Raw genomic sequence first — 72089 nt, forward strand, 5'->3', positions numbered from 1 at the left:
AATATCAAATACCGGCCTTAATTTGAGGAAGAAATTTCTTAGGATGTACGTCTGGAGTACAGCATTGTATGGTAGTGTGGGAAAACCGGAGCAGAAGAGAATCGAAGCATTTGAGATGTGGTGCTACAGACGAATGTTGAAAATTAGGTGGACTGATAAGGTAAGGAATGAGGAGGTTCTACGCAGAATCGGAGAGGAAAGGAAAATGTGGAAAACACTGATAAGCAGAAGGGACAGGATGATAGGACATCTGCTAAGGCATGAGGGAATGACTTCCATGGTACTAGAGGGGGCTGTAGAGGGCAAAAACTGTAGAGGAAGACAGAGATTGGAATACGTCAAGCAAATAATTGAGGACGTAGGTTGCAAGTGCTACTCTGAGATGAAGAGGTTAGCACAGGAAAGGAATTCGTGGCGGGCCAAATCAAACCAGTCAGTAGACTGATGGCAAAAAACAGTTATGTGATAAAATTTTTCAAAACTATTTAATCTGCGTTAATGTTGAAGTTATTCAGGTAGTTTATACTATTTAAAATTCCTGCAGTCAGATTGCTAACCGGCTGAGGTGGCCGAGCGGTTCTAGGCGCTACAGTCTGTAACCGCGCGACCGCTATGTTCGCAGGTTCGAATCCTGCCTCGGGAATGGGTGTGTGTGATGTCCTTAGGTTAGTTAGGTTTAAGTAGTTCTAAGTTCTACGGGACTGATGACCTCAGAAGTTAAGTCCCATAGTGCTCAGAGCCATTTGAACCATTCAGATTGCTAACTTGTACAATATGAAATGCTTCTCGTTTCATTATGACAATTAATTATTATTACAGCCCAGCTTTCCTTTCACTTTATGACAGTTGTTTTACTATCACCGATCTGACTTACAAGCAGAGTATTTCAGGTCTTATTTTTATTTATTTAGATAACTTTCAATTTTAGTAATCCGTTTTAAGTGCTTATTTAAAATTTCAACCTTAAATTTTCATTGATTATCGATACATAAATATGATGATAAAAACAAACAAATTACATTTTCGATTGTTGCATAGAAGCATGCAAACACATCAAACTACTTCCTGTAAAACTTTCATTCAGACTAGTTAATATTTCCGATAAAAACTAACTTATGACAATATTGATTTTAACATTTCATATAAAAAAAAATGTTGCTACAAGACACATACCCATTAAAATTCATCAGAAGCATAATGTTTTCCCTTCCTGCTCATACGAGGCTAGCCGGCCGGGTTGCCCGAGCGGTTCTAGGCGCTTCAGTCTTGAACCGCGCGACCGCTACGGCCGCGGGTTCGAATCCTGCCTCGGGCATGGATGTGTGTGATGTCCTTAGGTTAGTTAGGTTTAAGTAGTTCTAAGTTATAGGGGACTGATGACCCTAGCCATTTGAACCATTTGAACCATACGAGGCTACTTCTGGTAATATCAAGATCAGGGTAGCCTTTTTTTTAAGTTCGTCAGTAAAAAAGCTCTCGTAGTCTTCTTGAGGAGGCGCAGTGGTAGGATATCTGATTGCGAGCCAAAGCCTATTTCCTGGGAGCTTGTTGACTGTACAAAACAGGTCTTCAGTATATTTCCTAAACTTATATTCACACAGTGGACAGGAAAAGTAATTGATTTCCAGCGACCGGCAGCCAATCGTGTCCTTTCATTTTTCCTGGAAATCTTGCAACTTGTTTTTCCCAGTTTCAGTTATGCCAAGTTCGGACCAAAGATGGTTCTGTTTTATTGTGACAGAGATCAATAATTATCTTTGGCATCTTTCGGTGTGCCAGAACCCCTTACGCAGTCGGTATTTCAAACCTTTCTTAGTCGTACTTGTAGTTCGAATACAGCCAAATCGTTTTGGGAACTAAGAGTAAACACTATAAAGATGTGAAACAGTCACTAAATTATTTTTGAAAAAAATTTAAGTTCTAGGGTGGTGTCTCCCCTTAAAATGGAAAGTATCAGTTTTTAAAGGAATGAAAATACTCGGGTTAGGAACTTCAAAGCGCTCAGACATATCAACATCAACGTATAAATGCAGGATGCCTAGTATGTATGTTTATTGTATGCAATGGTATCTTGATACGCTTGGTGTTCTATTAATGTACCTCAAAAATTCAAACACAACGAAAAAATTCAATTTACAAGACCATTACAATAGATTTCATGCGAAACGTTATGGACACTTGGAAGGTGAACAGTGGGAAGCCGAGGGAAAAAAAAGCTTTTAAGCCATATGACTGAGGTAAGTATTCATCATATGGAGGCAGAGAAAATAATAATTTTCCCATCACTTTACTACGAAAATGAATTTTTATTTTCAGGAGGAACACTCAACGAATGAATTTGCAGTTAGATCAAGTTACCACAGTGCTTTTCAGCTTGCAAAGGGTTGCGGAGTTCGTTTGATTTTCGGGTTATGTTGACGGTGTGGAAACCCGGGTACAGTTAGGAGTTGTACAACTATTGCGTGGCGTTTGAGTGGTCAGTTTTACAGCAAGATTTTAATGACTTTATAAGTTCGCAGCTACGACTGTGTCCGCGTTTAGACCCGTACATGCCCCTTTTGTACGCAATGAAAAAAAAGGAGATCTATCCACAGAAGCTCAGTGGCTGGCTTCAGCGTAAGTGCGTGTCTTCGAATTAGCATTACTCGAAAAGTACTACCTGATGTTGATACCTTAATAAAAAGTAATAAGTAGTATTCATCGACCTCATGTGTTGAATAAAATGATCTTGTAATATAAATTTGTCAATTTAAATTTCATCCTGAATGGCGGCAGGTGGCCTTTTCAAGTGATTCACGTTTTTTGCTCCATCGGACAAACGTCCGAAAGCGTGTACGGCGTGATAAGTCTGAAAGCAAACAAGGTGGAAGCGTTATGGTCTGGGGGATGTTCTCGTGGCGTACCCTGGGTGATATCGTCGTTCTGGAAGGCACAACGAATCACCGCAAGTATCCATCTATCCTTAGGGAGCATGTCAACCCCTACATTCAGTAGCGCACACGCGTTGTTCGAAGATAGTCGAATTTACCCCTCTACCCCGGCAACCTCGGGGGAGATCAGTTTGGATTCCGTAGAAATACTAGAACACGTGAGGCAATACTGACCTTACGACTTATCTTAGAAGAAAGATTAAGGAAGGGCAAACCTACGTTTCTAGCATTTGTAGACTTAGAGAAAGCTTTTGACAATGTTGACTGGAATACTCTCTTTCAAATTCTGAAGGTGGCAGGAGTAAAATACAGGGAGCGAAAGGCTATTTACAATATGTACAGAAACCAGTGGCAGTTATAAGAGTCGAGGGGCATGAAAGGGAAGCAGTGGTTGGGAAAGGAGTAAGACAGGGTTGTAGCCTCTCCCCGATGTTATTCAATCTGTATATTGAGCAAGCAGTAAAGGAAACAAAAGAAAAATTTGGAGTAGGTATTAAAATCCATGGAGAAGAAATAAAAACTTTGAGGTTCGCCGATGACATTGTAATTCTGTCAGAGACAGAAAAGGACTTGGAAGAGCAGCTGAACGGAATGGACAGTGTCTTGAAAGGAGGATATATGATGAACATCAATAAAAGCAAAACGAGGATAATGGAATGTAGTCGAATTAAGTCAAGTGATGCTGAGGGAATTAGATTAGGAAATGAGACACTTGAAGTAGTAAGGAGGTTTGAGCAAAATAACTGATGACGGTCGAAGTAGAGAGGATATAAAATGTAGACTGGCAATGGCAAGGAAAGCGTTTCTGAAGAAGAGAAATTTGTTAACATCGAGTATAGATTTAAGTGTCAGGAAGTCATTTCTGAAAGTATTTGTATGGAGTGTAGCCATGTATGGAAGTGAATCATGGACGACAAATAGTTTGGACAAGAAGAGAATAGAAGCTTTCGAAATGTGGTGCTACAGAAGAATGCTGAAGATTAGATGGGTAGATCACATAACTAATGAGGAAGTATTGAATAGGATTGGGGAGAAGAGAAGTTTGTGGCACAACTTGACCAGACGAAGGGATCAGTTGGTAGGACATGTTCTGAGGCACCAAGGGATCACCAATTTAGTATTGGAGGGCAGCGTGGAGGGTAAAAATAGTAGGGGGAGACCAAGAGATGAATACACTAAGCAGATTCAGAAGGATGTAGGCTGCAGTAGGTACTGGGAGATGAAGAAGTTTGCACAGGAGAGAGTAGCATGGAGAGCTGCATCAAACCAGTCTCAGGACTGAAGACCACAACAACAACAACAACAACAACAACCTTGTTACTTGTACTTTGCTGTTCATTCCTAATATGTTGCCATTTCTGACGGTGTGAATACGCACGAACCCAAGAGGGAAGCTTACGTTTTGGGAATGAGACGAGCAACAACGACGTTTATATTCTCGCTTTTCACAAACACTTAGCTCCGATCGAACCGTTAACAACGCTCTCGTAAATTCAGCTGCCGAGGCAAAGATCGCACCACACAGAGAGTGAAAAATTTGTGTATAATAGATCGCGGATATTTGAGATTACGGTCTGCGTCTGTGATCTGGATCATGATTTCCATATTTCACGTTTTACGTCTCACTAAATGATCATTTAAGGGCAAAATATACACTTAATTGTAGCAAGCAACACAATGCGCCACGACAACTACGATTGTTTCAGTATAGTGACTGCTACACATTACAAAGATATTTTCGGTGAAGCTTTACAATACGCGAATGTTCCAGAAACAGAAGCCAGTAACCCGATTACTCACATACTGAAAATATGGACCTAGTTTTATTCCCCCCCCCTTCCCCCCTCCCCATCCGCCGCTTTCTCACTAAAATAACTGCAGTGACAAAGTACACTATTCCACGAGTCAGTTGTCAAATTGTTCCCGGAATGTGTCACATCTAAACATTCTTCTTTCGCAATGTCTGCCACAGCGTAGAACACCAAAGGCCAGGCGAGGCCACGTACAGGTTCATCCGAAACGAAGCAATCCTGCTGGCTCTAGCTACCCTAAAATTATATCGGTCACTCTTGTTTCGGGCGGAGCTGTCCCTAACGGTAAGTAACAATACCTCAAAGTCGTCTCCTGGTGGCGGTAGTGCATGAGGTACAACTAAATAACTTGAACACAAGAGCTGCAGATCTAACCGTAATTTTCGGACGGTTATAAACCTGGTATGGTATACCCTTGTTTACATTACGTCCGCCTCATCTCGAGGTTCAACCTCACCCTTTTGTCCGTGTCTGGAGTCAAATTAATTTGTTTTTGGACATATTCCGCCTTGAACAAGCACAATTTTTCTTCTTTTTTTTTAGCCACACGTGTTTCAGTACATCACGACAAACTGTTAAAGAACAAAAGATATGTTGCAAAATACAGAAAGCAGCTGAAATGACACTATGTGTTAACAAGGTATTTTTTGTTTTGTTTTGTTTGTGTTCAGTTTGTGAATGATTCATGCTTACAACGCCAGTGTATCCACGCATTACAATTTCCATCAGACGTATGCATGTTTGAAGAAATAGAAACTGTTCTGATGATTACAGTTGTGGCCAACATTACGAAATTAATTCGCTGATTGCGAATCCGGGTTGACGTCAGCTGTGTGTGACGCAGGAAACTTTGTGTCGGACCGGGACTCGAAACCGGGTTTTCCTCTCATCGCGAGCTGCCGCCACGACCAGTCGGCTACCTGAGCACGCCATCAGGATTGATCCGAAATTCCGAATGTCTAGGAGTCCACATGCACGCTTGTTCGAACGACATTGCAATGTGAAGGTTCGGATACTGTATAAACAGAGACACTGTAACCGTCAAAGATGCATCCGTGCCACGACGAGTTGAAGCGACGATAAAACATTTGTCTCTCTGTGTTTGGGAACCACGAAATGCGAGAGCGTAAGGGCTGCGGACTCTACTGTCCCGTTTGGGTCGGACCTGGAGCCGCGCTCGCACAGCCCGAGTGGTCAAGGTGATGAGGAGGTAGCACTAGAGATGGGGGATCCGCTCTTGAACTAATTCATAGAGTTGAATCTTTCAAAGAAGTGAACAATCAGTGATTCAGAAAAAAAGAACGGTAGCTCCAAACGTTTCCCACTGCAGAGAGAGAGAGAGAGAGAGAGAGAGAGAGAGAGACGGAGCATATCAGCAGCGCCTCTGCTGGTCACAGCACAGTGCACGCCACACAACACAGCCAGCGCCGGCCTCTGCCCTGCTTCTACCTTGGCTGCCTGCATTGTGCAGTGCCCCATTGGATTTTGTGTTCCACATATGCCGTGCCATCTCTGTGCGTCGTCTGCCGCGTGCAGTGTGTGGCGCAGCTTAACTTCGCATCGCACTCTGTCGGCGATCGTTTCAGTCGCACGTCCTGCCCTCTGAACAGTTGATGCGAGCAACAGGACAGAGAGCCACCTAGCGGATAACATAGGAACTACTTGCAACAACCTGCTCACAAGGGAACGGACGATTTGTCTCGGAGCGGGTGAGTTCACCGCTCCCCCCACCCTCGGAACTCGCCCGCTCAACGCTCACCCCACTGTCTCGACTCTAGCCAGAGCATTGAGCAAAGCGACTCAGGTGTCACTCTGGTCTCTGCGGTCTCAGCTCACGCAGTAATACAGCTCGGGGTTCGACCTGCTCGACTCAGCGCCTCTGCATCGGAGTTCATCCCTACTGGATATTGTTCTTCGTAGTAATACCGCTATGTATATTACATTATTATGTTATGTATACATCAATTGTTTTTATTTTATTTTTATTTGTTTAAACTGATTAGATTAGGTTCCTGATGACTCCTCTTACTATAGGATTTTTATTATGGACACTCGAATTTACGCTTTAATTACGAGCGAACCGATAAATGTATCGCAAAATGTGATACATCAATATTTTCCTTGTTTTATTCTGCGTAAGGCTATATGCAGCACTTTCGTTTTACAGTCAAATCTATATTTTTTTTCTTATTCTGGTACGGATTTTGCGATTTTAGGCGTCTTCGGAAGGAAACGTTCACTTTAAAAATATATGGCTTGCGATGTATTTGTATGAGGTTAATGAAATTTTAATACATTATAGCCAAATATATTGTTAATGTAAATCTCAAGTTACAACATTTTCCAATAACCGAAAAAACCACGATCGTGCAAAATAAATCACTAATCAAATACTTTGTCATATCGTGGAAATTTCAATAAACAATACAAAATTCTTACTCATTATCTGTGTTACTTCAAAATAGGATCAAATAAGATCAAGATACAGGTATAGTACTGGAATAAACCAAGTTTAAAGGGCAATGTGCCTTCCATTTATTTTCTATTGTAAATGAATGGTGAGTCATGAAAAAGAGCTAATTCATTTCAGGGAGTGAACAGTTCTGATCCGATCTCTGAAAAGAACAGTTTTGCCCATCTCTAGGTAGCACATGTACGAGTTTCGGTCCGACACAAGTTTCCATGTGTCACAAACAGTTGACGTCAATCCGGATTCGCAAATTGCGAATCAGTTTTGCAGTTTGTGAATACTTCACGTAAAAACTGATCTCCTATATGTGCAGAATATTAAAAGCAATTTTTCCTGTTACTTGATACAAACCAAGAAAAACACGTACTGAAGATGTGACTTCTGCATAAAAAAGAAGAAAAATTATCTTTGCTCCAGGTGAACCCTAACAAGAAACAAATCTGTTACCACCGTCTGATGTAGTCTAAAAAAAAAATAAAAAAAAAAAATAAACTGGAGCTGATGGGATACGTATTCGATTCTACATACGTTATGCGAAAGAACTTGCCATTATTCCAGCAGCAGTGTACCACAGGTTTCTGAACGAACAAAGTCTTCCCAGTGACTGCAAAAAGCATGTAAAGTGGCTATAATCCCGCACCTTACAAGAACTCATCCCCATAGTTTGCCGTCATCTACAAACACAATTAGGTATCATGTGATAGGTTGTACATCGTATATGTGAATACATAAAGGAGACTGACATTGTCACGTACGCCTTGTAAATAATTGTTAACGCTTATTGCATGAAAGGTGACACAGTGTCTTTATTAGCAGAATGGCGTAATGAGTGATTGCCTGTACTAGTAGAGGTTGGAGCGCCAGAGGAGATGAAACGGCAGGCAGAACTCGAGCTCTGGGCGGAAGGCCCGCACAGGTGTTGGTCCTGCTTAAACACAGGAAGCAGCCAGACGGACGTGGTGGCGCCCGAGTTCTGGAGGACAATAGGGTGACGGCCTGCCGCTGTTGTAGTAGGGGCCGGAAGTATAACCGGATAATACTTCCGAACTTTGCAAATCTTGGCAGGCTGGGTTATTTCCAAGGATTTTTACTCAGAAACGTACCATTGTACGAGTATGGGTTTTTCCTCGCAAACTTTCCGCGCTGGACGGCAAAAGACTAAACTATGGTTGGTCGGCGTTCGGAAGAATCTGTAGAGGGGGAGAATATTCCGTGGTTTCGGGAATATGATTCGTTTTACTAAACAGTGGAAACACGCGGAAGTGGTCGCGATCGCTAAGCCTGGAAAAGATCCCATCTTTCCCCAGCACCATCGCCCCATAAGCCTACTCCCAACACTGAGTAAGCTGTACGAGCGCCTCCTCCTAGTGCACATAGACAGGCACATAAGAAGAGAGAACATGCTCCCCAAATTCCAGTTCGGATTTCGCAACCAACACTCAGCACCCCAACAACTCATGCGAGTGGTCGAAGCCGCAACAGAAGCCTTTAACCGGAAAGGCTACTGTGGACTAGTGCTGCTAGACGTAGCCAAGGCCTTCGACAGTGTGTGGCACACTGGACTACTGTACAAATTGTACACGTTAGGATTCCCTGGCCATGTCGTTAAGCTCCTGCTGAAGAGCTACCTAGCCAACCGCACATTTTGCGTCAAAGTGGACACTGCGAGGTCCTCAAAGCGCACCATCAAAGCTGGAGTTCCACAGGGATCGGTGTTAGGCCCAATACTGTACAACCTGTACACGGCCGACACACCGTCTGCCCCACAGACCCAGACAGCCCAATACGCCGACGACACGTCATTCTTCGCCGTTAGTACAAATAGGGGGATAGTGACGACAAGACTCCAAAACCTACTACACCAGACGGAAGCCTGGGCCAGGAAATGGCGGATTACAATAAATGGGGAGAAAACACAAGCGATAATGCTCACCCAAAGGAGAGGCAAACGCAACCCTGCCCACCGCCCACGACAAAACAGACAACTACGACTACGCAGACGCGACATCCCATGGAGGGCCACGGCCAAATACCTGGGTGTCACCCTTGACAAAAGAACGACATGGCGCGCACATATCCACGACATCAGAAGGAAGGCCAGCGCCAGACTCAACGACATTTACCCCATACTAAATACCGAAAGCAGCTTGGCGGCAACTACAGGAGTGAGGCTGTACTGTACGCTTGTCCGCCCTATCATCGAATATGCCTGCCCAGTCTGGGGATATGCAGCCAAAACGCACCTGCAAAGGCTGCAGAGAGTCCAAAATCGGGCACTCAGACGGGCAATTCACGTCAGGACGCGCTTCCCCACTGCCGACACCCACGAGGCAACGGAAGTAAAGATGCTCAAAGATAGGTTCAGAGAACTCGCGGTAGCATTCTACCAAACCGCGAGCCGCTCTGAAAACCAACTGATAAACAACTTAGGCAACTACAACACCGACAATCTAAAATACAGGAGGCCTAAATGCATCCTAAATTAAAAACCAAATAATTACCATAAAAACACAAAATAGCGGTTCACAAAAACTAGCATAAAAAGCAAGGACTAAACTAAAAGTAAGGTGCATGTTACATGCAAAATTTAACGTACAGGCTTGGAGGAAATGTCAAAGGACAAAGAACCTCCACCACAAGACTACTCAACGTCCGAGTACGTCAAATATGCGAGACCCCCATGATTCGTTTTCAGAATTACGAAGGTGGGGAGCGGGGCCTTGCTGGGAAGCCAGCGGTGGAGAGACGTGGTTTCCCGTTGTGAGCGCCCGTGTGTGACGGTCGCTCGATATCAGCTTTGCTGGTACAGTCGGACTTGTCCTTGCTCTCAAGAGAGTCTATTGTTAGAACAGTTAGCGACTGTACTGTTGCGAACCTATAAGATTCTGGACTTCTCCGCCGGGTTGGAAGTCGTCACTGAGTACGCAGCTTTCAGTAAATGAGAGCACTTCCTGTGCCTCTTGTTGAGACGTTATCTGAACTCCGTCCTTGTGGCTGGGAGTTCGCGTTTCTTGTCTGTAGAACACAGAGAGGAGGGGACAGTATTAAAGTATATTAGTCAGAGGACCGCCTTCTGCCGTCCTAGTATTTGAAAGAGTTTTTATTTTGTGGCTGGAGTTCTTACATCGACGCAGACGTGTACGAGAATCAGCACGCCGACGCAGCAGACGCAGTACATACGGTGGTATCGCAAATTGCTTCGGCTTATTAGGGCTGTCAGAGACAGCAAAGGACTTGGAAGAGCAGTTGAACGGAATGGATGGTGTCTTGAAGGGAGGATATAAGATGAACATCAACAAAAGCAAAACGAGGATAATGGAACGTAGTCGAATTAGGTCGGGTGATGCTGAGGGAATTAGATTAGGAAATGAGACACTTAAAGTAGTAAAGGAGTTTTGCTATTTGGGGAGCAAAATAACTGATGATGGTCGAAGTAGAGAGGATATAAAATGTAGACTGGCAATGGCAAGGAAAGCGTTTCTGAAGAAGAGAAATTTGTTAACATCAAGTATAGATTTAAGTGTCAAGAAGTCATTTCTGAAAGTATTTGTATGGAGTGTAGCCATGTGTGGAAGTGAAACATGGACGGTAAATAGTTTGGACAAGAAGAGAATAGAAGCTTTCGAAATGTGGTGCTACAGAAGAATGCTGAAGATTAGATGGGTAGATCACATAACTAATGAGGAAGTATTGAATAGGATTGGGGAGAAGAGAAGTTGGTGGCACAACTTGACCAGAAGAAGGGATCGGATGGTAGGACATGTTCTGAGGCATCAAGGGATCACCAATTTAGTATTGGAGGGCAGCGTGGAGGGTAAAAATCGTAGGGGAGACCAAGAGATGAATACACTAAGCAGATTCAGAAGGATGTAGGTTGCAGTAGCTACTGGGAGATGAAGAAGCTTGCACAGGATAGAGTAGCATGGAGAGCTGCATCAAACCAGTCTCAGGACTGAAGACCACAACAACAACAACAATTAGGGCTATAAAGCTAAACAGCTATGATCACGTTAGTTTATTTCTACTGAGGTTTCACACCACCGTAGATCGTCTTTGAAAGTAGTGTCTTTTAATGTTTGGTACGTAGATGATGTCAGTCATTTCGCATTATTGATATTAGATCGCGCAGTCATAATAAGGGGCAGAGTTGGGCAATTGATTAGTAATTTTACTTACGAAATGTAAACTTTGTAATATAATGGTTTTTTTTAATCTACAATAAATATATAAGGAGGAACCACGTTTATCATTTAGTAGGATTAGTTGCCTTCATCATTCATTTATGTTTGGATTGGAATTTATAGAATTAAAAGATCCTAAGATCTGCTTCAGGGGGTAATAAGACAGGGCCAAATGTTCATTTTAGCGTTTATTATTTTCCGTTGCGCACATTCATTTTACACCCACCTAGAGTAGCATCTTGGGAGCAGAGGTCATACCCGTATTTAGAAAGGGTCGTCGAACGGACACTCAGAACCGTACGCTTGTATCTCTGACGTCGGTCTGCTGTAGAATTATAGAACTTGTTTTGCACTCGCGTATTGTGAGATTTCTGTAGATCGAAAATCTCCTCCGTGGAAGTCAAGACAGTGTGTAACAAAGTTCGCTGTATTCGTCCAAGACAGCCGCAGAGCAGCACCTGCTGGCGCCCAGCTAGACGCCGCGTCGTCGGCTTGCGGAAGGCGTCTGAAAGCAGGTCCGCGCTGCAGCCTAATGGACGAAATACGAGCGTGCGGAATATCAGACCAGCCGGACGACTGGACTCAACAGTTACTGGCGAACAGAGCGCAGCGTGACTTTCTGAATGGAGAGGAGCGCCGAGACGTAAAAGTAAATGATGACGTCGGAAGCTGCGTGAGGCTGGCCGCGGATGACGCTATTGTGTGCAGCCAAGTCGCAACGCTAGAAAACTGTAGTGAGATGCAGGAAGAAGAGCACAGGATCACCGCTTGCTGCAGTCAGTGTCAACTGATCCTCATCATAAAAAAATGTAATGTGTTGCGAATACGGAGATACGAGGGCAGTTCAATAAGTAAAGCAACACATTTTTTTTCTCGGCCAATTTTGGTTGAAAAAACCGGAAATTTCTTGTGGAATATTTTCAAACATTCCCGCTTCGTCTCGTATAGTTTCATTGACTTCAGACAGGTGGCAGCGCTGTACGGAGCTGTTAAAATGTGTCTGTAACGGATGTGCGTTGCAAACAACGGGCAGTGATCGAGTTTCTTTTGGCGGAAAACCAGGGCATCTCAGGCGCTTGCAGAATGTCTACGGTGATCTGGCAGTGGACAAAAGCACAGTGAGTCGTTGGGCAAAGAGTGTATCATAATCACCGCAAGGTCAAGCAAGACTGTCTGATCTCCCGCGTGCGGGCCGGCCGTGCACAGCTGTGACTCCTGCAATGGAGGAGCGTGCGAGCACACTCGTTCGAGATGATCGACGGATCACCATCAAACAACTCAGTGCTCAACTTGACATCTCTGTTGGTAGTGCTGTCACAATTGTTCACCAGTTGGGATATTCAAAGGTTTGTTCCCGCTGGGTCCCTCGTTGTCTAACCGAACACCATAAAGAGCAAAGGAAAACCATCTGTGCGGAATTGCTTGCTCGTCATGTGGCTGAGGGTGACAATTTCTTGTCAAAAATTGTTACAGGCGATGAAACATGGGTTCATCACTTCGAACCTGAAACAAAACGGCAATCAATGGAGTGGCGCCACACCCACTCCTCTACCGAGAAAAAGTTTAAAGCCATACCCTCAGCCGGTAAAGTCATGGTTACAGTCTTCTGGGACGCTGAAGGGGTTGTTCTGTTCGATGTCCATCCCCATGGTCAAACGATCAACTCTGAAGTGTATTGTGCTACTCTTCAGAAATTGAAGAAACGACTTCAGCGTGTTCGTAGGCACAAAAATCTGAACGAACTTCTCCTTCTTCATGACAACGCAAGGCCTCACACAAGTCTTCGCACCCGAGAGGAGCTCACAAAACTTCAGTGGACTGTTCTTCCTCATGCACCCTACAGCCCCGATCTCGCACCGTCGGATTTCCACATGTTTGGCCCAATGAAGGACGCAATCCGTGGGAGGCACTACGCGGATGATGAAGAAGTTATTGATGCAGTACGACGTTGGCTCCGACATCGACCAGTGGAATGGTACCGTGCAGGCATACAGGCCCTCATTTCAAGGTGGCGTAAGGCCGTAGCATTGAATGGAGATTACGTTGAAAAATAGTGTTGTGTAGCTATAAGATTGGGGAATAACCTGGTGTATTTCAATGCTGAATAAAACAACCCCTGTTTCAGAAAAAAAATGTGTTGCATTACTTATTGAACTGCCCTCGTAGAAAAAACCTTTAAAGGCACATTTGCAGGATGGGCGTTGATACATAGCAAAAACGTAGATATAAATTCAGAATATAAATAAAGAATTGCACTAGATATTAATTAGTATAGGCGGTTGTATCGATTGTGGCGTGCAAACGCTGAAGCACTAGAATAATTACGCAGTTCAGTTGTCTTGCCGAGAAGACGGCCCCTTTTTTGTGCTGGAACCCGTCCCGATCGGACGCACATGTGCCATCGCTGCAGATAATTGTTTGTCACACCGCCGTTATTCTAGGAGACGTAATCTCAATAGGCGTACTCATAGTTGCACACAGCAACACAATTAATGTAAGTATATATGTGGTTTCATTTAGTATAATATTTAGTGAATACAGCGATATTATTTAATCTTGGGTTTCATTTATGTTGAAAGTTAATGTTCCAACTAAACGGCGTCTTGGCAAGACTAAACGTTCCGTGTTACAAATTATATCGAAGGTCCAGTACGAACCAAAGCTTTCGAATTTTTCAATGTTTGATGTCCGATAAAGAGATATTTTCAGAAAAATCGCTCACGGTCAAACTTACAATGAACGGACCTTACGAAAAAAGCCATTGTCAAGCGCGCAAAGTTTGTACAAACTGATCACATACTATTATCATTACTTATTATTGTTTGTTCGTTCTTCGATATTCTCAGACCAGACAGGAAAAGCCACGATAGTATCAAAGACCCTTTATTGTGTGATTACGCGACTGCAGAACAATCACTAGAAGCAGTTACCATAAAATATGCAGGAGTACGCACATGGGGCGATTTGAAGTGGTACGACCACATAAAATTACTCGCCGGTTGAGGTAGATGCCAGACTGAGATTCACTGGAAGGATCGTTAAGAGATGTAATCCATCAACAATGGGAGCAGCTTACAAAACACTCGTTCGACCAACACTTGAATAATGCTCGTCAGTCTGGCATCCGCATCAGATGGGACTGTCAGGGGAAAAAGGCAAGATTGAAAGCGGAACGGCGCGTTCCGTTACAGTTCATTTAGTGAGCACGGAAACGTCACACAGACGATAAGTCAACTCCAGTGGTAGAAACTGCAGGAAACGCGCTGTGCATCTCTGTGTGGGTTATTTTTTCAGTTACGAGAGCGTACGTTGCTGGGAGAGTCAGTGTAGCGCTTTCTCCTACGGGTACCTCACGAAAAGATCGTGAAGATAAAATGAGATTCGAGCCCCCGAGGAGCAGCAGCAGTCTTTCCTCGCACGAATCATTCGCGACTGGAAACAGGAAAGTGTGAAGTAACGAAATACCCTCCGCCACACACCGTGAGGTGGCTTGCTGAGTATAGATGTAGATGTAGGTGTACGAGGACTGATCATTAAACAATGAGACTGACTCTTTTCTCAGACGCGTTTATTACCCCATTTATTTTTTACACGATCTTTTTCACAGTACTCCCTCCATACTTGAAAGCACTTTTTATAGTGTCTCTGCCAATACTCGCACACACGGTGCAGAAGCCATTCTTTGACTGGTGCTTAAGAACCCCCTCACTTTTCTTCGGCACTGCTTCAATATTCTCACATTCAATGCCCCGAAGCTTTGCCCTTAGCGATGGGAATTGAAAAATCGCAGGTTGCAGAATCGTGGCTACAAGGCGGATGCTGCTCCCACGTAATCCCGAATTGGGCGGCAAACTGTGTGACTCGACTTGCGACGTGAAGCCGCGCATTGTCATGATGAAGTCGCCACCCAGTCTGAGAAAGTTGTGCTAGTCTGCACGCAATGTTCTTCCACAGTTTAGGCAATACTGGCGTGTAGCAACAGTTTGAGGGTGAACTGCACGCTGGTAAGTCACTCCACGACAATCAAAAAATGTCATCACCGTTAGTTTCCCTGCAGATGCAAGTTTCGCTTTTTTCGGTGTTGGAGAACCGCACTGTGCCGACTGGTTTTCCTTCAGGATCATAAAGATACAGCCACGGCTCGTCGCCGGTGGTGATCAGTACCAGAAACGCATCTCGTCCATCAGCAGGGAGAAGCGGCACCTCTCGCCTTCTCTCCACTCGCAGAGCCTTTTCTTCGGGAGCCGATAGACGTGGTAGGCAACTGGCTCAAACACGGGCCATATGGAGATGATCGTGCGTAAAGACACTGCGACAGACCTATGAAATTCTCAACACTCCACTGCGGTTACGTAACGTTATCCGGCGTTCCTCACAATCACAGCAGCACATGTTGATTTCAGTCACAGCGGAAGACGGAACACCGGAACCACCTTGCGTAACACAGATATGGCTGCCTTCTTTGAAGTCTTCGGACGTCCTAAATACTGTTGCACGAGGCAGTGCATCTTCACCGCAGCTTTCCGTAAGTCCCAGTGGCTCAGGTTCGGCCTTTTTTGATCCGCTCTAGTAGGAATAGAGACAAGTCGAGCCTTATGTTTGACTAGAGCTGTGGGGAACGGGCAGACAAGCTAAGGGTAACGACGAGGCAGCGTGTGTGTTCGTGTGTACTGGATACATAAGACGGTAGGAAGGTGAGGCGGGGCGGGGCGCGGCGGGAAGGCCCGGATATTGGGCTGGCTTGCCGGGTCGGGCACGCCCACACACAATGGGCGTCGCTGGGCGCTGCTTCGCCACACCGGAAGGCGTTTACTGCCTCCGGCTGAACACAGTGGGGTTACTGAGGCAGCTCTAGCTCTGCAGGGGAGGGACCGATTGCACCGGCTGGCCCAGCGGTCGCAGTTGCCAACTGCGCGAGTCGAGTTCGGGATTACGACCGCGTACCTCCGCCACTGTGCGGTGCGCCAAACCACAAGGCTTTCCCCGAGCAATGATTCCGTCATTCGCAAGTTGTGGTCGCTTGTGAGTGTGGTGCAAATGAGCAATAGCGTCAAAAAATTCTCGTGGCGAACAGTTTAAACTCTGACACGTAGAGACACGGTTTGTTGTTGTTGTGGTCTTCAGTCCTGAGACTGGTTTGATGCAGCTCTCCATGCTACTCTATCCTGTGCAAGCTTCTTCATCTCCCAGTACCTACTGCAACCTACATCCTTCTGAATCTGCTTAGTGTATTCATCTCTTGGTCTCCCTCTACGATTTTTACCCTCCACGCTGCCCTCCAATGCTAAATTTGTGATCCCTCGATGCCTCAGAACAGGTCCTACCAACCGATCCCTTCTTCTAGTCAAGTTGTGCCACAAACTTCTCTTCTCCCCAATCCTATTCAATACCTCCTCATTAGTTACGTGATCTACCCACCTTATCTTCAGCATTCTTCTGTAGCACCACATTTCGAAAGCTTCTATTCTCTTCTTGTCCAAACTAGTTATCATCCATGTCTCACTTCCATACATGGCTACACTTCATACAAATACTTTCAGAAACGACTTCCTGACACCTAAATCTATATTTGATGTTAACAAATTTCTCTTCTTGAGAAACGCTTTCCTTGCCATTGCCAGTCTACATTTTATATCCTCTCTACTTCGACCATCATCGGTTATTTTACTCCCTAAATAGCAAAACTCCTTTACTACTTTAAGTGAGAGACACGGTATGAAACGGAAACTGTCGATGTTACTACACTCGTGAGTAATATCGCGAGAAATATGTCCAAGTCGTAAAAGTCTCGAAAGAAACCTATCGACACCTTGAGGTACGGACATCCATCTTTGATTAAAAATTAACGTAATCTTACCAGCTCCAGTCACCCCATCTCTCTTACTAAAATCTATTTATGATAAAGGGACATACTCGATTTGACAAATTTGAAATACAACCCGTACCCCACCCTCAACCCCCACCACACCCTTAACTGTTTAACGAGTAGGACTCATAAGTATAAAACACCTCCGTTTTAACAAAAGCTGGTTCCTCACGCATCTCAAAGTTCATTAGGACGTAACTCCTAAACTATGTATCGTGCAATGATATAATTCTGCAGCTACTTTCATTGGTATATATGGCAAGTGTCTCCAAAATGTGTTGCGAATAGAGTTGGTAGTAAGGAAGTAACAAATCAAAACCTCACTCCTCACGCTCAAGTCTTATTGCGTGAACAGCGATAATGCAGTAAGCTTCCATTGCAGCAGTAGTTGATTACATTACCGTAGAAGTCGACACCAGTGTTTAGTTAAGCTGTCGATAGTAACCTATATCTCACTTACGTGATATATGTGGTCACATGTAAGTAATTATTGTACCGACTAAAACGATTTATTTTCAGCTCTAGTCAAGTAAAACGCGGATGTTTAATAAAATTGCGTTATCACACGATTTTCTGAATCATAAACAAGTAGATTAAATGTAGCAGAAACTAATGATCCAGCTAGCACTTTATATTTCTTTTATACTGTCTATTAAATACGTAATGTGTACTCAGTAGATTCCAGAAAATTGTCGAAATTTTATTAAAGATGTATTACATTAAACTTTATTTTTCAGTACGTTATTTAGTTATCAGTCTCGTCTTTCTAACAGCGTAAACAATTTTGTTGAAAATGTTTTATTTAAAGAAATATGCAGAAATTACGCTGCCTTCAGTGTGTTTTCTGCATTAAATTACATCACAGGCAAAACTTAATTTCATTTTGTTTAACATACTTCAACTGACAACTCCTTTTCTCCACTTTTGAGACATCAGTTCTTTTTCGAAAAGTATTTTGTCTCCAAAGGCATTGGTTAAGCCTTTCGCATTTTAGAATATTCCTTTCTAAAACTGAAAAAGATTTGAATCACCAATACCATACTTCTCGAGAACCTAATTCTAAGGTTTTTAAAAAGTATATTTATGTCAAAATTACTGTGCTAGTCAAAATAATTGCAATTGAAAAGCTACTGCTTCGCAAAAATTTTCACTGGAAATGCATACTTATAAGTATTGTCATTGTTCGGGAACAGATCTTTGTAGATACTACGCTAGTCACTTCTGTGTTTGGCTGGCGACTCGTAAAGAGGCTGTGCCGCTCGCCTGAAGATGTTTGTAATTTTTTCACCAGTGTGTAGAAGCTGTGTTATGAGCAGGTGGCCTGATGTCAATAAATGACGAAAGGGTGCTTCAGTCATCACATAACAAACCAACCTTGGAGAAAAAGCGTTAATTAAGAGAGAAACTGGAGTGAAACATACTTAATTTATAATTATTTGTTGCCAATGCTAACCACTTCACTACTAATTTTTGTCGGAGTGAAAGACATTAATGTATGGTTATTTTAACTAATGTTGTTGTCAGATGTAGTAATATTTAAAAAAAAAAGATGTATAGGTACCTCCGGGGTTTCATAAAATAAGTGAGCGAAATCAACAAAATATTCAGAAAACGGACACACATCGGTGGACTAACCATTTCTCCAAGTTTCTAACTTAATTATACACTCCTGGAAATGGAAAAAAGAACACATTGACACCGGTGTGTCAGACCCACCATACTTGCTCCGGACACTGCGAGAGGGCTGTACAAGCAATGATCACACGCACGGCACAGCGGACACACCAGGAACCGCGGTGTTGGCCGTCGAATGGCGCTAGCTGCGCAGCATTTGTGCACCGCCGCCGTCAGTGTCAGCCAGTTTGCCGTGGCATACGGAGCTCCATCGCAGTCTTTAACACTGGTAGCATGCCGCGACAGCGTGGACGTGAACCGTATGTGCAGTTGACGGACTTTGAGCGAGGGCGTATAGTGGGCATGCGGGAGGCCGGGTGGACGTACCGCCGAATTGCTCAACACGTGGGGCGTGAGGTCTCCACAGTACATCGATGTTGTCGCCAGTGGTCGGCGGAAGGTGCACGTGCCCGTCGACCTGGGACCGGACCGCAGCGACGCACGGATGCACGCCAAGACCGTAGGATCCTACGCAGTGCCGTAGGGGACCGCACCGCCACTTCCCAGCAAATTAGGGACACTGTTGCTCCTGGGGTGTCGGCGAGGACCATTCGCAACCGTCTCCACGAAGCTGGGCTACGGTCCCGCGCACCGTTAGGCCGTCTTCCGCTCACGCCCCAACATCGTGCAGCCCGCCTCCAGTGGTGTCGCGACAGGCGTGAATGGAGGGACGAATGGAGACGTGTCGTCTTCAGCGATGAGAGTCGCTTCTGCCTTCGTGCCAATGATGGTCGTATGCGTGTTTGGCGCCGTGCAGGTGAGCGCCACAATGAGGACTGCGTAAGACCGAAGCACACAGGGCCAACACCCGGCATCATGGTGTGGGGAGCGATCTCCTACACAGGCCGTACACCACTGGTGATCGTCGAGGGGACACTGAATAGTGCACGGTACATCCAAACCGTCATCGAACCCATCGTTCTACCATTCCTAGACCGGCAAGGGAACTTGCTGTTCCAACAGGACAATGCACGTCCGCATGTATCCCGTGCCACCCAACGTGCTCTAGAAGGTGTAAGTCAACTACCCTGGCCAGCAAGATCTCCGGATCTGTCCCCCATTGAGCATGTTTGGGACTGGATGAAGCGTCGTCTCACGCGGTCTGCACGTCCAGCACGAACGCTGGTCCAACTGAGGCGCCAGGTGGAAATGGCATGGCAAGCCGTTCCACAGGACTACATCCAGCATCTCTACGATCGTCTCCATGGGAGAATAGCAGCCTGCATTGCTGCGAAAGGTGGATATACACTGTACTAGTGCCGACATTGTGCATGCTCTGTTGCCTGTGTCCATGTGCCTGTGGTTCTGTCAGTGTGATCATGTGATGTATCTGACCCCAGGAATGTGTCAATAAAGTTTCCCCTTCCTGGGACAATGAATTCACGGTGTTCTTATTTCAATTTCCAGGAGTGTAGTTGGTCAATGTAGACGCCATACGTGACGCGGCAAACGGCAACAGGCGCCTGCAATTCATTGACAAGAATTGTCCGGGAAAGCGCGTAGTAGTCCGCTTTGCAAACCTGTTCATTCAGCTGCCTATCTGGAGCGGGAACTATAAGGGCAATCAAAACGTATCCGTTCGAAGGCCGTACAGCCCACAATCGGCATGCCAATGAGAGAAAATCGCCGTGAACACCGAGGCAATAAGACGCCGTGTCCTGCTGCGTAATTGCCTGCTGCACATCTTCGCCCTTTTTAAGGGACGGAAGGCGTGATAAATCGCCATACACTGCACACAAGGATGTTCACCACGCTTTCTTTTTATGCTCACAAGAATTCAATAACAGCACGCTGCTTTTAACGAGAGTCGTATGTAGACGTCATTTTGACGCTGTACTACGGTTCGGCGCACAGAGCAAGCATCAAATGTGAGGCACCAACACGGACGTTTGCCTATGTATATTAATGGCTTAAAAAATGTGGGGCCTTACTTATTGAAAGATCCACGTAGCATCACCATTGGGGAACAAACATTGTACCACAGAATGGACCTGATCAGCCATAATGGTCACATAATGAATGGCAGTAGAGTGAGCTTGCAGAGTAACCATGGGGCTCATGAAATTGCTACGGCACGACTGCCCAAATCCTGATCGAACCCCCACCATGTTTCACTCTTGGGACGTAAACTCAGTCAGAAATGGGAAACAGTCTCTAACAAGACTCAGTCGATCAAATGACTTTCTTCCATTCGTTCACTGTGCAGGTTTTATGGCTTCGACCCCCTTCTGGTGTTGGGATTCCAGCTCGCCCGGCAATTCCCAATGTATGGAGCTCCGTTCCTGTTGTTTTGGTTCTCAAGGCTTTCCCGAGTGCGACTTTTACAGCTGTTCTTATCTCATTTCTTCTTTAGAATGGTCTTCAATGATCGTATGTCACGATCACTCGGCACACACTTTTCTCCACCTTGTGACTTAGGGAATCGCATTTTTCCGGTTTCCTTGAATGCGGCGTTAATCTTCGATACGGTACCCCTAGAAACATCAAACGCATCGGCTACTTTGCTCACGGAAGCAGCCACAATACGAGCATCGAAAATTTAGCCGCGTTCGACTTTTCTTAGCTCTGATATATTGCACTCACGACCAAACGGAAAACTGTGTTGACAACGACTGACATTGCATAGGTGGCGTTTGTGGTCCTGCAGGTAGGCCAACATCTGCGTTCAAGAGTGCATTTATCGCGGTGTTTCTATATTTTTGTCCAACTTCTGTACGTCCCATTGCTACTGAAAGGATTATCTAGGTAATGCAAGATTGGTAAATATTTATACCTAACATGCACTTACTATGTTTGATGTATACCTGCTGTCCAGCCATAACTGCCACGTGCTCTCATTGCAACGTTCCGGGTTCGAGTCTCGGTCAGGCACACAGTTTACCATGTCTGATAACAGCAAGATACGTTGCCAAAGTAGAATATTCATCCTGGGCCGTGGGTTACCCAGTGATCCGTAATATCCGTTCTTCCAGGCGTGCTTGTGCCTTTAGGATGCGACAATACATAAGAAAGGGAGTAGAAGCAATCTGCTGAATAACAGACCCATATCGTTGACCTCGATTTCTAGCAAGATTTTAAAAAATTACTGCGTCCAACACTATGAAATATCTGGAAGAAAATGATGTATTTCCACACAAAAAATGGATCAACTGGCTCTGAGCACTATGGGACTTAACATCTGAGGTCATCAGTCCCCTAGACTGAGGACTACTTAAACCTAACTAACCTAAGGACAGCACACACATCCATGCCCGAGGCAGGATTCGAACCTGCGACCGTAGCAGCAGCGAGGTTCCGGATTGAAGCGCCTAGAAACGCTCGGCCACAACGGCCGTCTATTGCCACATAATCAGCAAGGATTCAGAAAATAGCATCCATGTGAAAGGCAACTGGCTGTTTATTCGTACGAAGGAATGAGTGCTATCAACAAAGTGTTTGAACTTGGTCCCATATTTCTGCAATTCCAGAATGCTTTTCACACAGTTTCTCGTAACTGGCATCTAGTAAAATTTTGTGCCTATACAGCATCGTCTCAGTAGTGCGACTAGATTTCCTATCAGGAACTGACGTAAAGTAATCTAATGAAACCGGAACGATATATGGAGTTGTCCAAAAGTGTTTTAGATCCCCGCTTTCCTCAATCTATGTAGAAGACTTATGGCGCAATCTGAGCAGCCCTGCCCTGTTGGCAGACTGTGCTGTCGTTAAGATACCGCGTCAAAGCGAATTATAAAGGATTCGCATTGTCCGTGAGCATTATGAAACGTGACGTCCTCATGTTTGACATGAATAGTAAAACAATTCCGTTGAATTTCGGCTACGCGATAAATAATACATAATTAAAGGTTGTCGATTCAGATAGGTAGGGATTACAATTACGAATAACTTAAACTGAATCCGTCTTACAGAAAATGTTGTGAGGAAGGAAAACCAAAGACAGCGTGTAATTGAGAGAACACTTGGAAAATGCAGGAAAATGCAACGAATCTATTAAAGAGACTGACTGCACGGTTTCTATTCGTTCTCCTGTGGAATATTGGTGCGCTGTATGGGATCCTTACGAAAGAGGATTGATGGATGATTTCGGAAAAGTAGAAAAAGTGCAGCTAGTTTAGTTGTCTATTACCACAAAGCAAGGGGGAGAGAGTGTCGAAAGTATGATACGTAAACTGGGTTGGCAATGATATAATAAAAGCGTTTTTCACTGTGGCGAGACGTATTCATGAAATTTCAAACACCATCTATAACCTCCGAATGCCAAAATACTGTGATGGCTCGCACGTGTATAGTGAGAAACGACCATCGTAATAAAATGAGAAAAATTCGAGCTCGTAAGGAAAGATTTAGATATTCATTTTTGTCAAGTGTTTTTCTAGGGTATAACAAATAGTTTTACAGTGGTCCTACGAGTTTTGTTCTTGAGAAGCTTAAAATTTCTTTGCATCATATTATTCGAGTGCTCATTTTGCTATTCGTGAAAGATTCGCGAATTACGGTCGTGTAATTGACGAGACAGGAGGACTAAGAAATTTACACGCGTTAAGGGAAGTACTCTCCGTGAATGAGAAAACGACGTACCACGAAGGAATTATCTGCCTGGGACGGAAACTGGTAGATGTTACGTACATAACAGAGAAAAAAATGATTACAATGTCAGAAGAAATTGATGATTTTGTAAGGTGGCGACGGTCTTGCACCTTACATGAGTCCATTTAACGTGACTGTAAACACTTTGCGAGCACTTTAGGTCAATAAAAACGACTGACAGCGGCGCCATCGCTTTGTAGATAAGTAGTTTGTGTTTGTTGGAGTAATACTGTAAATTACGGTGTAGGAAATTATGTGGAAACGCATCGGCACGCTGGCTAGGTAATACAGCGAGAATTACGCGATTTTGTAATTATAAGATTCTGCGGAGATGCAGTATGTGAGACAGAGCTCGGCTACCTCCCCGGCTAGCCGCCGGCATGAATGGTGAACTGGGGGAGTTCTGCAATCCGTTTAGAGAGGCCAGACTGCGCGGCTGCAGGTGTTTACCAACACAGAGCAGTGGATAGCTGGACGGGCTTTCCTGTGCGTGCTCTCGCCTATGTCACACTAATTTTACGCCTTCGAGTAAGTCAAGTGGGGCACGCCAGGTGTTCCGAATAACAAAACTTTCAATGCAGGAGTCCGCGTTCGCTACGACAGGGAATCTCGCCGGGAAAATCTCGAGTGGTCTCTTAGGAGAAAAACTCCAGTAAACGTGTTATTGCACACAGCTGTGGTTCTTCCCAGTCGGCGTGGGCGGAGTTTGCTTGTGAAATTTTGTAGAAAGGGACATTGGTCGGCACTGGCAAACTGGGTATTTTGAGAGCTTCAGGTGATGTGATTCGCTCGGTAAAAGTTGAGGTGGGAGAAAAGAGGTGAAGAGCAATCTTGCTCGACTCTCTGTAGATGTCTTCTGTTCTGGGCTCCTGTTCTGAGAGGATGTTAGCCAAGTCGTCTCCCCTCTCGGTCTTTCGTTCTGAGAGGACGTCGTTGCTGACGGAAATGTTGTCGCAATTAGAGAAGTGTACGGTCAGCAGTCTGTTGTCCGAATACTGTAGGACTGCACCTTCCGAGACGCCACTCGCCGACCGCACGGCCGCAGCCGTCGCCGTCGGAGACCGCCGCTGCAACAGCGATATTACGGTGAGATCGCTCCCGCTTCGGCCTGTGTTAGGAGTAACTTTAAAAGAGTTGGATCACGTGCAGTTGCTGTTTCGACAGAAGTTTCACGATACCTTGGGGTGTAGGTGTTCTTCGCACTTTACGTTTGTGTCGATGTCAGTTGGTCAGCCAATTTATAAGAGATCGCGTCTTGTACCGATTTTTGTCACAGTTCACTGCCAATGCCAGTTAGGAGGGTAATTTGTAAATTGTTCGTTGTTTTCTTCAGTATTGATCTAAACGTTATAATAAAGAAATTTATGGTGATTCAGTAGAGCTATTACTTTCAGTATTGGCACTGAATTCCCCTTTGTTTCATATTTATTTCTCTGTAATTGTCGTCCGCAGCTCGTGGTCGTGCGGTAGCGTTCTCGCTTCCCACGCCCGGGTTCGATTCCCGGCGGGGTCAGGGATTTTCTCTGCCGCTTGATGACTGCGCAGCAGTACCGAGCCACGCTGCCTCTAAAGCCGTCCGTAATTGCGAAAGTGTTACGAGTGCAAGGTACTGTGCACAAACTGGCCTCTAGTATGTACCATAAATGTTAGGTTTAAGTAGTTCTAAGTTATCGGGGACTGATGACCATAGATGTTAAGTCCCATAGTGCTCAGAGCCATTTGAACCATTTTTTTTTTTTTTTTTTGTAATGGTCTGAAGTCATTGAACGCCCTAAGTGTTCGTTATGGTTCACGTTTAGAGTTAAAACAGGTTTGATATATTGTCAACACTACCACCGCAGATTAATTAGGGGTGACAGAGGGTGATTTAAATCTAGGGTTAAGCATTCTTGCGTACATTTCCACTCCCGATTTCACTGTGTTTGTCAGGGGCGAACACACGCAAACTCCAGACAAGCAATGTGTGGGGTGTTACGATTTTTTCAACGGAAACAGCTTCACAAATTAAGCACGTCAATAACGCGTTGGTCCACCTCTGATCCTATTCGAGCAGCGGTTTTTCGGCTTCGTATTTATTGACAGAGTTAAATCGACCAAATCGTAAGCTGGTTGGGGCCCTGGGGCCCTGGAGCCCCCCCCCCCCACCTCCGCAATGCTGCCAACGATCTCAATTGGAAAGAGATCGGGCGACTGGAGGGTTTAGCAAGCACGAAGACACGAAGACAAGCAGTAGAAACTTTCGCCGTGTGTGGGCGGGCAGTATCTTGCTGAAATGTAAGCCCAGGATGTCTTGCCACGAAGGGGCCACGAATAGGGCGTAAAACATCACCGACGTGCCGCTGGGATGTGAGGGTGCCACGGGCCCTGCTGTGAAATGAAGTGACACCCCAGACCACTCCTGGTCGGTGGGCTGTGCGGCAGGTACGCTGGTCACTGCGGGTCAGTTCGAAGAAGCGAGCCGGACGGAGTCACCGAGCGGTTCTAGTCTGGAACCGCGCGATCGCTACGGTCGCAGGTTCGAATCCTGCCTCGGGCACCGATGTGTGTGATGTCCTTAGGTTAGTTAGGTTTAAGTAGTTCCTAAGTTCTAGGGGACTGATGATTTCAGATGTTAAGTCCCATAGTGCTCAGAGCCATTTGAACCATCTCGAAGAAAAGAGACTCATCACTGAAGACAGTTCTACTCGAGTCAGCGAGATTGCCCGCCCTATGGACCAGCGGATGCTAACAAGGGAACATCCCCATCGCACCCCCCTCAGATTTAGTTATAAGTTGGCACAGTGGATAGGCCTTGAAAAACTGAACACAGATCGATCGAGAAAACAGGAAGAAGTTGTGTGGAACTATGAAAAAAATAAGCAAAATATACTAACTGGGTCGTCCATACGTACCATATGCAATATTTAGGGCGATATGAGGCGAGGAGCTCCGTGGTCCCGTGGTTAGCGTGAACAGCTACGGAACGAGAGGTCCTTGGTTCAAGTCTTCCCACGACCGAAAATTTTAACTTTTTATTTTCCGTTTATGTGAAAAACTCTTATGTTTTCATCACTTTTTTTGGAGTGATTATTACATCCACAAGAAAACCTAAATCAGGCAAGGTAGAACCCATTCGCCAAGTGTACTAGTTACGTGGGTCGACAACATATTCCTGTCATGTGACGCACATGCTGTCACCAGTGTCGTATACAAAATATCAGACGTGTTTTCCTGTGGAGGAATCGGTTGACCTATGACCTTGCGATCAAATGTTTTCGGTTCCCATTGGAGAGGCACGTCCTTTCGTGAACTAATCACACGGTTTTGCGGTGCGGTCGCAAAACACAGACACTAAACTTATTACAGTGAACAGAGACGTCAATGAACGAACGGACAGATCATAACTTTGCGAAAATAAAGAAAGCCACATTTTCAGTGGAGGGCAGATTTGAACCAAGGACCTCTCGTTCCGCAGCTGTTCACGCTAACCACGGGACCACGGCGCTCCTCGCCTCACATTGCCCTTAATATTGCATATCTTACGCATGGACGACCCAGTTTGTATATTTTGCTTACTTTTTCATAGTTCCACACAACTTCTTCCTGTTTTCTCGATTGATCTGTGTTCAGTTTTTCAAGGCCTATCAATCGTGCCAACTTATAACTAAATGTGAGGGGGGTGCGATGGGGAGGTTCCCTTGTAAGCTGACTGTCGGCCGCCGCACTGCCTGACATCTGGGAGCGGCGGTCTGGTGCGCCACTTCAGTTCGTAGCAGAAACCCTCTGGTTGCCATTCGCGGCAGTCTTACAGCACAGCGGGACTTGGACGATATTCCACCCTCGTTTTGTTGCCCTTCATGGAAAACCGTCTTTCCTGCTCACACACAGCGAGAGTTTCTACTGCTTGTCTTTCTGCTTGCTTAATTTGCGAAGCTCTTTCTCTTGAAGAACTCATCTAATTTTTAAGAAAATGTTACCATTTCCTTGTCTGTACACTTACGCCACTTTACCCATTTCCGGCCCAATCAGATGAGTCCTCCGTGGTGCGTCATTTTTTTTTTTACCTTAATGTGTACAAGAGGTGTTCAGATCGTGTAATTATGCTGGCCTAGGATTGGGCACGTAAAGAGTATTTGAGATCCTCTTTGAAATTCCTAGTGGTCACGTAAGTCATGTTTCAAGTGAACCTGGACGAGAAATTTCTGTGTATGGAGAGATATCAGCAGCTTGTGGTCCAGTGGATAGTATCGCTATCTCTTTATTGCGGAGCCCCAGGTTCGATTCCCGGCTGGGTAAGAGATTCTCTTCACTCGGAACTGGGTGTTACTGCTGTTCTACTTACTTCATCTCGCCTTCACCTCACGCGCAAGTCACCGGAGTGGTGAAAAATAAAATTGCGCTTGGCGGCCGAACAAGTAGGTCCCCTGCCAATAATGCCACACAGCTACACTCCTGAAAATTGAAATAAGAACACCGTGAATTCATTGTCCCAGGAAGGGGAAACTTTATTGACACATTCCTGGGGTCAGATACATCACATGATCACACTGACAGAACCACAGGCACATAGACACAGGCAACAGAGCATACACAATGTCGGCACTAGTACAGTGTATATCCACATTTCGCAGCAATGCAGGCTGCTATTCTCCCATGGAGACGATCGTAGAGATGCTGGATGTAGTCCTGTGGAACGGCTTGCCATGCCATTTCCACCTGGCGCCTCAGTTGGACCAGCGTTCGTGCTGGACGTGCAGACCGCGTGAGACGACGCTTCATCCAGTCCCAAACATGCTCAATGGGGGACAGATCCGGAGATCTTGCTGGCCAGGATAGTTGACTTACACCTTCTAGAGCACGTTGGGTGGCACGGGATACATGCGGACGTGCATTGTCCTGTTGGAACAGCAAGTTCCCTTGCCGGTCTAGGAATGGTAGAACGATGGGTTCGATGACGGTTTGGATGTACCGTGCACTATTCAGTGTCCCCTCGACGATCACCAGTGGTGTACGGCCAGTGTAGGAGATCGCTCCTCACACCATGATGCCGGGTGTTGGCCCTGTGTGCCTCGGTCGTATGCAGTCCCGATTGTGGCGCTCACCTGCACGGCGCCAAACACGCATACGACCATCATTGGCACCAAGGCAGAAGCGACTCTCATCGCTGAAGACGACACGTCTCCATTCGTCCCTCCATTCACGCCTGTCGCGACACCACTGGAGGCGGGCTGCACGATGTTGGGGCGTGAGCGGAAGACGGCCTAACGGTGTGCGGGACCGTAGCCCAGCTTCATGGAGACGGTTGCGAATGGTCCTCGCCGATACCCCAGGAGCAACAGTGTCCCTAATTTGCTGGAAAGTGGCGGTGCGGTCCCCTACGGCACTGCGTAGGATCCTACGGTCTTGGCGTGCATCCGTGCGTCGCTGCGGTCCGGTCCCAGGTCGACGGGCACGTGCATCTTCCGCCGACCACTGGCGACAACATCGATGTACTGTGGAGACCTCACGCCCCACGTGTTGAGCAATTCGGCGGTACGTCCAGCCGGCCTCCCGCATGCCCACTATACGCCCTCGCTCAAAGTCCGTCAACTGCACATACGGTTCACGTCCACGCTGTCGCGGCATGCTACCAGTGTTAAAGACTGCGATGGAGCTCCGTATGCCACGGCAAACTGGCTGACACTGACGGCGGCGGTGCACAAATGCTGCGCAGCTAGCGCCATTCGACGGCCAACACCGCGGTTCCTGGTGTGTCCGCTGTGCCGTGCGTGTGATCATTGCTTGTACAGCCTTCTCGCAGTGTCCGGAGCAAGTATGGTGGGTCTGAGACACCGGTGTCAATGTGTTCTTTTTTCCATTTCCAGGAGTGTATTTCGTGATGAGCCACGATGAAACGGATTTCCCTTGCCTGTTACGCAAGTGAAGACTGATTTATTGAAACAACGTTCCGTCTCTTATAAATGCGTCTGGCTACAGTGCACTAGTTACCTTTGACGGAAAGCCGCCGACACGGGCAGTGTGCGTTCCCATCGAGCAGTGGCTGTGCCCCCCTGCTACTGGCCACAGAGGCGCTCGAGTGCATGACTGGGGCTGTTGTTAACAACACATGCCGCAGACGTGTGCCGGGACGGCCGGCGACGACAGACGACTCTCCGGAAAGCAGGAGGCGAGGATGTCTTGCCGACAGAAAACTTAACCGGTCGTAGTCGACGGGAAATGAGATGTGGCGTCAGGAAGAGCATCCGGCCACCCTTTGCAACTGACACTGCCAAATCCTTAATAACCCGGCCGACCCCGCGTTGAAGCGGGACAGTGGCCAAAGAAACAGAAAGTCGACGGGAAATGATGATGATGATGATGATGTTTGGTTTGTGGGGCGCTCAACTGCGTGGTTATCAGCGCCCGTACAATTACCCAATTTTGCTCAGTCCAATTTCGCCACTTTCCTGGATGATGATGAAATGATGAGGACAACACAAACACCCAGTCATCTCGAGGCAGGTGAAAATCCCTGACCCCGCCGGGAATCGAACCCGGGACCCCGTGCTCGGGAAGCGAGAACGCTACCGCGAGACCACGAGCGGTGGACTCGACGGCAAATGAGACCTACAGAAAAGGCCGAAAACTGCTCAGTTCTCCTACCGACAGCAGCACCATAAGACATAAACAACGTGGAAACGGCAGTAATGCATCTGGAGCTCGTGTTGCGACAACCTGTAAGAGTGACGCGGGACCTCCTAGTTATCGTCTCGGTTCTCCTCTGGAGAGTAGCGCGGGCGCAACAAGTCGTCGGTAGCCCCCTGCAGCAGTACCGAGCCACGCTGCCAAAGTGTTACCAGTGCAAGCTACTGTGCACAAACTGGCCTCTAGTATGTGCCATAGATGTTGGCCAAATCATTCGCTCGTATTGTTCAGAATCTTCTTCAAACTATTCGCGAACGACTCTCGCCCAGTGACGTGGTCCATCGTCATCTATAAAAATTACATTGTTGTTTGGGAACATGAAGTCTGATTCAGTTCCACCAGGAGAACCACTCCATTCAATGTAAACACAGCCCAGACCACTGTGGAGCCACGACCAGCGTGCACATCGCTTTGTTGGCTACCTGGGTCCAGGGCTTCGTGGGGTCTGCGCCACACTCGAAGCCTTCCTTCAGCTGTTACGTACTGAAATGCGGACTCACCTGCCCAGGCCACGGTTTTCCAGTCGCCTACTGTCCAACCGACGCGGTCACCAGCCCAGGGGAGGCGCTGCAGGTGACGTGCTGCTCGCCAGCGTCGGTTGTCCGCTACCATAGCCCACTGACGCCACGAATCGCCTCAGTGTCCTAACGGATATGCTCCTCGTACAAGCCACTTTGATTTATGGAGTTATTTCACGCAGTGGCAACACCGGTTCCCGCCAGATCACCGCAGTTAAGCGCTGTCGGACTTGGCTAGCACTCGGATGGGTGACCGTCCAGTCTGCAGTGCGCTGTTGGCAAGCGGGGAGCACTCAGCCCTCGTGAGGCAAACTGAGGAGCTACGTGACTGAGAGGTAGCAGCTACGGTCCCGAAAAATGACAATGCCCGGGAGAGCGGTGTGCTGACCTCTGTATCCGCGTCCAGTGACGCCCGAGGGACTGAGGATGACACGGCGGTCGGTCCTTGCTGTTAGGATCTTCCGAGACCTGTTTTCTTTTCTTCTCTAAGTCGCAGTATAATATAATGCTACTTACTCTTTCTTAAGAACACAAACGAACAAACTTTTTTTTTTCTTTTTGAAGACACAACTATTTCAAAAAGAAGCATTTATTTCAATTATGGCAGTTATTTAAGTCAAGAAGCAATTCTTTATTTCATCAAGAGGCAATTACGTTTTTATAAAGAAACAGGTTTATCAATACTTCTCTAGCTGATAATCGGTCAGAATCGCAGAAAGTAATATTTTCTTTAATGGCATCTGCAGCCACGTCGAATATAAATACTGGTGAGGACATGGAAAGGCTGAAAGGAAGAACGGGCTGAAGGGGAGGAAGGAGGCCAATAAAAATTACAAAAAAGTCTGTATGAGTAATGTTCGCCATAGGTGAGGTTCCAGGTTCGAGTCTCGATCCAGCATACACCACCATTACATTTCTGCATATGATGATAATTACATTTCTGAAAGAGGCACGACCGAATAAATGTGACAGTTATTACTGATTTCTAAACGAAAAGCATATCAGGTTTTTTTATCAAGAGCAATCAGTTATGAATCTCAGATTTCTCCTCTATAAGAGATTGACTGGAATAACGCACAGAATTAAAGAAATAAAAATTGACAAGTTACGACACGAACAAATGGTTCAAATGGCTCTGAGCACTATGGGAATTAACTTCTGAGGTCAGCAGTCCCCTAGAACTTAGGACTACTTACACCTAACTAACCTAAGGACATTACACACATCCATGCCCGAGGCAGGATTCGAACCTGCGACTGTAGCGGTCGCGCGATTCCAGACTGTAGCGCCTAGAACCGCTCGGCCACTCCGGCCAGCACGACACGAACATTCGTCATTAAAAAGAAAAATGTTCTGAATTGGTACTCAATAACTGAGGAATCAACGTGTTACTGATCAGAGCATAAGGTGGAGAGTTAATTAGGAAGGTACATTAGTGAACCCTCTGTTACTGGCAGCTCAAAAGGAAACGTGGACGTGACGACCTTGAAAGAGGCAGGCTGGCGCTGCCTTTGTTAAGCGGTTGGGCAAACTGGTGAGGTGAGCCGTTGCTGGACTGGCAACACAATTACGCTTCACGTTTTACACATCGCAGGTCGACTGAATAAAAATTCTATAAAGCTTCCATTTGTTAGAACAGAAAATCACGGATAAATGGAACTCCATTATAGTCCATAACTTTTCTTCATTTTCTGTAAAGTGGTTGATTTACATTTCACTTTCCAATTCTAGTCCAAAAATGGGACTGAAATGAATAGTTTATAGCAGCAGTACACGGATATAAAGCTATACGCATAAAAGTAACTTGGGTCGCACTCCTGGAAAGATTTAATTTTACCAATTACATATAAATGCCTTTGTGGAAGTTCCGTGAGGATTTTCTCGGCTCAGTCTGGAACCGCGGGACCCCGTACACGATCGCAGGTTGGAACCCTGCCTCGGCCATGGATGTGTGTAATGTCCTTAGGTTAGCTAGGTTTAAGTAGTTCTAAGTCTAGGGGACTGATTACCTCAGATGTTAAGTCCCATAGTGCTCAGAGCGATCTGAACCATTTTTCTCGGCTGATGCTGTTGCCTACAGACTAGTCCCGACGCTGGAGGATTGTAGGGAAATGCAGGAAAGGTTTGCAGAGATTGGCGGTTCGCCCTCACAACATAAACAAATGTAACGCATTGCGAACAAACAAGCAGAAAGAGTCATTATTTTATCATTACACGATTGCAGAAAGAACACAGAAAGCGACTGTTTCCGTAAAATATCTAGGGGTATGCTTACGGAGGGATTTTAAGTTGAACACCGAGGTAAAAACATTCGCAGGTAAGGAAGATGCCAGAGTTTCAGTGGAAGAATGCCCAGGAAATGTACTCCAAACACGAAAGAAATAACTTACAAAGCACTCGTCCGACCAGTATTTGAAGACGGGTCGTCATTCTGGAATCCGCACGACACAGGAGCGAAAGAAGAAATAGAGAAGAAGCAAAGACGAGCAGCTCATCGTGTTACAGGACCACTTAGTAAGCGCGAAAGTATCACGCCGATTCCTGGCCAAATCCAGTGGCAGGTGCTGCAAGAGTGGCGTCCCGCATCACGGTGCGACCTGCGTTGCTGAATGAGTCAACCGATATGTTGCTGTCTCCCGCGTCTGTCTCGCGTAAAGACTGTGAAGGTGAAATCAGAGACATTTGGGCTCACACGGAGACTTACCAGCGACTGGAAGAGGAAAGGGGGAGAAGTGACAGCAGTAGCCTCGCCCGCACGCCGTAAGGCGGCCAGCAGAGCGTAGGTGTACAGGTGCACTGTCTGTCGGAAGGGAACGGGGGACTGTACAGCTAAATAACATTACTCGTACTTGTTACTTTACTTCTGGTGACACTCTACACTCCACGGACAATTAATGTAAAGACCTGACCTGCGTAGCAGAGGTTACGCACTGACGCCTGTGTGATGGAATTCGACTCTGAAGTAGCCAGATGGAATCCTGTTGGGTTGGGGGAAATTTTCACCACTATTTGGTCGGCAATGGGAGGTGAGCCGGTGGTACAAAGTTCCCGATCACCAGACACCTCTCCGCAGCTGACGCCGCTGGCTGTGTCCCCCTCGGTGCAGGCCGTGTGTGCCGGCAGCGGGGGAGGAGCCACGAGGAGGAGGAACACGTGCCGGAGTCTCTGCTCCGGCTGAACCATCTCTTATCGTGTCGAAACGTAAACGTGCTTCGGAACCCGGTATGCCAAAGACAACAATGGAAAAACGACACAGGAAAAAAAAAGACCTTAAGGTCAGACGTTTTCGGGGCCGACGTTCGTTAACGAGTTATCGCACACAGACTAGAATAAGCACGTTTTAGTACGCCGTGCTATGTTAACTCAATTTCGAAATGCAGTGAATCTGCCAAAGTTATTTTTCAGATGAACGAGTCTTTTATCGGAGCTCGCGTGCTCGAAATACTGTCGTTTGAGCCAAAGAGAATCCTCATTACAAAAAATGGTTCAAATGGCTCTGAGCACTATGGGACTTAACTTCTGAGGTCATCAGTCCCCTAGAACTTAGAACTACTTAAACCTAACTAACCTAAGGACATCACACACATCCATGCCCGAGGCAGGATTCGAACCTGCGACCGCAGCGGTCGCGCGGCTCCAGACTGTAGCGCCTAGAACCGCTCGGCCACTTCGGCCGGCAATCCTCATTACACAGTCAGATGATGCCGCCCAACGCAATGATACGGTCATCACAACATTTGCTTTAGCTGTACTTTTTAGGGGACTGTGAATGGCGCAGATTAGTTACACACGTTACAAACACGGTTAATGTCTCAGCTTGAGGAAAGGGGCCTCCAAGAACGCACGTGCCTGCAGCAAGACGGAGCGCCCCGCCACTACGCTCTCGCAGCGCGCGAGCTGCTAAAAGAATATTGCCCAGGAAGGCGGACAGGCGACACTAGTTCCCGACAAGTCCTCACCTCAACACAGCTGACAACTCGTTATGGGGATCATTAAGGCGCACGTATCTGCACGTCGTTATGTTACAAAGAAAGAAATGCGCAATGCTGTTCAGGATGCATTTCGCACTATAACACGGAGATGCTCGAAATTATGTCAAGAAGAACACGGAGGCGTATGAAAATGTGTTTACAGCACGATGGGGATCGTGCCTGTATACTGGGGACTTAATACGCAAGTAAATACTTTTTCTAAAACAAATAGTATTCGCTATAGTCTGTCTGTAAACTGAAGAGCGAGCAGTGCTTTTGGTGGGGGAAGCGGTCTTTCCCAGAAGAACCCTGCCACTGGCCTACAGGGACACCCAAAATCAGTTGCCCGTTACCTGCCTAGCGGTGTAGATCAGCGAGCAGTGATACAAGTCGTTCTGTTCGTGGGATCTTAATTGCCAGTGTCAGACAGTTAATTTTGTATGCTTACTGATATACTTCGGTATCCGGAAGTGATGGATAATCGCCCTGCATTGCAAGAAAATGTGGAGAAAATGGAGGAGGTATTTATGGAGTAACGAGCGTTCGATTGTCTGTGATGTTACAACATCATGTGTTAAAGAGGCGGCACAAAAGAACCGTGGGCTAATATTACCAGTCCCAATCAGAAGGCTGCAATTTATGCAAACGTCAGCCTCGCCACAATAGGACGTATAAGGAAGAAACGCGAAAATAAACCGCGTGGTTTACTGGAACCGCCGCGAAGGAAAACTGATAATTTTGGGAGGAAACTCTTCGTTATAGGCAGTTTCACAAAATTGGTCATTCGACAAACGATGGAGGACTTTGACCAAAAAATAATGACGACATTATGGACATTGCTTACTGCCGTCAAAAAAAAAAATCTGTTTCCTTTGGCAGAAAGATGTTTTACGTAAGACACAGCGTAAAATGGGATTTACCTGGAAATTTCTAGCTTTTAATAGAAACATAAAGTAAGAACAAGGCTTAAATTCTACAGATTGATTGCACCATACGGGGTTCGTTTTGCGAATAGCAGTAGAGGGTACATACATTCACATGAACAGGCATTCGGTTCTGTATTTGTAGCAGAATCCTGACTTTCGTTCCTACGTTAATATTACTTACTCTATAATCTTGTGTTTCGGAAGAAGCTATCGTCTTTTGGATTCATTATGGTCTTAACGGATTTGTCTAAAAATAAACGCTGCCAGGACGTATCTGTACACGGAGTCGACAAAGATTTAAAACGCGCGCCGCGGCAGGACCGGTACTAAGTTGTGAAACAGCCAGTAGAAGCGCCTCGTGACGTAGCTGGGTAGGCAGAGTGGGGACTCGCTCGCTCGCTCTTCAGTTTACCAACAGACTATACTGGGGGTACTGGGGACTTTTCACCCACTCTGATTACTTCCGAAGCCACCTACACTGTGTGGCGCGGGCTACTACGTGTTCGACAGCGAATTGTGCAGGGTGAGCAGTGTTTGCAAGCGTCCGTACGGTCCCCAGCCTCTGTCACTGTGCTGAGAATTGAGGCAGCGCTACGCTGTACTGGCACCCGTCGTAGCCGTCCACAAGGCACGACGGCACGGGACGGATACGCGCTCGGCATTTCGCGACAGGTTGGAGGAAGACAACGGCAGAGAGCCTTACCGGGGACTTGCACCAATGCGGGATTCCCGCATCCGCCCCCAATGCTAATTTCTTGAGTATGCGACTGATTTCCACGAAATTTGTACCCTGTCTATAATTTCGCACCTTACAAGCACTCATCTACATACTTTGCCATGATTTACAACCGGGATTAGGTATCATTTGATAGGTTGTACATCGTACATACGAATATTTAAAAAAGACCGGAACTGTTCAAATGGCTCTGAGAACTATGGGACTTAACATCTGAGGTCATCAGTCCCCTAGAACTTTGAACTACTTAAACCTAACTGACCTAAGGACATCACACACATCCATGCCCGAGGCAGCATTTGAACCTGCGACCGTAGCGGTCGCGCGGTTACAGACTGTAGCACCTAGAACCGCTCTGCCACTCTGGCCGGCGCTAACTTATCGATTCTGGACTTTGCTTCTGGGTAGGGAGTCGTCGTTTAGTATGCAGCATTCAGTGATTGAGAGCAGTTCTTCTGCCTGTGCTCATGTTGAGACTTTATATGAATTCCGTCCTTGTGGCTGGGAGTTCGCGTTTCTTGTCTGTACAATACAGAAAGGAGGAGACAGTATTAAATTATACTAGTCAGAGAACCGCCTTATGCCGTCGTAGTGTTTGAATGAGTTTTTTTTTTTTTTTTTTTTTTTTTTTTTTTTTTTTTGCTGCAGTTCTTCCATCGTCGCAGACAATTACGAGAACCATCATTCCGACGCACCGGACGTAGTACATATGGTGGTATTGCTAACTGCTTCGGCTTATAAGGGCTATAAAGCTAAACAGCTGTGATCACGTAAATTTTATTTCCACTGAGGTTGCACACCACTGTAAACCATCTTTGAAAGTATTGTCTTCTAGTGTTTGATACGTAGATGATGTCAGTCATCTCGCTTTATTTATATTAGATAGCGTAGCCATAAAAAAGGGCAGATTTGGGCAATTGATCAATCATATTAGTTAGGAAATTCATTTGTATCTCTTTATGTCCATTGGACATTGATATACGCGGTGTCTATAAAGTCCCTTCACAACTTCAATATTTTATTACAACGGCAGTTGTTGAAACATTTTAACAAAATTTCTTTTATTGTATTCACTGTTCACTGAAGCTTTTATATATACTAAAATTTTGTTTCAGTTACTCTGTTGATGGAAGGAACTGAACCTCTATAAGATGGCAACTCGTCAAGAGAAGGCACAATGTGGTTTTTTAGACAAAATCTGATGTTCAGACTCAACGAAACTTCGGAACGAAGTATGGGACAGATCCACCTTCAATCCGTGCATGGCACAGGGACAGTGTTGGATGAAGGGGGGAGCGGGCGACCAAGAACACCCGAGGAAACCATCGATCGCGTTTTAAATGTCTTCACTCCTTCACCTACGAAGTCCATCCGCACTGCTGCCAGACATTCAACTGTGCATAACGTCCTCCACAAGAAGCTACGGTTGTACGCTTACAAAGTGCAACTGTTACGGACACTTGAGCCAAATGACAAACCAAAACGGACAGCATGCTGGAACGCCTTTAGGAGGATGAAGCATTCCTCAAGCGAGTTTGTTTCAGTGACGAGGAAACTTTTCATGTTTCTAGGACACTAAACAGAAACAATGTGAGAATCTGGGGATCTGAAGGCCCCCATGGGCCTAGGTAGCTTCACTGGGACAGTCCAAAAGTAAATGTGCGATGTGGAATCACGTGCAACCGCATAATTGGTCAATTTTTCTTCAGTGAGTCAACAATTACTGCAGATGTTTACCTCGAGCTTCTGACCGAATATGTAGCACCACAATTGATTGACTTAACAACCAACTGTCATTTTCCAGTAAGATGGTGCACCATCACATTTGGGACTGCATGTTCGTCGGTTCCTCAATGAAACATTTCCAAGCAGGTGGATTGGGACTAATGGGCCAATTCCTTGGCCACCGCATTCGCCAGATATCGCTCCCTTGGACTTTTTTATGGGGGTATTTAAAAGGTATCGTGTATGCAACACAGATACGGGACATTGCTGACTTGAAGCAAAGAATTCGTAATACCGTTGCCACCACTGATGACGCTATGCTACAACGAACGTGTCAAGAAATCGAGTACCGTCTTGATGTGCTTCGTGCAACTAAAGGCGCCCGTACAGAGGTCTATTAAACACTGTCAAAAAAACTTTTATAAGCATTTATTACAATAAAAGAAATTTTGTTAAAATACACTCCTGGAAATTGAAATAAGAACACCGTGAATTCATTGTCCCAGGAAGGGGAAACTTTATTGACACATTCCTGGGGTCAGATACATCACATGATCGCACTGACAGAACCACAGGCACATAGACACAGGCAACAGAGCATGCACAATGTCGGCACTAGTACAGTGTATATCCACCTTTCGCAGCAATGCAGGCTGCTATTCTCCCATGGAGACGATCGTAGAGATGCTGGATGTAGTCCTGTGGAACGGCTTGCCATGCCATTTCCACCTGGCGCCTCAGTTGGACCAGCGTTCGTGCTGAACGTGCAGACCGCGTGAGACGACGCTTCATCCAGTCCCAAACATGCTCAATGGGGGACAGATCCGGAGATCTTGCTGGCCAGGGTAGTTGACTTACACCTTCTAGAGCACGTTGGGTGGCACGGGATACGTGCGGACGTGCATTGTCCTGTTGGAACAGCAAGTTCCCTTGCCGGTCTAGGAATGGTAGAACGATGGGTTCGATGACGGTTTGGATGTACCGTGCACTATTCAGTGTCCCCTCGACGATCACCAGTGGTGTACGGCCAGTGTAGGAGATCGCTCCCCACACCATGATGCCGGGTGTTGGCCCTGTGTGCCTCGGTCGTATGCAGTCCTGATTGTGGCGCTCACCTGCACGGCGCCAAACACGCATACGGCCATCATTGGCACCGAGGCAGAAGAGACTCTCATCGCTGAAGACGACACGTCTCCATTCGTCCCTCCATTCACGCCTGTCGCGACACCACTGGAGGCGGGCTGCACGATGTTGGGGCGTGAGCGGAAGACGGCCTAACGGTGTGCGGGACCGTAGCCCAGCTTCATGGAGACGGTTGCGAATGGTCCTCGCCGATACCCCAGGAGCAACAGTGTCCCTAATGTGCTGGGAAGTGGCGGTGCGGTCCCCTACGGCACTGCGTAGGATCCTACGGTCTTGGCGTGCATCCGTGCGTCGCTGGGGTCCGGTCCCAGGTCGACGGGCACGTGCACCTTCCGCCGACCACTGGCGACAACATCGATGTACTGTGGAGACCTCACGCCCCACGTGTTGAGCAATTCGGCGGTACGTCCACCCGGCCTCCCGCACGCCCACTATACGCCCTCGCTCAAAGTCCGTCAACTGCACATACGGTTCACGTCCACGCTGTCGCGGCATGCTACCAGTGTTAAAGACTGCGATGGAGCTCCGTATGCCACGGCAAACTGGCTGACACTGACGGCGGCGGTGCACAAATGCTGCGCAGCTAGCGCCATTCGACGGCCAACACCGCGGTTCCTGGTGTGTCCGCTGTGCCGTGCGTGTGATCATTGCTTGTACAGCCCTCTCGCAGTGTCCGGAGCAAGTATGGTGGGTCTGACACACCGGTGTCAATGTGTTCTTTTTTCCATTTCCAGGAGTGTATAAAGGGGTTTTAATCTACAATAAATGTATAAGCAGAAACAGCATTTATCATTTTGTAGTTACTAGTTCCCTTAATCATTCATTTATGTTTATGTTGTAATTTATATGTTAAAGAGCAAGAAGGTGGAGATGATATCACCATTAAGAGATCCTAAGATCTGCTTCATGGGGTAGTCAGACAGGGCCAAATCTTCACTTTCGCGTTCAGTATTTTCCGTTGCGCACATTCATTTTACACCCTCCTGGAGTAGAATCTTGGAAGTTAAGTTTGTTCTTTTTCTCCTCGTGCTGGTCTAGACTGCGCTATTGCAGCCACTCCGTCGGCCGTCCAGTTTGTTACGAAAGCGACACCCGCTTCGGCTTCGCCTTTACACCGCCGGCCCCCAGGTTGAGTGCCCATAAAACGGGTCTGTGTCGGCGGCGCAGGCGCGCTGGGTTACACGGGACGGGGACACCAGAACTGTGTGTGTGTGTGGGTGGGTGGCTGGGTGGGTGCTGACGAAACGAGACAGAGCATACCACACGAAACTCTTGCTCACATCCGCTGTTCAAATTCTCACGTCTCGTTAACTTCGCACTTTCATCCCTAGTGTTTTGCTTTACATCCGCTGTTCAAATCCTTAACTTCGCACTTTCATCCCCGGTGTTTTGGGTCCACTTCACCGAAGGTAATGTTGGCATGCGACTGAATTCATTGCCTTACTTACACTTGGCTTCACCAGTATATCCTCGCGGAAGTTCCACGAGGCTTTTCACACGGTGCTGTTGTGTAGAGATACGTCGCAACGCTAGAAAACTGTAGCGAAATGCAGGACGACCTGAAGTTCGACGCTTTGTTCACGGAGTGCCAATTGACACTGAACGTCAACAAATGTAACGTACTGCGTGGTTCCACAAATTGTCCAGGAGGACGCGCGCGATGCGATTTAAAGCGCAAAGAGCTCACAAAACTAATCGCAGTAAAGGCCGATGCCAGACTGATATTCGCTGGAAGAATCCTAGGGAAATGTAGTCCGTCAGCCGACGGGGTGGCTTACAAAACTCGAATATTGTACGTCATTATGTAATCCGTACGAGATAGGACTGACAGAGGAAGTGGAGAAGATGCAAAGCAGAGCACTACGCTTCGTTACAGGTTCATTTAGTAAGCACCGAGGCGTCACAGAGACGCTCAGCGGGCTACAGTGGCAGGTGCTACAAGAGAGACGTTTTGCATCACGTCGTAGTCTACTGTTTAAGTGTCGAGGGCGTACGATCCTGGATGAATGAGCAAAGAAAATGCACCCTCCTATGTACATCAAGTGAAGAGACCACAAAGACGAAACCAGAGAGCTTTCAGCCCACACGAACGCTTATCGAAAATTGTTCTTCAAGCTAACTACCCGCGACTGTAAGAGGAAAGAGGGAAAGTGGCAGTAGAACACGAAGTACCCTCCGCCACACACCGTAAAGTTGCTTGTGCGGTCATTTAACGGCTAAAACGGTCATTTAACCAGTTCCATGTTGCCTATCTAAGGGCTTCTAGGGGCAAAAAAAATCTGATTGACAGTATTACGAATAATTATGGGCCGATTTAAGGGGCTCCGGAACGCCCTATACTTGCAATGTTAAAATAACGCTTATAAGTTACATCTTTCCTCACAAAGTATTTGAGGTAGGAAGTTGAACTTTTTACAGATTATTTATTGGAATATGGGCTACAACTTAACACAGGGATTTTACAAAATTTTAGTTCAGTTATCAAAGATGATTTTTTTTCAATTGTAATGAAAATTCACAACATTTTTTGCAATTTTTTATTTATATATTCAAAAATATACAGTTTTTTGGAAAATGGCTGTGTTAAATTATGCAGAAGGTACTGTGTAACATTTACTGAAAGTTTGAAACAAATATGTTTGGAAGATACTTAGAAAACATGTAATTAGTATGAGAAAATAAAAGTTTTGGGAATCGAGCGACAAAGATTGGATTAACTTTTTAGTGCATTCCAGGTCCATAGGATGGATTATCTTCATCCTCTGCAAACTCCTCCTCCAGCTTCCTCTTGTTCCTCCTCCTGTTTACTCTTGCTTGTATTTCTAGACTCTTTACAGCCCTGTCTGCAGCCCGAAGGCGTTCCTTGTCTAAAGCAAGCATCGCTCGTACCATGTTAGATTGTTATTATTTACAGTAAGAACACATACCTTTGGCTTTCCAACATTTCTCCTTTTCTTAAAAGCCTTCAGAGGATTTCTAATAACTTTACTTTTTCTCATTATTATACTTCAACAAAACAGAGACTCAAGAAACAGAATTAATTACGAATATTTTCGAGATAACGACAGAGTAAATAAACTTGAAACAATTGACAATCACACCAGCGATATATATTGAACCATCACAGGTTAGCCACAACACATACTTTATCTCACATCACTAAAATGTACCTGATGAACACGGACGTTAAGAATAACACCATTTGACAGTAGTTTAACAGCGCCACAGTGGGTCATACCCATGTAGAACACATTTCAAAAAAAATTTAAAAATAGTTGTAGTCTTCGGAATTGAATAAATTACATATCTATTAAAAGGTAATAGTCTGCAGATTCAGAAAACGCAAAAAAGTAAAAATTGAACTTTTCATGATTTTGAGCCTTTCCGGAGCCCCTTAAAAATTTAAATCCAGGCCATGCAAATTACCCGGACTATATTCGTTGGAAACGAGAGCATTTAGAGACCGGTGAGAAACTTTACACATAATTTCAAATACACTACTGGCCATTAAAATTGTTACACCACGAAGATGACGTGCTACACACGCGAAATTTAACCGACACGAAGAAGGTGCTGTAATATGCAAATGTTTAGCTTTTCAGGGCATTCACACAAGGCTGACGCCCGTGGTGACACCTACAACTTGCTGACATGAGGAAAGTTTCCAACCGATTTCTCATACACAATCAGCAGTCGACCGGCGTTGCCTGGTGAGACATTGTTGTGACGCCTCGTGTAAGGAGGAGAAATGCGTACCACCACGTTTCCGACTTTGATAAAGGTCGGATTGTAGCCTATCGCGATTGCGGTTTATCGTATCGCGACATTGCTGCTCGCGTTGGTCGAGATCCAATGACTGTTACCAGAATATGGAATCGGTGGGTTCAGGAGGGTAATAGGAACGCCGTGCTGGATCCCAACGGCCTCGTATCACCAGCATTCGAGATGACAGGCACCTTATCCGCATGCCTGTAACGGATCGTGCAGCCACGTCCCCATCCCTGACTCAACAGATGGGGACGTTCTGAGCTTGTGGGTTGATCTGCTATTCTGTTATTCTGTGCAACGGATTAATTGAGATGTACCCTTTACCCTGTGGCTCCTGCAAGATGCAATTTCCACCTCCACACTACTACAGAAGTCAGACAGACGCTCCTAACGTTCTAAAGAGAAATGCCTGAAAAACTTTCAGCAATAAATATCTTCTGGAGTCGTCCGCTGTAAGGAAATGACACAAAAATTCACAAAATTTCTTACGTAACTAGTGAGATACTTGGGTACTGGAGTAGTGCTAGTTAGTGTAAGAAAAACATGAAACTAACGAAAGTTATTATTTATTTTGTAAAAATTCTGAGAAATCAGAATGACACTTTTAGTTATGAATTGAAAAAGTTATATCCTGGTTCTTTTCGGAATGTGAAGTTACCTTTCAAGGATAGGATTCGCTAATGAAATTTCTATACAAAGTTTAAGATGTTTGTTGCCTTGGCAGAATGGCTGAGAGGCGCACCTACTCAACTTGAATAATTATCCTTTAGATTGTTGCTAGGTACAGTCGAGGCTGTCGCGTGTGAAATGCAGTGAAGTGTACTGTTGTGGAGGAAATATGGGGCTCGCAATAGCTGTAGCGCACAATACCATAAGCTGCGATGACTGCTGTCTGCGCCGCTCGCTGCTGACAAATAAGATAACTCTCGTTCTACCTGGATTGACCTTCGCCAATCAAACTCTCCCTACGCCTTGATGAAGTCAAGGATTCCTATTCGCCCCTAGTGTAACTATTGGCGTGGTACACCGGTCAGATAACCAGTCCACCGCGATGCCACTCAAAATTCGCTCGCAGGCCTTTAACTATAACTCTGTCCGTTCACACCGCACAGTAAGTGTGTCGGCCGACACAGTGAACAATGCTTAATCGCAAGGACTCAATATAGAGTCGCCCTTTGATCGCTCTCAACAGAGGTGCTCTCCCAGTGAAGTACTGAGGAGAGACTTGTTTCTCGCTCCAAGAGCGACAACGGAACTGAGCCTCTCCACGCCAGACGTGAAGGGGTATATCTTTCGGTCTCTTCCACAATTCCTTCAGCTCAAGGCGTCAGAAATATCGTCTGCCAATCAGCATTGCTCTTCTAAAACGGGAGAATGAAGTTTTGTTTAAGGCGACCAATCCGGAAGCTTGTAGCTTGGGCGTTTGGCGTTTGCTGTCTCCCTGTGAAAATCTCTGAAACTGCATGCTATGTGTAAAGAATGCGTAGGCTGGGCGCTCCCACACAATGTAGCGGAATTTGCTTTTAAGCCGAACACGGGGTTGTTCCCCCCTTTCCACTCGGGCCCACGCTGTCCGCTACGGTCGGTCACCGGCCGACATGGGCTGAGTCGTCCTCTGAAGGGCCTGGCGTCCCGCTGTGAGGCCTCTCTCCCGAACTAGAAGCTCCTGTGACCGTCGTGTCTGGAATGTATGTGTGCACGCCAGCCTCGAGTATTTCAACCACAGTGCGCTCACTTGTCAATTGCATATCGTTTACATGAATTCATACAACATTCACTTTGTCTTATCGAGTTTGGGTTCGAATGAAGCGTCTTGATGTGCGGAATATGATTGTGAGGGCGGAACATGTAAGCAATGAAGGTCAGGAGACCACGACGTCTTACAAAGTTTGCAAGGCAACAACCATCTGCACGAAGTTCGACGACGTTTGCAGCAGCATGGACTATCAGCTCAGAGAGCGTGGCTGCGGTTACCCCTGACGCTGCGTCACAGACAGGAGCGCCTGCGATGGTGTACTCAACGACGAATCTGGGTGCACGAATGGCAAAATGTCATTTTTTTCGGATGAATGCAGGTTCTGTTTACAGCTTCATGACGGTCGCATCCCTGTTTGGCGACATCGCGGTGAACGCACATTGGAAGCGTGTATTCGTCATCGCCATACTGGCGTATCACCCGTAGTGATGGTATGGCTGCCACTGGTTACACGTCTCCGTCACCTCTAGCTCGCATTGACGCCACTTTGAACAGTGGACGTTACATTTCAGATGCGTTACGACCCTTGGCTCTACCCTTCATTCGATCCCTGCGAAACGCTACATTTCAGCAGGATAATGCACGACCGCATGTTACAGGTCCTGTAAGGGCGTATCAAGGCCGTTATTATGGCCAGAGGTGGTTATTCTGGGTACTGATTTCTCAGGATCTATGCACCCAAATTGCGTGAAAATGTAATCACATGTGAGTTCTAGTATAATATATTTGTCCAATGAATACCCGTTTATCATCTGCATTTATTCTTGGTGTACCAATTTTAATGGCCAGTAGCGTATTTTAGAAACTTGTCAACGACGACAGCCCCGCATTAAATAATGAAACGAAACAAATTAGTTGCTCACTAAATGTTCGCTGTTGATGCAGTAAAACTCGAGCAACAGGAATGACGTTTTAACTTGTTACTTAAACACCACTAAGTCTACTCGTGAAACATTTCGCTGACTGCATCTACATATACCACTGAAAGTACTTGCAAAACTGTTATCATTTAACACGCAATTCAGGAGAATGACGACAATCAACGAACTTCAGACATAATTACAAACGCCGGCCGCGGTGGTCTAGCGGTTCTGGCGCTGCAGTCCGGAACCGCGGGACTGCTACGGTCGCAGGTTCGAATCCTGCCTCGGGCATGGGTGTGTGTGATGTCCTTAGGTTAGTTAGGTTTAAGTAGTTCTAAGTTCTAGGGGACTTATGACCTAAGATGTTGAGTCCCATAGTGCTCAGAGCCATTTTTTGAACCATAATTACAAACCTTTTCTATTTTTCTCCCTTACAGCTGTATAAGATAATGAAAGGGAATTAGTTCATCGTTTTCTTGCTCATGTGGTGAAACTTCAGAATGGACCATTTTCATTAGTCTATGGTTGAATATCGCGAAACTAATAAAGCAAACATAATAAGGATTTTGCCTCTTCTACCTTAAACTTTAAATATACTTAATGTCCAATTTTTAACACATTGACTCTTTTGTACGTGGAAGTGAAGTTCTTTAAAGTATCGGTGTGTGGGGGTTTAGTGACTGAATCCAACTGACGAAGAACGCAGACAACGTCCAAGCAATGAGATTCCCAGAAAGTGTAAAAGGGCTAAGCTGGAATGGCTAGGAAAGGCTGCAGAAGCACGAATGACTAACGAAAAAGACGCCGCCGATGGGACAATTGAAGAGATCTTTGCAGAAAAGAGAAGCATCTGTGTAAATAAATAGAAGTTCACATGGGAATCCCTACTAAGGGAAGAACTGAAGGCTGAAAGGTGAAAGGAATCGATAGGGGTTCTGTTCAGACAAAATTAACTTGAACGGGATACTACAGTAACGGAAAAGAGGAAGTGAGTGAAGGTCAGCTGAGAAATGTGATACTGTGAGAAGAATTTGAGAGATCACTGAAACGACTAAGTCGATTCAAGTCGTTTGTGGATAGACGACATACCTTCAGGATTACTGATCTCCTTGATAGCCGTGAAAAAACTATTCAATCTGCGGCGCAAGATATACGAGACAGAGGAAACAAGCCACACTTACACAAAAATATAATTTCGTTTGATAATTCAGTTCGAGGTACCTTGAGGGACGCGCCATTGTCCTGTATTTGCAGCAGGTGAGACCATCTGTTAGTGGCTTAAGGAACTGTTTGCACAAATTATTCCGTTTTCTTTCTGAATAAAGTTTTAACTGAAATTATTATTGTTGTTATTATGTTTATGTGATGCATTCTGTATGGAGTTGAACAGTACAGAAACAGTAAAACATGTAGTGAGAGAAGGAAAACTATGTAAACATTATGTTGCGCCTGTAAAGGGCGCCCCGTACGAGCGGCGGATTGCCGCGACGCCGCCTCGGAGCGACGCTCGCCTCGACACACGCGCCGTCGACTCGCCAGGACATTCCAGTCGGCAGGCGCCGCCAAGTTCTGCTGTGGAAGATGAACTGCTGTCGTGCTCTGTTTAGGGCCAGTTGTGGCTGATTTCCGTATCCCTGCGAATACTTGCGCAACTTAAATTTAAAATTCACGAGAATTCTAATTTATTACACATGTATCGAATTGCTTTTCTTGGGAACTGTAGTTTACTTTACAAAATATATTACATTTTTCACTGACACCAAATGGATTGTGTACGTATTTCCAGTGTGCCAAAGTTTTAAGTTTAACAGTCCTCAATTTCTTCTTTATACCTTAGACTTGTGATTTAAATGCAAGTATGTACTCGATGTGTCTGTAGAGATGCTGTCAATATCAGCATTACCGATTACTGTGACTCTTGTTATAAATTGTATGAAGGAGAGTTAGATTATCCCGCATCTCGTGGTCGTGCGGTAGCGTTCTCGCTTCCCACGCCCGGGTTCCCGGGTTCGATTCCCGGCGGCGTCAGGGATTTTCTCTGCCTCGTGATGGCTGGGTGTTGTGTGCTGTCCTTAGGTTAGTTAGGTTTAAGTCGTTCTAAGTTCTAGGGGACTTATGACCACAGCAGTTGAGTCCCATAATGCTCAGAGCCATTTGAACCGTTTTTGAAGAATTAGATTACATGAAATGCAAGGAACTGGACTGTAAGTGTATAATAGATTTGTGGACGCAGATGGTCGTCACACTGAGCAACGTTTCTAGCCGGGAACGTAAACATGATACGCTTTTAACAAAAGTTAAACTCGCATGTGAAAATTAAAACGTGTTTCTTTCAATAGTTCTTTCCTTATTTGCCTTCCGCATGTCCTAAGATAATTCTTTCCTATGTGGGCCCTCTCAAGTAGCGGAAGTTCAGTTGCAGCCACCCTGTAGTTTGCACGAATCATTCACTGAATGATGATGGTGATTATTATTATTATTATTATTATTATTATTAGTCGTAAAGCTCCCAACATGGAAGACGCTAAGTAAAGATGGTTCACTTCTGGGGCTTCTTATTCTTCTTGTTTGCCCACCAAGTCTTCATTCTTTGCGAGAATTCAGCTTTTCTTTCTTCGCTCCATTTTGTTCCAGTTCTCGGCGCTTTTGTCTCTGGTTTGACCTCCCATTTGTCAACTTTAAGTTTGAAATTGTTTCTTTTGTTCATGTCTTCAGTAGTAATGTTGGCTAATTCCAGATCTTTCTTTACATTTTTGATCCATTCTCCTCCATTAACAAGGGATGCTACGTATCTTACTATTCTTTTTGTAAGTCTGTGATCGGGAAGTCTCATTATGTGGCCATAGAATTTTAGACGCCTCTTCCTCATGTCTATCTCTATGTTAGAATATTCTTCAATTTTAGAATTTTTCTGTAATCTATACCCCTCTTTGGTCCATCTTGGTCCCAGAATTTTCCTAATGATTTTCCTTTCCTCTTTCTTCAGGTTTTCCATATCTGTTTTTCTTCTAAGTGTCAAGGTTTCGCTGGCATATAGCATTATTGGTTTAATTACCGACTTGTAATGTTTAATTTTTGTATTTATAGATAGACATTTTTTATTGTAAATGTTTTGGACCAGCCCTAGACCCCTACGAGCTTTTAATATTCTTTCTTGTTGTGAGTATTTTTCAGAAATTATCTCTCCTAAATATTTAAAGTATGGTACCCTCTTAATTTCTCCATATTTGGTTTGTAACTTAGAAATTTCTAGATTTGTTGTTGTAAACACCGTTTTCTCAAAAGATATTTGTAGGCCAACTTTTCCTGCACACTCTTTTAAGGTTTCTATCTGTTTGACTGCCATTTCACTAGAATCTGCCATTATTGCAAGATCGTCTGCGTAGGCTAAGTAGGGGATTTGTAGGTCATCTTTTTTGGTTCCCAGTGATATTGGTTTCCAGTACTTTTCTTTTTTGAGTTCTTTTTCCCATTCTGCCATGACTCTATCCAGAACTAAGTTAAATAACAGAGGTGATAATCCATCACCTTGTCTAACCCCAGTTTTTATCTCAAATGATTTTGAAAGTTTTCCCATGAATTTCACTTTGCATTTTGTATTTGTTAATGTCTGCTCTATGATGTTCCGTGTCTTCTTATCCAGTCCTTGTTCTTCAAGAATTTTAAATAGTGTGGGTCTGTGAATTGAATCATATGCCTTTTTAAAGTCGACAAAGACATATACTGTAGGCTTCCTTCGCATTTGTCTCATCCTTGTAATCAATTTCAAGTTTAAAATTTGTTCTGGACATGATCTGTTTGGTCTGAAACCAGCTTGGAAATCTGAGATTTTGGGTTCTAGCAGTTTTTGTGTTCTTTCAAGAAGACAAGCTGATAATATCTTGTATGTGACGGCAAGTAAGGAGATTCCTCTATAGTTGTTCACATCCGATTATTATTATTATTATTATTATGCCATATTATTGTGTGAGTCTGTAGAACAATATATTACGTCGTTAGTGTTACCTCTGTCGCACTTCCAATTATCGTTAATGCTTTATTTCCGAGTAAAGATCTTAATCTCAAAATTCCGCAAACACGTGCAAAAGTATGATTCTACGTACTTGCAGTATATTCGTGTTAACAGGGCTTTCGGTAGTCGGATGCAATCACGGTCACCTCTTAACTGAGCAGGACAATTAAACAGCAAACCGCGACCGCTGTTTTATACGCTGCAGTGCTGGCGTTGCAGACGACAAGAAGAAGAAACTGTAGCGAACACGTACAGTAACAGAGCTCCCTTCCAGCCAGCTGGCGGCCCCGTGGTGTGGCGGTATGGTATAGCTTGGGACAGGGAGGTGGGGGGTGGGGGGTGGAAGCCCCTGGTGTGTGCAGTCAGCAGTCAGCGCTAGCGGCGGGGTTTCCCGCCAGCTGCGGCCGGGTGGGGTGGCGCAGCGGCGAAATGCGACCCCCCTGGGCCCGCCCGGCCCCCCCAGCTGAGTCACGACACGACACGGCGCGCCGTGCGTGCGTGCGTGCATGCGTGCGTGCGTGCATCTGCCAGTCGCCTCCAGTAGTCCGCGGGGGCCGCGCAAATCTGCGTTCATCCGCAATAATTACTAATCTGCCGATAAAAACTTGCGCCGATGGATACATGACTCTTCTACGTGCGCAGACGCAGCGTAATCCCTAAGTAGTTAAAAGATCTTTTAAAAATTAATTATCTAATTTAAACTATTTGTGCTCTGATTATTGCCAGCATCATATTTAAAGTACCAGGGAAGCAGGTTGCTAGCCTTACTTGCCCCGAGTCCCATTGGGTTTTACCCCTAACGGCTGAGGGACTAACCGGTGGATTTGGTAGTCTTTGCCGTATGAGCACAAAGGTGACCACGACTCAGAATATGTCCGAGATGCCCAGCCTTATTCCAAAGTAACTGGTATCCCGACTGTCGGGACCACTTACTTGGCCACTCATACGTTGCCCGTGGTTCATGAACTAGGACATGACTACAGGAACCCACACCATGAACCATGAACCATGACATGACTTAGTTGTGATGGCAGATTCGATTGAAAGTTTGCAAAGTAATATTTCAGAGCTAGATCAGAAATGTAAGGACTATGGTATGAAGATTAGCATCTCCAAAACGAAAGTAATGTCAGTGGGAAAGAAATATAAACGGATTGAGTGCCAAATAGGAGGAACAAAGTTAGAACAGGTGGACGGTTTCAAGTACTTAGGATGCATATTCTCACAGGATGGCAACATAGGGAAAGAACTGGAAGCGAGGTGTAGCAAAGCTAATGCAGTGAGCGCTCAGCTACGATCTACTCTCTTCTGCAAGAAGGAAGTCAGTACCAAGACTCAGTTATCTGTGCACCGTTCAATCTTTCGACCAACTTCGCTGTATGGGAGCGAAAGCTGGGTGGATACAGGTTACCTTATCAACAAGGTTGAGGTTACGGATATGAAAGTAGCTAGGATGATTGCAGGCCTCGCGCCCTCTGTCAGCACCTACTAGCACGCCTGCAGTGGGTACGGCGCGTTACCCGTGTCAGTTACCGCCGCTACGACTCACTGGCGGCTGCGTCAGCACACGACGTCATCACTTCCTCACCGCAGCCGAGACAGCTGTTTTTCCAGGTACCATCAGAAACTCCGCTGCTACTGTACTAACAGGATTCTGATAACACAGTTTCCTGTTCCTCCGCCCATTTTTCAGGTCCAGATTAGTATGTGCCTCGATGGTGAACCGTAACTATCTAAGACTATTTATGGATCTTCTGGCAACCGCAGTATTTGACACTGTCACGATATGTGCCTTATAGAACACTGGGAGAACATATTGGTTTAATGGTGTAATGTAATCCAGCCAACTGAGTACCTTTCTATCTCCTTCGTGCACTATTAGTAGTTTATACAGTTAATGACCTTTAATTCGTATGTATGTGGTTACTGATTAATACCAAGATACGATTCATTATCGCGAAACCAGTTGCACCTTGGTCCCACAATAGATGAGGATTAGCAACTACAAGCGGACAATATACTTTTTTTGAAGACATTACCACAGTTTCTCTTAAATCTTTACACTAATTAATCAAAGGTATGTCTGCATAGTCTGGTTCTATCCATTACAAACGGCTGGTGAAAGCCTGCGATTGTAAAAATAATGGATTTATCTATAAAGTAACTTAGCTGCTACCAGCCACGACTTTCTTTCTATTCGTAAATACTGTCCATAAAGGGATGACCCAGTTTCAGTGATATGGTACGACATTTTAATTTACACTATTTAGAATAGATCATGCACGAAACTGATCCTAAACTAGCCTAGTTTTTCTAACTAACGTTCAGTACGTGCAGCTTCAGTTATACAGTACACAGTAGAATTAAAATCCAATTGTTCCCACACTTCGGCTAACAAGTCTGGAATAATGCAAGCAAAACCGTCTTCACTTCTGTGTCAGCTCTGCCAAATCGTTAGATATTTTTATCTAATAATGAACTATATTGTCTCACTGAGACTCGAACCCGGATACCGCTTCTCTAGAGTGGTCCTCTTACCACTTAGGCTAGCCCACCATGCTTCTCAGACCGAGTCAAACTTCCACATGTCAGTCACCTGGCTGTTTCTTCACGGGCCTGTGACGAAAATGACAACGATTTCTCGTTGTCTTGATTCTAAAACCCTACAGGGGAATCACGAGATGTGCGAGTCAGGGGAAATGAATTAATAATCTGTGAGAAGAGATCTGTGTCATATGGGAGTTTGGGTCGCTACTGGGAACAGGCTGGGACAGCCAAAGTGGTAAGGCGACCGCTGGCGACGAGCGGCAAACTTAGGTTCGAGTCCCGGCCCAGTGCAGATTTCCATACGTCCGCCTTAGGTAGTACATGTCTATAGTTAGCGACGGAACCTAGGTACTGTCTTTCATAAAGCCACAAAGGGAAAAAATTGCATGGCGTCCGATAAGATGAACATGGAAGCCAGCAGAAAAGAGCTCTGCCTTATTGATAAGTTTCCACGTTCACGTTCTGATCGAGGATAGAGCCTTTCTTTCATCATATCCAGATAAACCTGCCCTGTTACGGTAACTTCAGCGAGGAAACGAAAAACGGCCCCTACACTTCGCTTCGGGACACAGCGCAGGAAACGTTTAATTTCGGGGCATGTTTTGATATTGTAGAGGTTCATGAGGATGTTCTGATAGCCAGATACTAACATTATGGGTACTTATCTTCCCACATAGATGAAAAGTTGCCTCATCGCTGAACACCACACGATCAAGAAAGTCGTTTTCCCTTGCAGAGTTATAACGTACACCATAGTCACCCGGTTATCATGTCCCAACTGTAACCGGTATGCCGCATATGTAAATTTTCCTTAAAACCTTCCACACTGTCGTCTTTGACAACTGAAGTTCAAGTCTTGCTTTCCGAAAAGACTTCTTACGACTAGAAAAGTAAACTGCCCTGACGTGAGCCTGCTGGTCGTCCCGCGCTTTACTCTTTACACACACATACGGTCGTTTCGGATTGACGGTACTGTCGCCGGTTTTTTTTGCCACATAGGGGATCAAAATGTAACGCACGTTGAACTGAAATTTCTCATTCATTCTTAAGCAAGCTGTACAGTAAAAAATTCTTTACACTCAGGAGCCGCAATGTTACGTATGTGGCGCTGCAAGCGGATCAAAAAAGAAAAAAAAAACAACGAAGCAGTACTGGCTTATGTGCTCATCTAAATCTGTTTGAAGCGCCCTCTGTGACCTTGAGCAAATACTCTACAACGCTTACATACTGATACTATTACAATTTTAACTGGGACATTCTTTTATGGACACCGTGTATTTTACACGACGCTCTTAGGAAATGACGCGGTTTTCTTGTGCTAAGGCGTTTATTCTTGATGTTTCCGATGTTTGAGGTGCTGCATTGTCGTGTTGTCTTTATTGCAACACATAAATTACTCGCAACTATTTGACATTTTATGCCAACATTTATAAGCAGCCAGAGATCACGTATATCTGGCACCACAGCTGACAGACAGCCTGTTAAAAGACTACCCCATATTTGGAGTACTACGTACAGCATGGTGAAAAGACTATTCCGTATTTTAAGAGTTGGTGGTATGGACCGAAACACGACGAAAACGTCCATTAAGCACGGGCTCTAAAATGCATACCGTAAGAGCTGTGAGGTGTTGTTCATCCTCGCTACCGTAAAACGTATCTCCCCTACTGCAAGCTCTTTCCTATTCCTAGCGGCCTATACAACGATGACTCATTCATCTATTACTGCCCACGGATGCAGCGTGAGAATCCAGTTCAAGACGCGAGGCATCAGCGCCGATTTTCGATTTATGTGTGAGCGGGAACTATTGGCGATACACTCAGAGAACCACACATACTACCAGGCAGGTTGGCTGGTGCAAAGTATTTTCAGAGCGTATCAAATGATTTTCCCGTCCTGCTCGAAAAAGTACCATTCCAGAAACGGCTAAAGATGTAGTTGGAGCATCAGCCTAAATTCTCCAAAATGTCTGAGAACACCTCATACAGGCATCCAATGGACAGCGGATTGGTCGGGGTCGTCCGGTACGTTGGCCGACTCGTTCCCCGTGGCCTTGCTCGCTTGTGGGGAGACTTGAGAACTGTGGTGTGCTCGAGCTCCATTAATGACGGGCAAGCACTAGAGATGGGGGATCCGCTCCTGAACTGATTCATAGAGTTGAATCTTCCAAAGGAGTGAACAATCAGTGATTCAGAGAAAAAGAACTGTAGCTCCAAACGTTTCCCACGGCAGAGAGAGAGAGAGAGAGAGAGAGAGAGAGAGACGGAGCATATCAGCGGCGCCTCTGCTGGTCAGAGCACAGTGCACGCCACACAACACAGCTGGCGCCGGCCTCTGTCCTGCTTCTGCCTTGGCTGCCTGCATTATGCAGTGCCCCATTGGATTTTGTGTTTCACATATGCTGTGCCGTCTCTGTGCGTCCTCTGCCGCGTGCAGTGTCTGGCGCAGCTTAACTTTGCATCGCACTCTGTCGGCGATCGTTTCAGTCGCACGTCCTGCCCTCTGGGCAGTTGATGCGAGCAACAGGACAGAGAGCCACCTAGCGGATAATATGGGAACTACTTGCAACAACCTGCTCGCAAGGGAACGGACGATTTGTCTCGGAGCGGGTGAGTTCACCGCTTCCCCCACCCTTGGAACTCGCCCGGTCAACGCTCACCCCTAGTTCTCGACTCTAGCCAGAGCGTTGAGCAAAGCAACTCAGGTGTCACTCTGGTCTCTGCGGTCTTAGCTCACGCAGTAATACAGCTCGCGGCTCAACCTGCTCGACTCAGCGCCTCTGCATCGGAGTTCGTCCCTACTGGATATTGTTTTTCGTAGTAATACCACTATGTATATTACATTATTATGTTATGTATACATCAATTGTTTTTATTTTATTTTTATTTGTTTAAACTGATTAGATTAGGTTCCTGATGACTCCTCTTACTATAGGATTTTTATTATGGACACTCGAATTTACGCTTTAATTACGAGCGAACCGATAAACGTATTGCAAAATGTGATACACCAATATTTTCCTTGTTTTATTCTGCATAAGGCTATATGCAGCACTTTCGTTTTACAGTCAAATTTATATTTTTTTTTCTTATTCTGGTACGGGTTTTGCGATTTTAGGCATCTTCGGAAGGAAACGTTCACTTTAAACATATATGGCTTGAGATGTATTTGTATGAGGTTAATGAAATTTTAATACATTATAGCCAAATATATTGTTAATGTAAATCTCAAGTTACAACATTTTCCGATCACCCAAAAAACCACGATAGTGCAAAATAAATCAATAATCAAAAACTTTGTCATATCGTGGAAATTTCAATAAACAATACAAAATTCTTACTCATTATCTGTGTTACTTCAAAATAGGATCAAATAAGATCAAAATACAGGTATAGTACTGGGATAAACCAAGTTTAAAGGGCATTGTGCCTTCCATTTATTTTCTATTGTAAATGAGTGGTGAGTCATGAAAAAGAGCTAATTCATTTCAGGGAGTGAACAGTTCTGATCCAATCTCTGAAAAGAACAGTTTTGCCCATCTCTACCCTCGACTGCTGCCCCACGTCCTCACGGTAGACCGGGTGGAGCGTTCCTCGACGGCATAGCGCCGCGCCCCACCGGGCCGCATTCGCTTTGGGCAGCGGTCCGCCTGGGTGTCCGCGTATCGAGACGAGACTACGGGACGGATGCAGACGAAGAATAATTCGTCTGGCGCACGTTTAACGGCGCGCTTGTGGTACTTTGTGAACCACTCCTTGGCCATTCAGATTCCAGTAGTTACAAACATAAAAACCCTGACGGCTCAAGCATTCTCGAAATAAACAGTTTGATAGCACGTTACCTACACGAAGTGGACTACTTTCGTCTATAAAGTACGTCGTTATGTATACCATTGTATAAAGGGGGAACGTTCTTTCCAAAATATCGAAAAGTTATCAACGGATTTACATCAGATTTTTTGCGTGATACTCTAGTAAAGAGTCGTATACGCGGTTTAGTTTTCGTCCTTGGAGTGGGTTTTAAATATGACAGCAGCGCATTTAAACCGATAGACAACTTGTTTCTCCCATATATATTATCCCTCAGAATAAATAAGCTAACCATGAATGCCTGTGTGCGTTACACCTGCAACATTCGCCGATATGATCATGTTAGTGCTTCATACTCCGAGCTAGGGTGGCTGCGGCCGGACAAATTGCGTGACTACCACACTCTATGTCTACTTCACAGACTCCTCGTCGCGCAAGCACCCCAGTACCTTGCTTCAGAGATTAAAAACCTGTCATGCCATCATAATCGAAACACGAGGTCACTCTTATTTGGTATCCTAACTGTGCCCACTCACAAAACAAAAACTTATGCAAACTCCTTCTCAGTTGCCGCTGTCCGCCTCTGGAACAAACTGCCCCTTACCTTGCGCAAAACTCAATCTCCTGCTGCTTTTAAGAAGAAGTTGAAGCATTTCCTACTATCATCTTCATAAAGTTCTCCACAAAATTAATGTACCAGGCCAATCCTCTCATCCGTCAAATAGCAAAGATAGCGTCTCCTATCTTGCTCCTGAGATGCCTTCCTCTTCATCTATCTCTGTTAGCCACGCAATCTTCTTTTCCTTTATATTTCCTTAATTATGTTTCATCATGTCTCTCTATTCTTCTCCTCCCTTCACCATGAGTCTCCCTCACACTCCCTGCTGCCAGCACTTCTATCTAAAATTTGTCTCTTCAATAATGTCTAATTATAACAGTACCTTTGATCTACGAATATAAACTCTATATGTATGTATTTCTAATTGTTTATTTCACTTTTTGTACTAGATGTAGTTTAACATGCCTACTAAAACGTATGAATGTAAAATAAGTAGAATGCCTGGTTAGATGTAATAAGCAAAAGTGGTAAACACAACGAAAATCTGTTTTCTTTTCCTTTCTTTCCCTTAAGAAATGGCTCTAACAGAAAAAGTATGCGTTAAGAAGTTCGTATTTATGGCTTCCCGGCTTATGATTAGAGTACCACTACGCAACGCGGATCTCCGAATTTTTGTGGTTTTACCCGTTCGCACAGGTTAAGGCTATGTGAAACAGTGCCACTGAAGCCATTGCCTCCACAGAGCCAGCAGCTGCAGCTTACAACCCGTGGACAAAGGATCCAACCGATTCACCCAGTCAGCGTCGGAGGGTCAAGCTTTCGTAACAGTAAAGCGGGTTCCATGTCGTCATGTACAGACTGGTCCATTGATCGTGAGCGGCCCAAATATCTCACGAAAAAACTACAACGAAGGGGGAAACCAGATGGCGCTATGGTTGGCCCGCTAGATAGCGCTGCCATAGGCCAAACGGTTTTTTGTTTTTTTTTAAGTAGGGACCCCCATTTTGTATTACATAGGCCCTAGTACAAATCCTTGGGTAACAGAAGAAATATTGAATTTAATTGATGAAAGGAGAAAATATAAAAACGCAGTTAATGAAGCGGGCAAAAAGGAATACAAACATCTCAAAAATGAGATCGACAGGAAGTGCAAAATGGCTAAGCAGGGATGGCTAGAGGACAAATGTAAGGATGTAGAGGCTTATCTCACTACGCGTAAGATAGAGACCTTTGCAGAAAAGAGAACCACTGGTATGAATATGAAGCTCAGCAAGCTAAGCAAAGAAGGTAAAGCAGAAAGGTGGAAGGAGTATATAGAGGGTCTATACAAGGGCGATGGACTTGAGGACAATATTATGGAAAAGGAAGAGGATGTAGATGAAGATGAAATGGGAGATACGATACAGCGTGAAGAGTTTGACAGAGCACTGAAAGACCTGAGTCGAAACAACGCCCCGGGAGTAGACGACATTCCATCAGAACTACTGACAGCCTTGAGAAAGCCAGTCCTGACAAAACTTTACCAACTGGTGAGCAAGATGTATGAGACAGGCGAAATACCCTCAGACGTCAACAAGAATATAATAATTCCAATCCCAAAGAAAGCAGGTGTTGATAGATGTGAAAATAACCGAACTATCAGTTTAATGAGTCACAGCTGCAAAATACTAACGAATTCTTTACAGACGAATGGAATAACTGATAGAAGCCGACCTCGGGGAAGATCAGTTTGGATTCCATGGAAATATTGGAACACGTGAGGCAATACTGACCTTACGACTTATCTTAGAAGAAAGATTAAGGAAAGGCAAACCTATTTATAGACTTAGAGAAAGCTTATGGCAATGTTGACTGGAATACTCTCTTTCAAATTCTACAGGGAGCGAAAGGCTATTTACAATTTGTCCAGAAACCAGATGGCAGTTATAAGACTCGAGGGGCATGAAAGGGAAGTAGTGGTTGGGAAGGGAGTGAGACAGGGTTGTATCCTCTCCCCGATGTTATTCAATCTTATATTGACCAAGCAGTGAAGGAAACAAAAGAAAAATTCGGAGTAGGTATTAAAATCCATGGAGAAGAAATAAAAACTTTGAGGTTCGCCGATGACATTGTAATTCTCTCAGAGACAGCAAAGGACTTGAAAGAGCAGTTGAACGGAATGGACAGTGTCTTGAAAGGAGGATATAAGATGAACATGAACAAAAGCAAAACGAGGATAATGGAATGTAGTCGAATTAAGTCGGGTGAGACACTTACAGTAGTAAAGGAGTTTTGCTATTTGGGGAGCAAAATAACTGATGATGGTCGACTAGAGAGGATATAAAATGTAGACTGGCAATGGCAAGGAAAAGGTTTCTGAAGAAGAGAAATTTGTTAACATCGAGTTAAGTGTCAGGAAGTCGTTTCTCAAAGTATTTGTATGGAGTGTAGCCATGTATGGAAGTGTAACATGGAGGATAAATAGTTTGGACAAGAAGAGAATAGAAGCTTTCGAAATGTGGTGCTACAGAAGAATGCTGAAGATTAGATGGGTAGATCACCTAACTAATGAGGAGGTATTGAATAGGATTGGGGAGAAAAGGAGTTTGTGGCACAGCTTGACTATAAGAAGGGATCGGTTAGTAGGACATGTTCTGAGGCATCAAGGGATCACAACTTTAGGATTGGAGGGCAGCGTGGAGGGCAAAAGTCGTAGAGGGAGACCAAGAGATGAATACACTAAGCAGATTCAGAAGGATGTAGGTTGCAGTAGGTACTGGGAGATGAAGAAGCTTGCACAGGATAGAGTAGCATGGAGAGCTGCATCAAACCAGTCTCAGGACAAGACCACAACAACAACAACATGCAATTACCACACATACAGTATTTAGCAATTGCTAAACATTGCAGGATTCGTTAGTGGTAGGTTGTCAGTTCATATGGGACCAAACGACTTAATCTAAATTAAACTAAGGACAACACACACACGCCCAAGCCCGAGGGAGGTCTCGAACCTCGACGGGGGGAGCCGCACGGACCGTGACAATGCTAGTGGTTCAATAAACCCTAGCCAAATAATAGTAATAGGAAATTAAAAGTAATTCCAATTATTTTTAAATGAGATCTGAGTGTACCAGAAGCCGTCTATTGTTTTCGCGCGTGCTGTGCTTCTGTGATCGCACAGCTCTGCTGCCGCGTGTTACCAGCAGGTGCGCGCGGCTTTACGCTATCGCAGGTACCCTCGCTTACTACGGCACAACATCGGAACTCGTACTGGCCCGCGTGTCCCTGCCACGCCGCCCTCCTCACGTCATTAATGCAGCAGGCGTGCGTCGCTCCTCTGGCAGTACACACACCGCCTTGCTGTGGGGGCGGAGCGTAAACCTTCCCGACCTGGAAGTTAACACGTGGTGCCTTATACAAGCAACGCCTCGCCGGCCGTGTTTGATTGCTTCCGGCAGCCAGCTACACGGTATTGCTCCCGATACGTGTTGGCGTCGTCCCTTCCCTTTGATCTGCGGCTCCCACCAACACACACACACACACACACACACACACACACACACACACACGGCGAGGCGCAGCCGTCTTCCCAGACACGGGTTGGGTTTTGAGGCATCAGTCTTGCGACTGGTTTCACGAGGCCCGCCACGAATTCCTCTCCTGTGTCGACTTCTTCACCTCAGAGTAGCACCTGCAACCTACGTCCTCAAGTTTTATACATTGCAATGTCCTGACTCTGACTGAGTTAACGTCGCCCAGCCCAAACCATAAGGACAGTAACTTTAAATTTGGAGAGAGTTTCATATTATACTGATTTTTCAAAATTTCACCCCTAAATGGATGAAAGGTTTTTTGAAAATACATTGTTATTATGGCGATTTGGAAGCTAGACCTACGAGAATTGGTATTTTTTTCTCTGTCGGATTTAAAGAAATACGGATTTCATAATTTTTGGAAATTTAATCCCTGAGGATGAAATTTAGAGGAATTTTTTGAAAACAAATCATTATTAAAGAACTTCTAAAGTATTTTTAAAGCTACGTGCATGGAAATTGGTATTTGACTTCTCATTTACAAATTAAAAAATACGCGTTTCAGTGTTTTCCGAAATTCCACCGCTAAGGGAACAGGGGATGAAATGTTTTATGAAAATATTTCTTTATGAAAGCATTTTTAACGCTAAATCTATGGAAATTGGAATTCGGATTCTCTGTTAGAAATTTTAAAAAATACACAGTTCACTCTTTTTGGAAATTCAGCTCCTAAGGGGGTGAAAGGTAGGGTAAAAATATTTCATTGTGAAAGCATTTTTAAAGCAAAATCTTTGAAAACTGGTATTTGGCTACTTGGATAGAAATGAAAAAATACATTGTTTCACTGTTTTTGGAAAATCAGCCCGTACGGTTGGTGAAACAGGCCCAGTCTAATTCACTGACTCATTATCGCTCAGCCGAAACAGCTGAGGCTAGAAACTTGAAATGATAATTGACCTTCCTCTGTGCGACTGCACACAGGTTGGCCGAACTCTTAACGTGAACCGTCACCATAGTGTGTGCGAGTAATGAGTGGATGGGCAAATATCTATTAGGTACACTGCGTATGTAGACTGTGGACAGTTGGGAATGTGGGTCTCACGGGAAGCGCGCAATGGACAAGTCCCTGCAGTCGCGCTATTCACCTGTGTCCTCGGTGGCTCACATGGATCGCCGGCACGGTAGCTCAGCGTGTTTGGTCAGAGGGCTGCTTGCTGTCTGTAACAAAAAAAAACTGAGTAAAGGAATCAACGATCAACTTGGACGGGTGTCTTGTGACATCCGCCCAGACCAAACGCAACGAACAATACCGAACAAAATGAAAAAAAAAAGGATGGATAGAGCGTCTGCCATGTAAGCAGGAGATCCCGGGTTCGAGTCCCGGTCGGGGCACACGTTTTCACCTGTCCCCATCGAGGTATATTAACAACCCCTGTCGACAGCTGACGGTTTCAATTAATTATAATTTATTCTAGAGAAGCTGCACGGTCATCAATGGTATCTGTTCTTTCGAGAACAGTTACTATCTTCATAGAAACTTGAAATTTGGAGACGGTGTGAATCTCGTATTGTAGCATCGTTTAAGAAGGGATTATTCGATAATCCACTGCTACGGGGATCGAAATAGGACATAGGCTTTTTGACAATATGTCGCTACTAAGGCAATTCTGAAGCTAGTACTGTAAATTGGTATTTGGTTTCTCAGTCAGAAATAAAAAAATACGTGTCTAACATTTTAGGAACCTCAGTCCAAAATACATTATTAAAAACTACTAAAGCACTTTCAAAATTTGTATTTGGCTTCTCTGTTAGAAATTTAAAAAAATTATTTCACTGTTCTTGGAAATTCAACCCCTAATGGTCTGAAATAAGAGATGAAAGTTTTTAAGAAAATATTTCTATATATTAAACAAACATTAAAACTAAATCTATGGAAATTGTTACTTCACATCGCGGTTAAATATAAAGCAATGTGTCTCAGTGGATGAAACTTTGTATAGAAGTATCACCACAAGAACGCAAAAGACGTGATCAACAAAAACCTCGGACTCCAGCTACCAGATCGCTTTCTGGTCAGAAGTACATTCAGAAAAGACCGCGCTTCTACCGCCTTAATCAGCGTGGAAAGTTTAGAAGGTTTTGCAATTTTTAAACAATATAGAAACTGGATTAAAGAAAAAAATCTGTATAGGCTATACAGCCTACGTGAGCGAATCAACGGGATAAGTGAGTATACACGCATTTGATACACATGTAGCATCTTCGCCAAGAGCTCTAAGTAATGACATACATCTCTAGAAGTATTCGGCAGCGATAGTACATGTTCTTTTTCTGAGAAGTGAAACTAGCAACCTTTAGTTTTTCCTTCCGCACATTTTCTGTTTGATGTCGACATGTGAACGAACATAAAAGTGGCAGTTCCTGTTACCGGGTCGAAATATATTATATTGTAATTTCAATACAAATTGTAGTTATTTAAAAACGTTTTACCTTAATCTTTTCCTGTGTAATGAATGTTGTTGTTGTGGTCTTCAGTCCTGAGACTGGTTTGATGCAGCTCTCCATGCTACTCTATCCTGTGCAAGCTTCTTCATCTCCCAGTACCTACTGCAACCTACATCCTTCTGAATCTGCTTAGTGTATTGATCTCTTGGTCTCCCTCTACGATTTTTACCCTCCACGCTGCCCTCTAATGCTAAAATTGTGATCCCTCGATGCCTCAGAACATGTCCTACCAACCGATCCCTTCTTCTAGTCAAGTTGTGCCACAAACTTCTCTTCTCCCCAATCCTATTCAATACCTCCTCATTAGTTACGTGATCTACCCACCTTATCTTCAGCATTCTTCTGTAGCACCACATTTCGAAAGCTTCTATTCTCTTCTTGTCCAAACTAGTTATCGTCCATGTCTCACTTCCATACATGGCTACACTCCATACAAATACTTTCAGAAACGACTTCCTGACACCTAAATCTATATTCGATGTTAACAAATTTCTCTTCTTGAGAAACGCTTTCCTTGCCATTGCCAGTCTACATTTTATATCCTCTCTACTTCGACCATCATCGGTTATTTTACTCCCTAAATAGCAAAACTCCTTTACTACTTTAAGTCTCTCATTTCCTAATCTAATTCCCTCAGCATCACCTGACTTAATTTGACTACATTCCATTATCCTCGTTTTGCTTTTATTGATGTTCATCTTATATCCTCCTTTCAAGACACTGTGCATTCCGTTCAACTGCTCTTCCAAGTCCTTTGCTGTCTCTGACAGAATTACAATGTCATCGGCAAACCTCAAAGTTTTTACTTCCTCTCCATGAATTTTAATACCTACTCCGAATTTTTCTTTTGTTTCCTTTACTGCTTGCTCAATATACAGATTGAATAACATCGGGGAGAGGCTACAACCCTGTCTCACTCCTTTCCCAACCACTGCTTCCCTTTCATGCCCCTCGACTCTTATAACTGCCATCTGGTTTCTGTACAAATTGTAAATAGCCTTTCGCTCCCTGTATTTTACCCCTGCCACCTTCAGAATTTGAAAGAGAGTATTCCAGTCAACATTATCAAAAGCTTTCTCTAAGTCTACAAATGCTAGAAACGTAGGTTTGCCTTTTCTTAATCTTTCTTGCAAGATAAGTCGTAAGGTCAGTATTGCCTCACGTGTTCCAACATTTCTACGGAATCCAAACTGATCTTCCCCGAGGTCGGCTTCTACCAGTTTTTCCATTCGTCTGTAAAGAATTCGCGTTAGTATTTTGCAGTTTTTCCATTCGTCTGTAAAGAATTCGCGTTAGTATTTTGCAGCTGTGACTTATTAAACTGATTGTTCGGTAATTTTCACATCTGTCAACACCTGCTTTCTTTGGGATTGGAATTATTATATTCTTCTTGAAGTCTGAGGGTATTTCGCCTGTCTCATACATCGTGCTCACCAGATGGTAGAGTTTTGTCATGACTGGCTCTCCCGAGGCCATCAGTAGTTCTAATGGAATGTTGTCTACTCCCGGGGCCTTGTTTTGACTCAGGTCTTTCAGTGCTCTGTCAAACTCTTCACGCAGTATCTTATCTCCCATTTCATCTTCATCTACATCCTCTTCCATTTCCATAATATTGTCCTCAAGTACATCGCCCTTGTATAAACCCTCTATATACTCCTTCCACCTTTCTGCTTTCCCCTCTTTGCTTAGAACTGGGTTGCCATCTGAGCTCTTGATATTCATACAAGTGGTTCTCTTCTCTCCAAAGGTCTCTTTAATTTTCCTGTAGGCAGTATCTATCTTACCCCTAGTGAGACAAGCCTCTACATCCTTACATTTGTCCTCTAGCCATCCCTGCTTAGCCATTTTGCACTTCCTGTCGATTTCATTTTTGAGACGTTTGTATTCCTTTTCGCCTGCTTCATTTACTGCATTTTTATATTTTCTCCTTTCATCAATTAAATTCAATATTTCTTCTGTTACCCAAGGATTTCTATTAGCCCGCGTCTTTTTACCTACTTGATCCTCTGCTGCCTTCACTACTTCATCCCTCAGAGTTGCCCATTCTTCTTCTACTGTATTTCTTTCCCCCATTCCTGTCAATTGTTCCCTAATACTCTCCCTGAAACTCTCTACAACCTCTGGTTCTTTCAGTTTATCCAGGTCCCATCTCCTTAAATTCCCACCTTTTTGCAGTTTCTTCAGTTTCAATCTGCAGTTCATAACCAATAGATTGTGGTCAGAATCTACATCTGCCCCAGGAAATGTCTTACAATTTAAAACCTGGTTCCTAAATCTCTGTCTTACCATTATATAATCTATCTGAAACCTGTCAGTATCTCCAGGCTTCTTCCATGTATACAGCCTCCTTTCATGGTTCTTGAACCAAGTGTTAGCTATGATCAAGTTATGCTCTGTGCAAAATTCTACAAGGCGGCTTCCTCTTTCATTCCTTCCCCCCAATCCATATTCACCTACTATGTTTCCTTCTCTCCCTTTTCCTACTGACGAATTCCAATCACCCATGACTATTAAATTTTCGTCTCCCTTCACTACCTGAATAATTTCTTTTATCTCGTCATACATTTCATCTATTTCTTCATCATCTGCAGAGCTAGTTGGCATATAAACTTGTACTACTGTAGTAGGCATGGGCTTTGTGTCTATCTTGGCAACAATAATGCGTTCACTATGCTGTTTGTAGTAGCTTACCCGCACTCCTATTTTTTTATTCATTATGTGTAATGAATATAATTTTGTATATGTTTCACTATTTTTTCGGTGACCTCATCGAAAGAATTGAGGGTGGATTGCTCGATGGCATAACGGCCGGACACTTCACGCGCTCTTTTTCTTCTTATTACTTCTTATTACAAAGCAGAACCAATCAAATATTTATTTGCCGATCGTTTCCTCATTCTCGTTTTCATTTTTAAGTAAGAATTTTGTCGAACTGATTGGTCGTCTATCGCCAAAGAATAACTTTGTTAATCGCCACAATTTAATTTTGACAATGAATTGTTTCATAAATGAATGCTGACACATAATCGTTCAGAGTTCACGTCATTTTGTCTAAGAAGAGACTATCCTTTATTTATCGTCATTGTAGCTATCTCTTTCTCGTCACGATATTGGAGTTATCCATAATTTCTTGGTATTCATGGCCCCTTCATATCGATACTTACTGAGACAACCTTTTACTGAAAAAAACTCTGTCTTTAGAGAGAGAAGGACGACCGCTTCACCCTACATCTTTTCTCCTATATAGCTTCCTCTAGTACCATGGCGGTTATTCCCTGGTATCTTAACGTATGTCCTGTGTCCCTGACCCTTCTTCTTCTTAGTGTTTTCCATACGTTCCTTTCTTCGCCTTTTTAGAGGAGAACCTCCTCATTCCTTTACTGATCAGTCCATCTAACTTTCAACACCCTTCTGCAGCACCACCATATCAAGTGCTTCGATTTTTTCTCCCCCCACAGTCAAAGATTCACTACCATACAACGATGTACTCCAAACGCTCGTCCTCGCAAATTTCAATGTTTGATACCAGTAAACTTCTTTCGGCCAGGGAAGCCTGTCTGTTTTAGTCTGCTTCGGCCGTTTTTTGCTTCCAAGGTAGCCGAATTCCTTAACTTCGTCTACTTCTTGATTCCCAATCCTGACGTTAAGTTGCTCGCTGTTCTCATTATGCTACTTCTCCTTACTTTCGTCTTTCTATGATTTATTCGCAATCCATATTCTGTACTCATAGACGGTTCATCCCATTCGACACTTACTGTAATGGATCTTCTCTTTACTGAGGACAGCAATGTCATCAGCGGATCTTATCGCTGACATCGCTCCACCCTGAATATCGATCCCAGTCTTCAACCTTGCATGGGGGCTTAATTTAAATATAAGGAATGCAAATATTTTTACTGTCTGTCCGGTTACGCAGTCTCGTAAACGGCTGGCCCTGACTAGTTTTAGTACGCAATCTGACTGCTTAGAATGACAACAAAGAATGTAAGAAAATTTTCGTTAACACAGTTAATTAATTAAGTCCCCAGCAACTATAAAACCTACGAAACCAACAAAGCACAAGTGTAGCTGTTCTGTATGTGGTAGTATGACTCAACGCACATCTGGCACGGTTCTTCTTCAACAAGACAAGAATTTTTAAATACCAATTATACTGACGTGATAAAAGAAAATTAGAAATAGTATAATTGCGCAAGAAAATCAGAATTACACTCTAATACAAGAACACACGCCAGATGCTTTGTTGACTGAACCTGTAATGACACATTATTCAGGTCACTGAAAGAATAAAAGAATAAAAGAAAATACCTCCATATATATTGACGAAATGCACTCTGAACATTACAATATCTCCATTAGAACAACATCTGCTATCTCTCCCATCAAACCACTGCATAAAACATGGAACAACACTTTCCACTACCACATCTCATTCCAACTTCAGCTACAAGCAGTGTCCACCACAACTTCTCGGCAAGAACTGCCTGTCGCTGCGTCTCAATAATCACTGCCAGTGGAGGCGGCGGAACAATACTCTCTGGCGCGATCTTTGGCGCCGTGGCTCAGTGTAGCCACCTTTCAACCTTCCTCCTGCCCGCATCTCGTGGTCGTGCGGTAACGTTCTCGCTTCCCACGCCCGGGTTCTCGGGTTCGATTCCCGGCGGGGTCAGGGATTTTCTCTGCCTCGTGATGGCTGGGTGTTGTGTGATGTCCTTAGGTTAGTTAGGTTTAAGTAGTTCTAAGTTCTAAGGGACTGATGACCATCGATGTTAAGTCCCATAGTGCTCAGAGCCATTTGAACCTTCCTCTTATCGCCGTCACTGCCGCTTCTGTTGTGTACTGAACAGTAGGGGCGGAAGACTACGTCCCTGTCTTGCATCCTTTATAATCCGAGCACTTCAGTCTTGGTCTTGCAGTCTTATTGTTCCGTCTCGGCAGTTGTTACGTGCGTAAAATACGAACGGTCTTCAAGTGTAGGCCGCTTGCTTATATTTAAATATCGGCTCAGAGCAAAGTTGTACGAATGCAGTGGTAGCTATTGACAGTTTATGAGGCCACATAGGTCTCTCTTTCGATGATGCAGTCGGTACAAGCAAACAAGAATGGTTTCGAAAGCTCTGAACTGCTATCCTTCAAATCAACCTTTGGACTTAAATTGAATAACTGATCACTTAAACGTTCATTAAGAAAATAGATCGTTTTAGCTTTCTGAAACTAATCTGAAGGTCAAAATCGACCTAAATCTAAGGTTCAAAAATGGTTCAAATGGCTCTGAGCACTATGGGACTTAACATCTATGGTCATCAGTCCCCTAGAACTTAGAACTACTTAAACCTAACTAACCTAAGGACAGCACACAACACCCAGCCATCACGAGGCAGAGAAAATCCCTGACCCCGCCGGGAATCGAACCCGGGAACCCGGGCGTGGGAGAAATCTAAGGTCCGAAGCAAATTTTTTTTGATCATACACTGGAAGAAAAAAAAAACAATTTCTACAAGAACCGATGATGGCTGTTAAGTCGAAACCCGTTATCTGCGTAAATAACACAAAATGTTTGCTTGACTGTGTATTTTGTAGTTAGTTTGGAGCTCAAGGTCACCACTCTCCTCCAGCGGTCGAAGGTACCTAGTTTCAAATCAGTTAAAGAAGGTAAATAAATGCCGTGTGGCGAGGGCCTCCCGTCGGGTAGACCGCTCGCCTGGTGCAAGTCTTTCGATGGGACGCCACTTGGGCGACTTGCGTGTCGATGGGGATGAAATGATGATGATCAGGACAACACAACACCCAGTCCCTGAGCGGAGAAAATCGCCGATCCAGCCGGGAATCGAACCGGGCCCTTAGGATTGACATTCTGTCGCGCTGACGACTCAGCTACCGGGGGCGGACAATTAAAGAAGCTGAAAAAACGCATTCCAACCATCAGCTATTTTTATTTGTATTTGTACGAACTTCACAGTTTATCTACCAAATTAGAAAATGCAGCAAATAATGTACACCAACGAAAGTACAGAATACTAAAGTCGTAATAATTGCGTAATCATAATCTGTTAACGAATACTTCAAGGAAAACAACAATCAAATGAATACATCATTTTGTTTTGTGGCCGACAGAAAATGCAAAACGTCATAGTATGTGCACGAGAAGAACGCAATATGTCCCACAAAAGTGTAACAGGGATATCTACATCTACATTTATACTCCGCAAGCCACCCAACGGTGCGTGGCGGAGGGCACTTTAAGTGCCACTGTCATTACCTCCCTTTCCTGTTCCAGTCGCGTATGGTTCGCGGGAAGAACGACTGCCGGAAAGCCTCCGTGCGCGCTCGAATCTCTCTAATTTTACATTCGTGATCTCCTCGGGAGGTATAAGTAGGGGGAAGCAATATATTCGATACCTCATCCAGAAACGCACCCTCTCGAAACCTGACGAGCAAGCAACACCGCGATGCAGAGCGCCTCTCTTGCAGAGTCTGCCACTTGAGTTTGCTAAACATCTCCGTAACGCTATCACGCTTACCAAATAACCCTGTGACGAAACGCGCCGCTCTTCTTTGCATCTTCTCCATCTCCTCCGTCAAGCCGATCTGGTACGGATCCCACACTGATGAGCAATACTCAAGTATAGGTCGAACGAGTGTTTTGTAAGCCACCTCCTTTGTTGATGGAGTAAATTTTCTAAGGACTCCCAATGAATCTCAACCTGGTACCCGCCTTACCAACAATTAATTTTATATGATCATTCCACTTCAAATCGTTCCACACGCATACTCCCAGATATTTTACAGAAGTAACTGCTACCAGTGTTTGTTCCGCTATCATATAACCATACAATAAAAGATCCTTCTTTCTATGTGTACGCAATACATTACATCTGTCTATGTTAAGGGTCAGTTGCCACTCCCTGCACCAAGTGCCTATCCGCTGCAGATCATCCTGCATTTCGCTACAATTTTCTAATGCTGCAACTTCTCTGTATACTACAGCATCATCCGCGAAAAGCCGCATGGAACTTCCGACACTATCTACTAGGTCATTTATATATATTGTGAAAAGCAATGGTCCCATAACACTCCCCTGTGGCACGCCAGAGGTTACCTTAACGTCTGTAGACGTCTCTCCATTGATAACAACATGCTGTGTTCTGTTTGCTAAAAACTCTTCAATCCAGCCACACAACTGGTCTGGCTCTTACTTTGTTTATCAGGCGACAGTTCGGAACTGTATCGAACACTTTCCGGAAGTCAAGGAAAATAGCATCTACCTGGGAGCCTGTATCTAATATTTTCTGGGTCTCATGAACAAATAAAGCGAGTTGGGTCTCACACGATCGCTGTTTCCGGAATCCATGTTGATTCCTACAGAGTAGATTCTGGGTTTCCAAAAACGACACGATACGCGAGCAAAAAACATGTTCTAATATTCTACAACAGATCGACGTCAGGGATATAGGTCTATAGTTTTGCGCATCTGCCCGACGACCCTTCTTGAAGACTGGGACTACCTGTGCTCTTTTCCAATCATTTGGAACCTTCCGTTCCTCTAGAGACTTGCGGTACACGGCTGTTAGAAGGGGGCAAGTTCTTTCGCGTACTCTGTGTAGAATCGAATTGGTATCCCGTCAGGTCCAGTGGACTTTCCTCAGTTGAGTGATTTCAGTTGCTTTTCTATTCCTTTGACACTTATTTCGATGTCAGCCAGTTTTTCGTTTGTGCGAGGATTTAGAGAAGGAACTGCAGTGCGGTCTTCCTCTGTGAAACAGCTTTGGAAAAAGGTGTTTAGTATTTCAGCTTTAAGCGTGTCATCCTATGTTTCAATGCCATCATCATTCCGGAGTGTCTGGATATGCTGTTTCGAGCCACTTACTGATTTAACGTAAGACAAGAACTTCCTAGGATTTTCTGTCAAGTCGGTACATAGAATTTTACTTTCGAATTCACTGAACGCTTCACGCATAGCCCTCCTTACACTTACTTAGACATCTACATCTACATCTACATCCATACTCCGCAAGCCACCTGACGGTGTGTGGCGGAGGGTACCTTCAGTACCTCTATCGGTTCTTCCTTCTATTCCAGTCTCGTATTGTTCGTGGAAAGAAGGATTGTCGGTATGCCTCTGTGTGGGCTCTAATCTCTCTGATTTTATCCTCATGGTCTCTTCGTGAGATATACGTAGGAGAGAGCAATATACTGCTTGACTCTTCGGTGAAGGTATGTTCTCGAAACTTTGACAAAAGCTCGTACCGAGCTACTGAGCGTGTCTCCTGCAGAGTCTTCCACTGGAGTTTATCTATCATCTCCGTAACGCTTTCGCGATTACTAAATGACCCTGTAACGAAGCGCGCTGCTCTCCGTTGGATCTTCTCTATGTCTTGTATCAACCCTATCTGGTACGGATCCCACACTGCTGAGCAGTATTCAAGCAGTGGGCGAACAAGCGTACTATAACCTACTTCCTTTGTTTTCGGATTGCATTTCCTTAGGATTCTTCCAATGAATCTCAGTCTGGCATCTGCTTTACCGACAATCAACATTATATGATCATTCCATTTTAAATCACTCCTAATGCGTACTCCCAGATAATTTATGATATTAACTGCTTCCAGTTGCTGACCTGCTATTTTGTAGCTAAATGATAAAGGATCTGTCTTTCTGTGTATTCGCAGCACATTACACTTGTCTACATTGAGATTCAGTTGCCATTCCCTGCACCATGCGTCAATTCGCTGCAGATCCTCCTGCATTTCAGTACAATTTTCCATTGTTACAACCTCTCGATACACCACAGCATCATCCGCAAAAAGCCCCAGTGAACTTCCTATGTCATCCACCAGGTCATTTATGTATATTGTGAATAGCAACGGTCCTATGACACTCCCCTGCGGCACACCTGAAATTACTCCTACTTCGGAAGACTTCTCTCCATTGAGAATAACATGCTGCGTCCTGTTATCTAGGAACTCCTCAATCCAATCACACAATTGGTCTGATAGTCCATATGCACTTACTTTGTTCAATAAACGACTGTGGGGAACTGTATCGAACGCCTTGCGGAAGTCAAGAAACACGGCATCTACCTGTGAACCCGTGTCTATGGCCCTCTGAGTCTCGTGGACGAATAGCGCGAGCTGGGTTTCACATGACCGTCTTTTTCGAAACCCATGCTGATTCTTACAGAGTAGATTTCTAGTCTCCAGAAAAGTCATTATACTCGAACACAATACGTGTTCCAAAATTCTACAACTGATCGACGTTAGAGATATAGGTCTATAGTTCTGCACATCTGTTCGACGTCTCTTCTTGAAAACGGGGATGACCAGTGCCCTTTTCCAATCCTTTGGAACGCTACGCTCTTCTAGAGACCTACGGTACACCGCTGCAAGAAGGGGGGCAAGTTCCTTCGCGTACTCTGTGTAAAATTGAACTGGTATCCCATCAGGTCCAGAGGCCTTTCCTCTTTTGAGCGATTTTAATTGTTTCTCTATCCCTCTGTCATCTATTTCGATATCTACCATTTTGTCATCTGTGCGACAATCTAGAGAAGGAACTAC

The sequence above is a fragment of the Schistocerca cancellata genome, chromosome 10, assembly GCF_023864275.1.
Source record: "Schistocerca cancellata isolate TAMUIC-IGC-003103 chromosome 10, iqSchCanc2.1, whole genome shotgun sequence".
Lineage (NCBI taxonomy): Eukaryota > Metazoa > Arthropoda > Insecta > Orthoptera > Acrididae > Schistocerca > Schistocerca cancellata.